Source organism: Colossoma macropomum, unplaced genomic scaffold (assembly GCF_904425465.1).
Source record: "Colossoma macropomum unplaced genomic scaffold, Colossoma_macropomum, whole genome shotgun sequence".
Lineage (NCBI taxonomy): Eukaryota > Metazoa > Chordata > Actinopteri > Characiformes > Serrasalmidae > Colossoma > Colossoma macropomum.
This window is the reverse complement of record NW_023494805.1, coordinates 37,547,767-37,618,707: the sequence shown is the minus strand read 5'-3', so window position 1 is coordinate 37,618,707 and position 70,941 is coordinate 37,547,767. Positions and strand designations below refer to the sequence as shown.

The window sequence follows — 70,941 nt, the reverse complement described above, 5'->3', positions numbered from 1 at the left end:
AACAAGCAAAATGATCTGCCAATATAGTGAGATAATATTAGTTAGCAGTGTGTAGAAATGAGAAATTACTTATAAAATCAAATAAAAAGAGTTACACACTGCAAAAAATGGTATCTTGTCAAGTAAAATGATCTTAAATGTTGATATATCTAATTTTGCTCCTGTTGAGATTGTTGTAAGCTTATTTTAAGATTATTTGACATTTTTAACTTATTTTAAGTAGTTTTATTAAGTAAATCTATCTCACTATATTGGCAGATAATTTTGCTTGTTTTAAGAAATGTGCTTGAAACAAGCTAAATTATCTGCCAGTATAGTGAGATAAGTTTACTAAATAAAATTACTTAAAACAGGTAAAAACCATCTACAAATAAGCTACATCATCCTATAATAACTGCACAACCATCTCAAAATAAGAAATATGAGATATATTGACTAGAAGTAAGATAATTGTACTTAACAATATACCATTTTTTGCAGCGTTGACGAGAGTGACCGCTGACTTACAAGTCTTCTCGGTCCGCCTGCCAAGTGGCATGGTCACTGTCAGGGTTTTGAGAGCGGGCCTTCGAGCGGGCCCTCTCCAACAAACGCTTGGCTTGCTCATGACGTGGGCTGAGGGTCAGTTCGCCACGAGAGAGCGCAGATCTGTAAACAACAAGAAAGAATGCAGATTCATTATTACCCAAGCACACCTACAGCAACACAACACAGCGGCACCACATATATATATATACACCTGGATTCAGCCATGGCTGGGAGTACAAAGCGTACAGATCGACAGCTCACATAAGTCCACGCCACAGTACGCAACACATAAAGCAGCTTTATATAATCTCTTCCAGAGCCATGTACTGGACGCAGTGAATGAGCTTAATCTGAAGGTGATGGGAAATGTGTCATATGCGTGGATTTGGATTCAGAGTTCATCTGTAATATGGCTCCAACACACAGTTTGTGTATAGGTACCAAAGATTTAACCGTGTTTCGTGGCAAAAGTGAAAAATGAAAGGAAATATGACCTCATGGACAACATATTATCTCTAAACAAATACAAATATTTGGGAGTCAAGCAGGGGCCAAGCTACTGTTACATAAACCATAAATCAGAATCTGTTTAGACCTACACTCTTTAACAGAGGGCTCTTAAAGTGTTCTTAGTAAACACCACAGTCATATATCAATCATGCTACTGCACTGAAGTCAGATCTTTTTGTTTTGAGTGATGCTATACCATAATTATGTTTTTTCTATCAAAATAAATGATTTAAACGTTCCATTTTGTCGCTACTAAAAATCATAACGCTACTGAAAATTACCAAATGTTTCAGTAGTGACTGTTTCGGTAGTGACAACTGAACAGTTGTACACACATAAAATCATCATATTTTTCATTAAACACAAAAAAAGTTTACTTAATAGCTGAAAATGTGTGTTACGGTAGTGACAATTCTTAACGTTCCACACTGATTTTCAGACTTTGGGACATATTTACTTCAAAACAGTGCAATCTGACTGCTCATCATGTGGCCATGAGGGACAGGGATGCAGTCTCACTTCGTGCTCTAAAATGCAGGGGTGGGGTTAAAACAAGGCTCCGCCCATGAACTAAAATTTCGGTACTGACATATAAACGTGGGATTGCATTTTTTGAATAAAGCTTTTTTTATTTAAATATTAAACTTATGATAAATCTTAAAAGAATTCAAAAAGGAAAAAAAGACATTTTTGAAAAAATTATCAAAAAAATGTAAGTATTATTTTCACAAGTGTAAATGTAGGAGTTAGGGTTTGGGACCCCTCTCAATAGAAAGTACCGTATAAATGATGATTATATATATATATATATATATATATAATCATCATTTATACGGTACTTTCTATTGAGAGGGGTCCCAAACCCCTCTCATATATATATGTAGCTTTAAATAGCTTTAAATAGATCATAACATCCATCCATCCATCATCTAAACCGTTTATCCTTCTGGGTCGCGGTGGGGTGCTGGAGCCTATCCCAGCTGTCATTGAAGGCAGGATACACCCTGGACAGGTCGCCAGTCCATCACAGGGCAGACAGACAGACATACACATTCACACACACACTCACACCTAGGGGCAATCTAGCATGTCCAATCGGCCTGACTGCATGTTTTTGGACTGTGGGAGGAAACCGGAGTACCCGGAGGAAACCCACGCAGACACGGGGAGAACAGGCAAACTCCACACAGAAATGACCCTGGTCACCCGTCCGGGAATTGAACCCAGGCCATTCTTGCTGTGAGGCGACAGCGCTACCCACTGCGCCACCGTGCCGCCTATTCATAACATCCATAACATCCTTAAATATAATCAATATCTAACCTTTAAAGTCTTCTTTTATTGTCTGCTTAATTCAGCCTTTAACTGTGAGTAAAATAAATACCCTTTTTAAGGAAATACACTTGTTACCTTAGCAACCACCTGGGATATCATAGCAACTCTTTAGCAACCACCTCTGTCAGGCCAACTTAAAGTTCATTCATGGAGTTTCCCCTCAAGGTAACTGTTTTTATCATTATTTATTTAGTATTTTTTTAACATTAAATTTAAGTTTTAATATTTTTCATTCTTCCAAACAAAAATAGCTTGACTGGAAGCAGCGAGAAGCCCCCAAGCAAGATTTCCCCTAAATGTTTAAAAATGGCCTGGATAGTATTCGTGAAGGTTTGCTATATGTCTCTAAATGTCTACAGATCAAATATGACTGATAGCCTTTACTCAGGACAGTAACTTGTGTGCTTCAGTGACTCCATGGAGACTTTTGAGGAGAGTAATCTCTTACCTAACAGTGAGCTCAGCGCCGTGGGTGATGATCGCTGTGTCCCAGTCAGTCTCTTTATATGATGGAGGTAAACCTGCACAGAGACACAAAGACATCCAATCATTTGATTAAGACAACAGAGAAAACTGTAAAACAGAGAAAATAAGCCCTCTGAACTAATAGTTTTTGGATTTTTACCCAATTTTCAACTGCCAATTCCAACAGCTAGCTAGGCCTCCCCCATCACACGATGCTACCATGCTGGGAGGGTGAAGGCAACACATGCGTCCTCCAAGACATGCAAAGCACCACCCCATCTTGCTGCTTATGCAACATCATTGGACAGCTCAACGTGCTTGGAGGAGAATGCTAACTGTCACTTTTGTTAAGTCAACTAACAGACACCCACATTGGATAGAACCTCACTGAACCAATCTTTAACCACATTCGTTAATGTGTTTTTAACCCATTTAAAGGTGTATTGCAAGTGTGATACGTTGCTTTATTATCACTGTATGATACTTCGTTCATTTCGTGTAGAAAGGTTGGCTATGATCTTTTCAAACAGTAGCAGTGGGCAGTACGGCCAAAATGTTAAATCGGAGTATAATTAAAATGTCTGGGTACATATTACGGTATGTATACATTTCCAAATAGATGCTTATGTAAACCTATCGGGATGTCAACAGAGAATAAAACATAGGAGTAGCGATGCTTCTTCTGCAAATATGCTATTTATTCAATACACTAGCAGGAAAGTTGCATACAACATTGAAACCGAGGAGGAGGTCACCATTAGCCACATGCTTCAAGTGCTTCTTCGGTGACCCCACCTCACACGCAAAAACCCCCAACTAAACCCACTCCCTGACACATAACAACACAAGCAACACATATGTATGACGTAAATTAACAAACAGCAACAATAAACAGCTCAGTAAGTCTTTTGTTGTAAGTTTGTTGGACGGCATGTGCATACCATGAGCCTTTATGTGTGGTCATTTGCATAGCCACTCCTCCAGAGTCTCTGCCAGCCAGCACTAGACTACACTATTTTTGTCGGTTAACAGTGGCTTATTTTTCTGGGCAGTCTCTTCACTTTTTAAAACCAAAGAAAATCTGAATTTTTTTTTGTGCAAAAGGGTAAAAAAAAATGTATGTTATTATTGCCTTTTAGCACTAGCCCCGCAGGCCTGGTAAAAATGGTGCTACTAGGCTCCTTATTCAGAAGCTTTTTGTACAAATTTTCTGTTCCACCTTAAATGGAGCAGCAGCTACAGTCTGGCACTGCTGGAATTGTCCTACCTTGTTGAAAATGCAAATAGCATTTAAAGTAAAGGTACAGTTTCTTTTAGCCTAAATCATCTATTCAGGGGGTAAACAAAGCTGAATTAACATCAAAAGCACAAAAAAATGGAACAGGAAAGTTACTACACTATAAAAATGATAAGTAAAAATATGTACTATGTATGTTTCACCATTTGTTTAAAATATGAACTGCGCTTATGAGTATGAAAGTTTATACGTTTTTCTTCCATGTTTTGAATGATCCTATTTCGAATAGGAACGAAATGCCACTAGGAACGAAAAGCTCAGAGAGCAGAGGCTGGGAATCCTCAGTGTCTATCTAATTTAGACTCTTACTTCACCTTGTTCTTGTCCATTTCGAACATTTCAACCTGATTTGTCATTTGTCGCCCTGCCGCCATGTCACTTGCTGCTTGTTGTTAAGTCAATTGCATTCTCTCATGGGAAATGAATGGTCACCTGCTACTGTGAATGTACAGTGAGGTGGCTTCTCAGGTGGTGTGAGAGGAAGGGTAGCAATTAGTCTGACCATGTTAGGCTAAGACTAACCCCAAAAGACTGTTCGTAAGAGTCTGCTGCCTCAAAAACAAAGTGGACTACTTCAGCTATGATGGACTAGACAGCGGGAGGTGATTGAGGGTCTGCTGTGTTTTCATTTTCATTTGAAATGAAACTGAAACACCCCTGACTTAGCCACTCAGCTAAACAGGCCGACATTAGCATGGTTTGCACTGTTTGTACGTCACGTTATCTGCTCATTTTGTGGCATACCATTTTTTTTTTATGACAAACCTCACACCTGAGGAAGTGTTTCAACAGTATACCACCCACTACTACTACTGGACAGCTCAACACACTTGGAGGACAATGCTAACTGTCTCTGTTAACTCAGCTAACAGATGCCTGCATTGGCTAGCACTGCTGCGCCAGTCTTTACTTTGTTTTCAGAGTATTTTAAGGCATATCAAATTGATATGTGTGGATTTATAAACACAGTATATTTTGTTCATTCCATGCAGATTTAATCTTAAGGCTAAGTAAAGAGGTTTCCTGTGATCTCTGACAACCTTTTGCTCTCACTGGTCATCAACTGCCAGGAAAACCTCAACACCACCCACCTATTTTGTGGTCAACTACAGTAAACTATGCCTCATGTCTGTTCCTTTTACATTCATGTGAAGTAGTTGTCCCTTTGTGGACTACAAGTCGACCCTGAGGTGATCTTTGGGATGCTGCGTATCGGGGTAAATCCAGTGAACCCTCGTCATCCTCCTGACGCTGTAGCCTGCCAAACCAGCAGGGCTGTTTCTGCAGTTACACAACACTCCTGAGAAACGGGGCGGCAGATTTCAGCCTCCGGTTTCATTCGTGTGGTATTAAAACATTATTATCTGACCGTACTCCGCTCGCTCCCAACCCCCACATCTGTAATCATGGAAAGGAGTGGGCCCATCTGCTCACGGAGCTCACAAACACTCTCCGGCTGTGACTGCCGGCTATGGGACCCACAGGTAACGAAGGCTAGTCGGGACAGAGAATATTACAAAATACAACCAAAACAATTACTATTATAACTGACCACTGCCAAAGACACAGTACTATGTCATTCCGGTCATACTAAGGCCTTTGCTTGCTCTGTTGTTTATTTTTACGTTGGTTGAAAATGCCAGCTGCCTTTTACATTGTGTGAACAATACATACAGGATCAACAGAAATGGTGCGTAATTACTTGGAATAAAACTTTTTTCAATGTAAATTAAAGGGGAATTCCACTAAATTTTCAAAATTTCTGTGTAATTCATTTGCTGAGATGTAGACAAAGTTATTCAGAGTGGTTTTAAGCAAAGTGGTTCACTGTAGAGTACAGTGGCGGTGACTGGAACCAGACGTCACAATTTCCACAACAGAATATAGCCAATTTATTTTCTATACAAAACAACCAGTGAACACACATGTGTCTTCTGAGTTTGTTTGTAATGTTAAACATGGTAAAATAGTGATACATCTAAAAAAAAGATGTTTTCTTTCGGGACTATTTTGCCTTACAATTCCCTGCATGTATCCCTCCACCACGGATACATTAAAAAAATAGGTTTTAGGCCAAAATTTTGTCTCAAAACTATCATAAAACACCCATTTTATGTGTGACTTTCTGTGGAGCAGCTGTAAACACTTAGATGTCTGGTTCCTATCACAAATGAACACTTTGGACTATGTAAGTTTCTAAAGAAAGGCGCATTTCATGTATCAAACCACTTTTGCTTCTACAAAAGTTGTCATTCCAGAGATGCAAGGTTTTTATGACAGCGACAATGAGCACCATGTGTGTGTGAAGAAACAATTTGGCTCTGAAAGTGAGGCTGGGCTATTGTGTTCCCTGTCTTGCTCTGTTCTACATGCAGTGTAATGAAGGTTAATGAAATTGGGTTGTAATCTCTATCTGAAAATATGTCAGCACCTTGAAATGCAGTAAGCTCCTGTAATTCAACGTAACTCTGGCTTCTCTTACCTCTGTAAATCAGGTCTGGAGGCTGTTGTCCTTCTGCACGCTTTCCTGTGGTGGTCTCCATGGTCCTGGTTTTGCATTTCTCTGTGTGTTTCTCATCTGTCCCAGCCCTCTCCATCTTGGACCCTCCTCGAGAACATAAGGTCTCCCAACTGTCCGCCCTCCAGAGATCAGCCAGGGTATCTGGCGGATCGGCCTCCTTCTGGAAGCATCTGCGGAAAGCGCTCTCCAAGCTGTCCGACCTTTGCAGCTCCTTGCCAACCGCCACACGTTCAACCCTGAGCCTGCGCTTCCTCTGGAACTCCTCCTCCCGGGCGTGTGGCACGTTCTTCGGTGAACAAGGTACAAGTGAAGAAGCTTCCTCTCCGTTTAAAAGGAGGGTCTCGGGTCGAGCCACTCTCCAGAAGCCTTTGGGAGGAGCCCAGTGCCTTGGAGAAGAGGTTGGCTTTGGTGACAAGGAGGTATCAGCTCCACCTGTGGCAATGTTTTCTAGACTGGAACCTTCTCCAAGTCCACGGGGGGGACCTGCTACGCCAAATGTGGTGCTTTCTTTATCCCGTTTCTCACAGGCCTCCGTCAGGCGAGGCTCAGATCCATCTTCGTCACTGCTACTTGAGTTCTTCCTCCTGTCCGTTGGCGGGGTTTGGCTTGGAGACAACTGGTCCTCATCTATCTTCTGCACAGAGTGTTCTAAGGAGACTTCGCACAAGTAGTCATGCTTATCTTTCTCCTTACATCTCCTCTGAGATATTTCCTTGAATTTGGTCTGCAAGGCTGACACGGCTGAGCCGGAGAGAGGAGGAGAAGAACTGGGGGAACAAGAAGTGGGAGAAGGGCTTTTGGATTCAGACTGAAGAGTGGATAGCAGCTCTTGTGTATCAGCAGTCCTCTCCACACTGATGTGTAGTGCTGTACTAGTGGAGTCTGATGCTCCTGGTGTCTCACCTTCCATTAGCATCAGCGATAAAAGATGCTATGAAAGAAAAACGCCCAGGAAAAAAAAACATTACAACGATAAATAATGAGGTCAGCTTCAGATGATCCTCTCCATTCAAGGGATTCCTGTGAAGTGGATTAACTTTGCTAGAACTGTCTCACACACTGTAATCAGTGTTTGTATGCTAAAGGTGGTTTCTTAGTGTTACTGTTAACATAGACATAGAAAAAATGGACCCCTAACAACTGCGCTAGAGCTGACAGACCACCAAAACTGTCCCCATCAGATAAACAGTTCTTAAAGTTTTCATCTTTGAGGGAGAGGAGAAAATCAAGCTCCAGTCTTGTTTCAGATCTGAAAAAAATTATTATTATCGTTTATTTCCATCCTTCCAAAATATATCGCTACTGTCGGAATAAAACCTCCTATCTCCATTTATTGTCATTTTTCAGTTTTATCATAATTTGAAAATGCCTGTTGACCTTCACATTGTGTGTAAATTTCATGAATAATCGACCAAAAGAAACGGCCCAAAATGACTTGGAAAGATGTCAGGTTCCATTGACTTTAAACACATTAAAAGTAATGTAGGTATTTTCTTTTCCCTGCAAGTTACCATTTTAGAGATATTAGGTTTTGTTCTGACAGCAGCAATATATTCATATACACACACACACACGTACATATATATATATATATATATATATATATATATATATATATATATATATATATATATATATGTGTGATATGTGATAGCTATATATATAGCTGCTGTCGGAAGAAAACCTTGTATCTCCATTTTTGTCATTTTTCAGTTTTTCACATAATTTGAAAATGCCTGTTGTCCTTTACATTGTGTGTAATTTTCATGAACAATGGACCAAAAGAAATGGGCCAAAATGACTTGGAAAACATTCTGGTTCCACTGACTTACATTAAAAGTAAAGTAGATATATGTGTGTATGTGTATATACATGTATATATATATATATATATATATATACACACACACACACACACACACACACACACACACACACACAGAGAAACCAACCCACCACAATCATATCAAAGACAAACTTGGTAATGCATCCCTATATCTATACTCACAACCTCAGTGTACACAGCATTTTTAAATATCAGTTGCAGTACTGCATAATTTACATTAGAGACAAAAATCACAAAATTACTTTACCTCTGTTCATCCACCGAATTCTCATGTGTGTCTGCCACAGTTCGCGCATCACTCCACTTAAACTTTGTGGAGCGATGGCTTAAAACGCACGTTTCATCCCGCCTCCCCCCTGCACGGATAGGGTCCCAGCATGGTGGGCGGAATGTGTCAAAAGAATTGGAGAATGGTCATCTGAATGCTGCTGTGTGATTGGGTGTTATGTGGAGCTGTGTTTGTTATGCAGAGTGAACTGTTGCACAGTCAGTAATACATAATAAACAGAAAAGAAGCAACATTAGAGAAGAAGAAGGTTTAGATAGAACAGTTCTGAAGAAAGCAAAATACAAAAGAGCTGAGAACATGGCAGCTTTCCTGTTGGCGGTGGTCGAATTGTAAAGACATTTTGAAGGGGAATGGTGGGTTCGGGGGGGATTGTGCAGGAAAAAGGCTTTGTCAGACATGTGGTCTTGTAAGTTGTGGGCCATCTTGTATTATACAGAGCAAAGTACAGTCATAGTCATATGAAAAAGGTTGACATCGTAACCACAGAAGAACCCTTTTTGGTGCTCTACAGAATCATTTTCAGAAAGGTTCTATATAGAACCATATACAACACATTTTCCATCAACCTGAAGAACAATTTCATCATGCAAAGAATCTTTTAAGCATGCAACTCATGGTTCAACCCATAGTGGCTAAAAGATTTCCATTCACAAATGGCCAAGTCTGTTTGCTTAATTAGAACAATCATGTTTATAATTGTGAGTTAACTCCTCTCTTTCTTTATGCTACAGGATTTCTTGTATAGCACTGCTGGATAAATGACTGACAACGTAATGTTACAGCAATTCTCAGACTACAAATGATTCTCAACGGCATTCAGAATGTAAACAGTGCATGAAGGAGTTAATCGAGTGGTCGTTTCTTCCATGGCAGCTAGCTAATTAATAAGGCAATAAGTCACGGGAGCATTACTGTGATTTCACCACAGGGAAGGGTGTTCTTAGGCACAATGCGAAGCAGAATGCCTAAAACTCCCCTCCCCATGAAAAATTCACTGTAATGCACGGCCTCAAGTGGCTTATTGCTTTAATAAAACGGCGGCCAACATAAAACATGATAAAATACACATTTTTCAAGAAAATAATTTACATTATTATTAGTAATAATTGACATAAACGAGTATTCCACCAAGAAATGTAGTTCCGCCAAGCAACTATGAAAGAACATTGGATCATCTATCACTGCACAATGTGGTCATTTCATTAACTTTATAACTTTCTGTCGTATAATAATGAACATATGATAATACAGCACTGTTTAATGCAAAAATCTCTGCTTTATAAGTACTTTTTGGTGACCAAATTACCCGTGCAAGTCTTATTTAGCACCAGTCCAGCAGCACCGCTTTTCTTGTGCTGGGGCTGAATCTCAAACGGCTCCCTGCTCCCTACATAGTGCACTACATAGGAATTTAAATACTGGCTCCTAGCCAAAAACAATCATTAAAAGTAGTTGTAAAAATAATTTGGGATTCAGCCACATTCATACTCGACAAACAGTGCGCTATTTGGCTGTAGAAGCTAGAATTTCTAAACCTCTATAGCTAGCACACTACTTAAAGAGTTTGTAAGGTGTGTGGGATTCAGCCTGGGGTTGGAAAGACTTCTGACTGAAACACCCACATTTGAAGCATGTAAGCCATTCAAGTGATGTTCTTTAGACTTTTATGCTGCTGTTTTACAGTTATTCATACCCTAAGTGCTTTAATTCAAGTCTGTGATATTTATGATGGAGTTGTTTAGTCTGTCAGCTAGCTGACCAGCCTAGTTCTAGTTAAGAACTTAAGTTGTCAGCCCCTCGATTTAAACAAAATACGGTTCTTACTTCATCAATATACTTGGTGCTCCATCCGAGCATGCATTACAGTCATAGATTATTCCAATAACACCACAAGAATTTTTCGTGCTGTGGCACAGTAATATACAATTCAGTTGTGAGGTGGTGTGTGTATATCGCAGATTTTACAACGTGGCTCAGCCAATCAGATACTAAGACTGGAACTATCTGTTTTATCATTTTCATTAGAAAATCATCTTCCCCTTCAGCCTAACTGAATACAGCATGTTTAGCCATACTGATAGAGATGAGAGTCAACTTTTTATGCCGGTTTAGTCATATGAACACTGCACATGTTCAAGCTTGTACAAATGCGAGATTAAACTTAATGCCTCAACTATTCAGATAGCAAGCAGATATTAATCCACTGGCTTGATAAGGTTGGCACCCTGCTGACTGTGTGCCGACTGCTGGCCCACTCTCAGCCCACCCAGATTACTGTCTTGCATACAAGTTCTAGTTTTTAAACTCCTCAAACAGATTTTAAATGCACACAGCCTTTTATTTTGGAAAATAAACTAAAACAATTATCACAAACAATTAATGACTAGGCCTAATGTATAATGACTTAGTTGAAAATGTTGTTGTTGATACTGTGCTAGAGCTGTTAAACTGGCTGTATTTATGCTATTGCTGTTGCAAACTTACTAAACTAATTTGTAAAGGGTAACAGAAGAAAAAAGGAAGAAAAAAAATAAGTAAATTGGCCTGTGAGTAGAAAATGAGTGCTGAAAAGTGCCTTTTTGTCTCCACTCTGCTAAACCACCAGTGGGCCACCTGGAAAACACGGAGCAGAAAGCCATCGGGCTGCCAGCTTTGCCATCAGCAGGCCAACAGTGGCCAGCTATCCTCTTGCTCTGGTGTTGGTTTCAGCTGGACTACTATTACTGAGGGAGCTCCAGATCTGGAACTATTACTTAGCAGACTTCATTCTAGATTCATGCTAGATTCAAATCCCAGATCTCATTGGTAATCACTCAAATTTCAGCACCTCCCCAGGTAAAACTAATCCAGCTCGAATAGGGCTCAAGACAGCTGATCAGCCATTAATCACGTTTATTTCTAAGGCAATTAATCGTGAGCTACAATTTTGTCATCACGGGCCTATCATAATGTTAAACATGAGGCCAGCAACCAGATGTTACGTATAAAATTTCATTTGTGAAATAAAGCTTCCCCACTTCGGCCCTCCCAAATTAAAATTCTAGCCAATTGTTCAGCCCACACAGCAACATTCATCCAGTTACATAGCAAAAGGCCAATGAATTTTGACCCGTTCCACTCTGCATATCCTTGACAGATGCATGGGCTATCCCTTTAAAAGCATTCTCACTGCTGGGCAGTAGGGGCAGTGTGAGTGACCAAATGACTCTCCAGCAGATGCAGTTATCATATGAATACACTTCCCATTCCAAGCTGCCTTGTTTGCAAATATTTCCCTGCACTCTGGGTCGCCAATAGAAACCTCTGCAGCTGTATCTTCATCTAACCTACAGGGCGCTCGCTCAATATTCATGATTGGTCTGTTAATCCCCGCAGAAATCAGACGGATTAGACGAAAATGGAAAATAAATGCGTACTTTAATTCCTCTGATGCCAACTGTAGCATTGATTGCGTAAGATGGTGTAATACACATGAATGCATCCCAAAGCTATGGTATATACAAATGCTGTGACATTGTTTTGGTGAAATATGAGTACAAATGCTTACAGTGTGAAGTAAGAATCAAAAATATGTACTTGTTAGACTACAGCTCAATAGGGCTGTGCGGCCTGCTTGCCTGGACTGTATAGAAAATAAAACAAACGCATATAATGTGTCTGTACTTGTTCGTTCACTGTCCAGCTAAGATATTTAAGTGTGTGTGCGTGTGTGTGTGTGTGTGTATATATATATATATATATATATATATATATATATATATATATGTATATACACATATGTATACACACACACACACTGTTGTTGGAAAAAAAAACCTTGTATCTCCAAAATGACAACTTTACAGGAGAAGATCCATTCTTCATTAAATTTACACACAATGTAAAGGGCAACAGGCATTTTCAAATTATGCCAAAAACTGAAAAACAACAAAAATGGAGATTCGAGGTTTTCTTCTGACACCAGCGATATACAGGTAACATATGTACTAGACCTCAACAATATATATTAAAGGGACACTCCAGCCAAAATGGAAAATTAAATCATCACATCATCTGTTTCAAACATGTCTACTCCCCACTTACAGGTGCTGCAGTGGTCTCTAGTGTGAGATTTTCCATTTTTAAATATAAGGAAAGCCCATTTTTGATGATGTCTCTTGAAGGTGGGAGGTACTTTCGAAAAAACTACAATTGCTTTGGGGTGGATTTTTTTTCTAGTGGATGCAGAAGAAAAGCAGATAGTTAATGTTGCTGTTAGGAAGATAACTATCTGGTTAAAACTGTATAACTGTAATAATTGTCTGATAAATAAATAAATAAATAATTAAATGTCTTCAGATCATTATTACAATAACAGATTCACTCAAAGGGGACTTCCACAGATTTTTTAAAGATGTTTGCATAATTCAATCATTGAGATGTAAACAAAGTCATTCTGAGTGGTTTGACGTGAAGTGATTCATTGTACAGAAAATCACAGTGGTGATGGGAACCAGGGGTCACAATATCTATAACACAAATACAGCCATTTTATTTACTATTTAATAACTAATCTGAAACCAGTGAACCTACACGTGTCTTATGAGTTTTTATATGTAATGATAGTAAAATAGTAGTAAATCTGAAATAAGTAAGTTTTCTTTTTGGGACTATTTTGCCTTATACCGTCCTACATGTACCCCTCCACCATTAAAGCATTTTAAAAAGTACATTGTTGCCCAAAAGTTTATCTCAAAACTACCATAGAACAACGTCTCAGGCACTAGGTAGCGTATTTATAACTACTTTGTGTAATAACTTTCTGTTTTAGAGGTGAACAATTCTGACTCGGGAAGTCAATATTTTAAAGTATTTTTTTTCAATACACTAAGTCAATTTTTCAAAATGACTACCAAGCAATTATTTTGAGATACTAAGTCATAATTATGAGAGGTTAAGTCATATTTTTGAGACAGAATCTCATTATTATGAAACTACAAGCCATTATAGTGAGATAGGATCTCATTATTATGACATAATAATGTCATAACATAAATATAAGTCATAATTAAGCCAAAATATCTCATTATGAGATAGGAAGTCATGGCTAGATTTTTGTTCTGTGGCAGAAACAGACTTTCACATCTATGTGACTGTTGTTAAATGAGTTTAATTTGATCTGAGTGTTGTGCTCTACTGAGTCTGTTTTAGATCCACTCACTTTCTTTCTGGTTCTTTTGTGTTCATTTGTGTGTGTTTGAGAGGGTGAGATAATATGTAAGCCCATTTCTGCCACAGGAAAATAATAGCCATTTAGTAAGTCACAATAATGAGAAACTTTTCCAAAATTATGACTTAGCATTTCATTATTTTTACTTGCTATCTCATAAAAATGAGATCATATCTTATAATTATGACTTTGTATCTCATAATCAACTTAGTATCTCATAAAAAATACTTACTGTGTCATAAGTATGACTGAGAGTCTCATTAGTACAACTATTTCATAATTCTGTTTTAGCATCTCAATTATGATGTAATATCTCATAACAATGACTAATTATGACTTAGCATCTCATAATTATGACTTCATATCTCATAATTATGACTTTTTTCTATAATTTTCCTTCACTTAACTATGACTTACAATCTCATAGTTTAGCATTTCATAATTATGACTTACAAATTCAGAATTATGACTTAACATATCATAATAAAGACTATGTTATATGGTATCTCATTATAATGACTTACTACATCATATAACTTAGCATCTCATAATTATGATTTTCAATCTTATAATAATGACTTACAATCTCATAATTACGACTTAACATAACTTAGCATATCATAATTATGACATACAATCTCATAATTATGACTTAACACATCATGATAAAGACTATGCCATGTGGTATTCCATAATAATGACTTACTTTCTCATAATTACGAAATACACTCTCAATATTACGAAATGTCAAGTCATAATAATGATCGATACGTCATAATTATGGAAAACTTCCTCATTATTATAACTTACCATGCCATAATTATAACTTAGCATATCACAATTATGACTTACAATCTCATAATTATGACTTAACACATGATGATAAAGACTATGCCATGTGGTATTCCATAATAATGACTCACTTTCTCATAATTGTGAGATATATTATGAGATATCAAGTCATAATAATGATCGTTACGTCATAATTATGGAAAACTTTCTCATTATTATAAATTAGTGAATGCCTGTATTGCCTGTCCAGTGGCGGAAACGGGCTTCGATAAAATAGAGAGAGAGCGAGTGAGAGAGCGATATAGATAGAGAATGTGAGTGAGTGAGAGAGCGAGATAGAGCGAGATAGAGATAGAGAGAGATAGAGAGAGAGAGAGTGAGTGAGTGAGTGAGTGAGTGAGAGAGAGAGCGAAACTCCCGAAGAACTTCGGCAACCTGCTACACGGTCGATGATGATGGCGACCGACGAAACAAGGCGACGTTTTCTAAAGAAAAGATGAAGATGTCCGTAGTCGTTCAAGGATGAGTACGTGCGGGTGTTTTAGAGCGGCTCTCCGGCTGCTGAGATGTACTTTGCATCCAACATGTCTTGTATGTCTCTGTCTGTCTGGGTGTGGACCGGCTGCTAACTTGCTAAGGCGATAAATCAGCTGGCTGAATGTGCTTCGCAGCGCTGTGCAGATAAAACCAGCCGCCTGGTTCGGCGCGTATTTTTGCTCGACCGACTTTAATGCAAGTCAGTATCTGAAGGCATCTGGTTAAACTCGGCTCGGAACTGTTTATCTCCCCAAATATTCGGGTTTAGAAGGCTAGCTGGATACTCCAGCGCTAGCTGCTCGTGTTTTTAGCTTTGCTAACTGGCTAAGCTAACGCTAACCAACACAGCCTTTCGCTCGTTTAACGTTGGCAGTTTTCAGGATTTTCGCTTGTTTTGCAGCGACCCTGTACTTCAGTTTAGGCCGTTCCGTCTTCAGACAAGCCGAGCTGAGGCTAGTTGTGTTTATTTCTGCGTTACATAATCGCGCTTCATGTTAACTGTTGTTGGCTTCCTATTCGTCAGCTTCTTGTTCGAATTTTTCCGGTCCACCTTAAATGGTGCAGCAGTTATGATCTGGAGCCTGAGGCGCCAGAACGTAACTGCTGCACCATTTAAGGTGGAACGGAAGAATTCGAAAGAAGCTGATTTCAGCTTCGTGCAGAACTTTACGCAATTTTGTGCTCTTTTTTATTGACAATAATGGACCGCGTTACTAATATAGCATATTACATTTTCACGAAGAGTATTTTTTTACAGTTATTCTGATGGCAAACTGACTTAGGTTAGCTGTTTTGCTAAGCAAACAATGTTAGTTAGCGTTAGCTCGCTAGCCGGCTTACGTGCTAACGCTAACGTTGTCTCGCAGAACGAGACCGAACATTTTATGTGTACCTGACTGTGTCCCTCAAAGATATGCAGCTAGAAATTGTATTGTTACTCAGACAATATGTTTCAGACCGTATAGCTTTATGCTGGCTTTCTAGAATTAGCGTTGGCAGACGAGTTAGCTGGCTAGCTGCCTCCACCAGCTTTCTGCCATAGTAAGTTCTTAACCTAGCTTGCTAAGTGGCTAGCTGCGCTGCTTAGCCTGACGTTAGATAACACAGCTTTGTCCAAAAACAACAGAAATGGCTCATGTTTTAGAGGCGTGTTGCCACTTTTAAGTGCTAACACGAGTAATAATCTCGGATTCGCTTCATTTACAGCCGTTTTCTGTGAATGTGGTTCTGCAGGTGGCTTGTTCCCTTGTTTAGGTAGCAACAACTGCCTGCCAGTCGTTCCTTTGTCCCCATTTTGGTTAACCAAACCAATGCACTTGATCTCAGTGTCAAGGCAAGAGCGTGTGCCCTGTAGCACCAGAGTTCATATTTTAACAGATATTATGTTCTGTGGTTTACATAAATTATGCTGATGGTTGTCATTATGTGCTCCATTTAACTGTGCCTCTTGTTCTCTTGTTCCAGGTTTCAGGTTTCACACTATGTGATGAGCACCCGGGACGTGTGAAATTATTTAAGAACTCCTGTGTTCAGAAGATTTTTGATTCCAGTGGAATCTTCCAGTTTTCCTTTTTTTTTTTTTTTGTTTAATGAAACGCCCAACAGTCGCACGCACGCACACACCCTCACGCTTTTAAGGAACCCCTGCTCGTTTTACATGTAGACCACCTCAGCGACGATGCCTGTACAAGCTCCACAATGGACAGAGTTCTTGCTGTGTCCAATATGCACCCAGACGTTCGAGGAGACGGTGCGCCGGCCCATCAGTCTGGGGTGCGGCCATACCGTCTGCAAGATGTGCCTGAACAAGCTGCACCGGAAGGCCTGTCCCTTCGACCAGACGGCCATCAACACCGACATCGAGCAGCTTCCAGTCAACTCGGCCCTGCTACAGCTGGTCGGGGGTCAGGTGAGTCTGAAACTCGTATGGCTGGTTTTCCTAGTCGGCAAATATTAAAATCATCTCAGTGATTCTACAGTTATGTGGCTTGATAATCATCAGGTCGAGTTGGGGAGAAGTAATAAGCTAAACATTTTTTAAATGGAGTAAAAAGCTAGAAAATCTCTAGCTGCCTGGTGATAGTTAACAGAGTTACCGCAGTAAAAGCCCCCAGTGACCGTTTAAAAACTCATTTAGTTCTGGTTTAAAGAACATTACTCATTCATTGATTTAGTGTCATGTCTCAGCTTTCATGCAGCTAAGCTAAGCAGCTACAGACACTGCAGCAATGGACGATACTTTCTTACCAGATTTATGACAGCGTCGTGGCCGGATTTAAACAGGCAAACCACAACAGCTTTTACTGAACTGCACTATTTCCTTTTTTTTTGTAAGACAAAGCTTAAGCTTCAGCTCACACACTGTCACTGCGCTTGCTTTTATTACTTGTATTATTATTGCCCAAAAACAGGCCCTCATTTTATAAAACATAATCACAATTGAAATCACAGTCAGAAAATCAGATATTTTCCCCAAATCTTCCAGCCTTACTAGGCTGTCAATTGCTTTGAAATGCTTAAGTAAAATCACATCACTATCACCCACGTTAGATCATGACAAAACAAACCTGCTGCAGCATTCCAGGACTAGACCGAAATTTCCTTGTTGTAGAGTAATAAGACTTTAAACAGAATCTTCAGGCTATGTGTACGTCTGTAAAGTGTTCCTTGATTTTTTATCATTGAACAGGTTATTTGAAGGGGTTTCCCAATTATGTTTCTTCCTGATCCATGCCCTGTCCTTTAATATTGGATATTTGCTGAGTTTGATCTGATATTTAATAATTACCAACTTTTCTGCATAAATCAAGTCATTCAGAGTGGTTTGATGTGAAATGGTTCACTGTAGAGAAATTCACTGACTCCGATTTTTTCCAGGTCATAAAACTTTGGACGTCTGGTTTCTATCACCACCTCTATGAACAATTCTGTCTTAGTAAGGTTCTCTAGAACTAAGCATTTCACATTAAACTGCTCTGAATTGTTATTTTTTTTTAAATCTTAACATTTAAATTATGCTGAAGTTTTGAGAACTCCTGTATTATTACTTGTATTATTATTGCCCAAAAACAGGCCCTCATTTTATAAAACATAATCACAATTGAAATCACAGTCAGAAAATTATAATAAGATATTTTCCCCAAATCTTCCAGCCTTACTAGGCCGTCAGTTGCTTTGAAATGCTTAAGTAAAATCACATCACTATTATTGTAATGTGAGTTATGCAACACATTCAGAAGTAATGACCATTAAATGGTGTCTCGAATACTTTACTTTCATATATCCAGTTCCTGTAATGTGCAAAATCCTTTTTTTCCAGCTTTAAGCGCTCCGTTACTGCTTAGTCTATAATAACAACAAGAGTTAGGTTTTATGCGACTTGTTTAACAAAGTTATCAATAGAAGTCGTTCTAAGTCCATCTGCTGATTCTGGACCTCATTATAAGTGATGTTCCTGGATGTATCAGCAAAAATATGTGCAAAGATAATGACAGCAACCCCACAGCAACAGTTTGGTCTCTGGACTTATGAGTTGTTGGATTAGGGAGAAAAGTTAAGAATCATAAGGGAATGACCTCAGTGACCCCGGCAGTGAGTGGAAGTGGGCAGCACAAGCGTGAATTGGACCAATCATCCAAACACTGTTAGCATTTGCTAAAGCTGCTGTGGCCAGGTGGCCAGGATAGGCAACGTTTTAAACAGTGTGAGCATTTGTTGCAAGTCAGACTAGCTGCAACATATGCAGAAAGAACTTTTTAAGTGCTTATTAGTTCGCTCACTGGAGCTCAGTCAGGCATTAAAAAGAAGAAGAAGGGTTTTCGTAGGGTGGGGCAGCTGAAGGGCAGATGAAAATCTTGGTTCGAGGAATCATTTGACATCAGTATAGTCCCGCCCTATTGAAATTCCACCGAAGAAACACAAAAAGGCAAAAAAATCTCTCATTTGAAATGACAGTGGTTGTTTTTTATTTGGCAGACAGTAGCCTCTTTAAACTGAAGCAGGGTTGTGCCAGTCTGGTTTTGGAATGCCACACCGATTCACCAGCTGGGTTTTGCCCTGCTCACCTGATTAAACTGGTTAGGTGATTGCCCAGCCCTGTGTTCAGTCACCCATGTTAGATCATGACAAAACAAACCTACTGCAGCATTCCAGGACTAGATCGAAATTTCCTTGTTGTAGAGTAATAAGACTTTAAACAGAATCTTCAGGCTATGTGTACGTCTGTAAAGTGTTCCTTGATTATTATCATTAAACAGGTTATTTGTAGGGGTTTCCCAATTATGTTTCTTCCTGATCCATGCCCTGTCCTTTAATATTGGATATTTGCTGAGTTTGATCTGATATTTAATAATTACCTACTTTTCTGCATAAATCAAGTCATTCAGAGTGGTTTGATGTGAAATGGTTCACTGTAGAGAAATTCACTGACTCAGATTTTTTCCAGGGCATAAAACTTTGGACGTCTGGTTTCTATCACCACCTCTATGAACAATTCTATCTTAGTAAGGTTCTCTAGAACTAAGCATTTCACATTAAACTGCTCTGAATTGTTAATTTTTTAAAATCTTAACATTTAAATTATGTTGAAATTTTGAGAAGTTACTAAAAAATTAGTTAAACCGTCTCAGTATAGGTAAGATATGCAAGGTTCTAGAGCTGTAAGATGAATCGGTTTATATCAAAATTGCAATTTAAAGAGCTGTAGTTTGAATTACAGCCAGTGTTTTCAACAGTGTTGTCTTAATGTTGTCTCAGTGTTTTATGTGGAGAAATTTAATCTAATAACATGGTGCTTGTGAACTGCCTGTAGATGAATTAGACCAATCAAAAGCAACCAAACTAACGGACACAGCAGACATTCTGTTTTTTCTTGCCAAAAAAGAAACAGATCTGGACCTCAGTGCATACAGAATAATTTATTTATTTAATTTAAAATGCTGTCACAGTATTGATCAAATCGTTTGCCCCAAATCGTTCGGCTATATTAAGGCTGCCAATTACTTTGAAATGCTTCAGTAAAATCCCATTACTATTATTATAATGTGAATTGTGACCCACTCAGAAGTAATGACTGTTTATAGTGTTTTGAGTACATTACCTAGGTATTTTCAGTTGTGCCAACATGCAAAATAATCATTCTTTTAAGCTTTGAGTGCGCCGTTACTTAGTGTGTAATAACCGCATGGTCAGATTTTGTGTGGTGCGTTTAACAGCATTTTGACACAAAGCGACTAGCTTAACTGCAGTAAGAACCCTGGAATTGGGACATTTTCTTTTTCATTTTAAAATAATTCCAATTCAATGCAGACGTTTCGACCACTTGTTAATTTCTGAAAACCAGCCTTAGTGCTGCTGGTTGTTAATAATGTCCAGTTTAATATACATTTAATAATGTCTTTATGACACTGGTCTAAATAGAGTAGAAAGGGTTAAAATAGCCCAAACAAAGGGTCAGAATTTGGTTAGGCTTAATATAGCCAATACCAGTCCATTGAAATGACTCTTTGGTCAGGTCCAGTATTGATCTTTCATATATCGTTATTTGCTACACTACACTGTTGACTTACAGGATCTCTCTGTGCACATTTTTTCCTTTCTCAGGTGCCCAAACTGCAGCCTGTGGCACTGATTACTAGTCCTGAGGACACCAAGCATTACGATGAGGCTCGACAGTGTGTGGAGGAGCTGGCCCTCTACCTCAAACCCCTCAGCAGTGCGAGAGGTAACTGCTTTGCTCTGAACACTTTTAATTATTCCCACATAAAGCCATATACAGAAACAGATGAAATTATCTTGTCTTCACTTGTTTATGTCTGGCCCAAATCTTGACTGCTGCTGAAAATGTGAGAGACCCCACACATAATGACAGGTTACACTCAGTTTTTGTTTATAATCGCCCTTCAGTCATCCAAGCCACCACAGTACGAGATGTACCCAGAACAATACACGCTTTCAGATTATGCTCACGAATCAGTGGCTTGGTCAGTAGTCTCTCAGAACATGATTTAGATCAAAACTAATGTTGCAGACAGCAGCAGTGGACCTATTGCTGTGCTAGTCATTTGTGAATTTAGTATCTTAAAAGTGAGAGGAAAAAAAACAAAATTTATCCTTCCATTAGCTGGACTCTGTGTTTAGCTCTGCTCTCATGGTTTAGCCGTCTTTAACAGTGACATCAATGCAGCGATTCATACGAGAGAATCAGTGTTCCCCTCTGTACTAGATGATTTTGGGTCATAAATATTGAGTGTTGTAATACTTAAAACACTGTGAGTAGAGCATAGAGTTAATAATTGGATTCTACACACCCAACACAAAAGGTAGTCAAGGTAGACAAGCATCTAAGACTAGCCTGATATCCTTTAAGACACCTTTTGTGACTGTCAAGAGGGGCAAATCGGTTTCAGAATAGACCAGGTTACTCTATAATGTGGGCCATTAGGGTTTTTTTTATTATTATTTATTTATTTTTTTGTTGATTTTTTTTTGTTTTTTGATTATAGTATGCCACTGGTTGACTGTGTTTTTAGGTTCTAGCTTACTGGCTAGTGTTTTAAACTGCATAATGCCAAACTTGAAGACAGATCAGACGATGTATGATTGTATGATGCAATACAATGTATTACATCAGATTCCTTCATTCTTTTTTTTTTTCCCCCCCATATCTAGGTGTGGGTCTGAGTAACGCAGCACAGAGCATGCTCAGTCGGCCCATGCAGAGGAAGCTGGTGACTCTGGTGCACTGTCAGCTGGTGGAGGAGGAAGGTCGGGTACGGGCAATGCGGGCGGCCCGCTCTCTGGGCGAGCGCACTGTCACTGAGCTCATCCTGCAACACCAGAACCCCCAGCAGCTCTCATCCAACCTTTGGGCTGCTGTTAGGGCAAGAGGCTGCCAGTTTCTGGGCCCCGGTACGATGCTTTGGTTGCAGTCAACCTTAATTCCAGACCTTTTTACCTTGTAGTTCATGTTCTGGGTTATTGTAATTTATTGCACATCATACCTTTACCTCCCGCTGCCATCATACACACCCATAACCGAGAGAAAGTGCTCAGTTAGTTCAGAGGCCATCCCTTCTGTCTCTATGATTTAGACAGAAATACGTCACGACACAGAAGGAAAATGCTCTATAATTGCTGGTTCATGTTAATTTTAAACCTCTGGGATCCATCACTGTGCCAGAATGATGAAAAGCCTTATCATATTTTTTGTAAGGATGCTTGTGTTGTTTAGTATTGTTTATTACAATTTCAGTTTGTGTTAAAAACATAAGTTTGTGAAAAGTTTAACATGTGGTATAGAAAATCAGTTGCAGTGTTGGACCTAATCAGGTTATATTTCATATATATTTATGTTTATTTATAAAAGTATTTAGTGAATTGCTATCTTCTTTTTTCTGTTCTCTTACTTGTTTGCCTGTTGTCTCTCTGCAGCCATGCAGGAGGAGGCCCTGAAGTTGGTGCTGCTTGCTCTGGAGGATGGTTCTGCTCTGTCCAGGAAGGTTCTGGTGCTTTTTGTGGTGCAGCGTCTGGAGCCCAGGTTCCCCCAGGCCTCCAAAACCAGTATTGGACATGTGGTGCAGCTCCTTTATCGTGCCTCCTGCTTTAAGGTCAGCTCGTTTCCATCTTTTAAAAGGGGGTCCTTATTACAATACCTGTAGGGTGCATTTTTGTATCACTGTTAATCAGCTTTGTCACTAGACTTATACCTCATATGAATTTAACAATGCAGTTTTCATCTTGCACCCACCCCCATTGCTAAATTGCTTGTTTTTATTTAATGTTTTTTGCCCCTATGCAGGTGACCAAGCGAGATGAGGACTCATCGCTGATGCAGCTGAAAGAAGAGTTCCGCACGTATGAGGCTCTACGGAGGGAGCACGACTCACAGATTGTCCAGATTGCCATGGAAGGAGGCCTGCGCATCGCCCCTGACCAGTGGTCTTCCCTTCTCTATGGAGACCAGTCCCACAAGTCCCACATGCAGTCCATCATAGACAAGGTCTGTCTTAGTAACGGTAGCCTGCAAATGATTTGTTATCAGCATATGATTGTATGGGTTTATAATTGCTGTTATTTGGGAGAAAAATTACAAAGGCTACGAATAATATAGTCTGTGACAATACTGTTCATCTGTTTTGAGTCGCTTGCCATGTTAATAAAAATTTTGTTCAATAACAACTCATACATTATAGGTCGAAAAATTGTAAAGTGTTTATCGCAAGACATTTCTTAGATATCTTTCTATGTTTTCTGAAAATAAATGATAAGTAATATAAGTCAGGTCTTTTCATAGTAATCTTTTGTTTTGAGATTTGACCACCACTTCAGAAATGTGAGACATTCTGGATATCGTTTTTATTCATTCTTGATATATAGTAATCTACTGTCTGTAATGTGATCATTGTTTTGGACAGCTGTTTAGCTTCATATTCATAGTTTTGTACCACTTCTGAGCATGAAGTGTAATTTCTCTGGTTTTCTTTGACTTTTAGTTGCAGACGCCTGCATCGTTTGCACAGAGTGTACAAGAACTGACTATAGCTCTGCAGAGAACAGGTGATCCTGCCAACCTGAACCGGCTTAGACCTCACTTAGAGCTGCTGGCCAACATCGACCCCAGTCCAGGTACATTATTTACATTCAGGAGACTTCTAGAAGTTGGACTCGAAGCATAAACGTCTCTTACTGAAAATTGTCTCCTTAGCGTTTACTATTTTTAACCCAGCTTTGAAAATGTCTCTCCTCTGGCCTCAAGTGATATTTTTAAAAACATATCTGAAGAGAAGTAAGATCCAGACAAAATTTTCCATCATGTTTAATATTCACATAGCAGATGAACTGAGCCATGCAAAGTGTTGATAAAAGACAAAAGCTGGTTTAAGCTGGACGTACATCACACAACTTTCATAACACAAAACAGAGAGCATCACGCATGTCGGAGGTGCATATACTAAACGATATGTCAAAAAATGGGTATGGCGCACAAGTTTTGCCTACTGAAAAGCACTTAAAACAAATCTCGCTGTTATAATGTGACACAAACAAGGCTAAACTGGACAGAACCTGTGTGCGCATAAAAGCACAAACAAGAAGCATAGCAAAAACGGATACTGGGGATGAATAAGGGGTAAAGAAACACAGACATCACTGTGAGAGCTGGGAAAATGCATATGGCCAAAAGTAAGTGGACACCTGATTGTCACACCTGTATAAACTTGTTAGTATTCATTAATATGGTGTTGCCCCCTCTTTGCAGCTAGAACAGCCTCCACTCCATTGTCAAGATTTTGGAGTGTGTCTGTGGAAATTTGTGTCCATTCGCTCAAAAGAGCATTAGTGATGTTGGAAAAGAAGATGAGAATCATCTAAAATGTCTTTGTATGCTGTCGCATTAACATTACTCTGCACTGAAACTAAAGGGCCCAAAAATAGCCCCAGATCATCATCCACCCTTCACCAAACTTTTTATTGTTGGCACTATGCATTCAATAGATATTGTTCTCCTGGCATCTGCCAAACCCAGATTCCTCCATCAGACTGACAGATAGTAAACCTCCATTCATAACTCCAGAAAACACGTTTCCACTGCTCCAGGTTTCAGGGGTGTCGTGCTTTACGCCACTCTAGCTGATGCTTGCCATTGCACATAGTTCTTAGCTTGTGTGCAGCTGCTCAGCACTGGAAACCCCCCCCCCAGCTCTGTGAGATTGCATGGTCTACTGCAGTTAACTGAGGCAGATCTAGCAAGGCAGAAATCTGACAGACTGACTTGTGGCAAAGGTGACATCCTATGACAGTGCCAGTTGTAAAGTCACTGAGCTCTTCAGTACAGTTGCATGGCTGTGTGCTTGATTTAATAGTCCTGTTGGCAGTGAAAGTGGCTGAAACATCTGAGCTTAGTAATTAGAAGTAGTGTCCACATACTTTTTTACTACAAACTGCCAGCTGACTTGAAATTGTAAGGAGAGTAACTGCCTGTGTGTCTGCCTTCTGCTGCACATGTGATGTGCAAACATGATTGTTCCCCTTTTTTCTCTCCTTGCTCTGTCATTGGCTGTCGCCTGAATCAGTCGTTCAGTTACATTGCTGACCATCTTAACACGTTTTAAGGTATTGGAAGGCTGCTGTTCACTCCATAGCTTGATCGGAAGGCCAGAGTTTGACTCATTTCCCCTTTACACTACCAGATAATTTGATAGAGCTCCCAGCCAGATCGTGTAGTGAAGGCCCAGAGTTAGGAATTGCACATTTATACATGTTTTTTTGTGATTCCCTGTGTAAAATATTCCTGTATTATTCTGCCACGTTTTTTCCTATATTTATTAGAGGTACCATTATTAAAAATATAAATGGATTAAAACAAATACATCAGAAAATAAAGACGTTTTGTGTTCCTTCCCTGTAATGCACTGTTTATATAATCACTAACAATCTCCCTGCCCTGTCCTCTGTCTGCAGATGCCCCCCCTCCCACATGGGAGCAGCTGGAGAAGGGGCTGGTGGCGGTAAAGACGGTGGTGCACGGCCTGGTGGACTTCATCCAGAACCACAGCAAGAAGGGTGCCGACCAGCAGCAGCCTCCTCAGCACAGCAAGTACAAGACCTACATGTGCCGTGATATGAAACAAAAAGGGGGCTGCCCCCGAGGAGCCAGCTGTACCTTCGCCCACTCACAGGAAGAGCTGGAGAAGTTAGTATTATACTGTCTTTTTTGAACTGTTATGCAAATACGCATACGCTGAATTAGTCACATGCTATGTAAATAGATACTTAACGCTTGAATCTCTGCAGGGCTTCCAAATTGCTTTGTTGGCCCACGCTTTAGTGCTCTTATTACTACATGACACATTACTACATAATAGTTAGCTTATTACTCAGAGCAAATGCTGAATAGTAACTAAGTAGTAACTGAATAATAAGCCTGAAATAACAAAAAGGATCAAAAAGGAACTGTTCAAAATTAATATTTAAAGTTGTAGCTGTGTTATGACTACTGCTGATATATGAAATAAACATAATTTATTACTTTTTTTCTTTTTGACATTAAAATTCTGAGTGAAATTAATGCCTGACAGTATGAATCAATAGCATGATCTATGTGATGTCACTGAATAATGCTTAAAGCTTTCTTTCGCTATTAGCAGTAGAATATTTTGGGTTGGGATGTCCATTTAAACCTTAGCTAGCTTCGTTTTTGCTAGAGCTTTCCTGGTCTCTGTGACGCTGAGCACACCTTACTACAGCAGACTCATTGTCATTTCACCAAATTTAACTAGACTTGAATGACCAGTAAATGATTTACATGAGCACTGGGGAGTTGAAAGTTCTCTCTCTCGCTCTTTCTGCAGATACCGTAAAATGAATAAGCGCCTGGCTCCGAGGCTGCCGTGTGGTCCTGGTTTGCTGCCTGAAGAAGGGGTCCCTCTAGAGGGCGTCACCCGTAAGCCCTCTCCACTCACCAATGGCATCGTGGCTGCCTGCCCTGGGACCCCAGTGCCACCGCTTTTGAGCCGTGGACCAGAACCGTCCCCATATGAGCTCATGCGCAAGCCCAAGGTGGACGCAGGCAGCCTGAGTGCTCCCGGCTCTCCCCCTGACACGTGCGTCTGCCCTGTTCTTTCATCTCTTCATCACAAATCAGTGTAGATCTGAATCTCATTCTTCTACCATTCATAAGCTTGAAGTCACGTGAAAGGGGAATTCCACCATTTAATGTCTGCAAAAATAGTCATTTAGAGTGGTTTGATATGCCTTTGTTTCTTTTGTATACCTTTTCATCATGAATGGATATAAAGATAACTTTTATCTAAAATGGATTTATCTCAACACTATCATAAAACAATGTCTCAGGCACCAGTTACCTTATGTTACCATTTCATGTAATAACTTTCTATGAGGGAGCTTTTAGAGACATTAAACGCTTCACATGTTCCTGTGATCACCACAGCGAACAATTTTGACTCAACTAAGTTTCTCTAGAATGGAACATTTCACATCAAACCACTCTTCATGACTTTGTTCACATCTCAATGATTTAACCATTTAGAAATTTTGTGAAATTGTTGGAAGTCCCTTTTAATTGTTATTGGCAGGTATAGAAATATATGTAAACGTTATAATGTAGATTAAAATACTATAATGTAGTATTTTGAATGCTTTTCAGTAATTTGCAAAGTTATTAGATTGTGATAAACTGCAGTTATCTATTAGATTGTTTGTTTTTTTTTGTTGTTTATGTGGATGTATAATAGTTTCTTAGCTCTCTACTGATGATTAGTTACACAGGACCAGCAGATAAATGTATAAAATGTATAAAATGATAAGCATTTACATCTTCACACTGTTGAAAGCACTGATTCAAAACAATTGAACAGTGATGCCAAATATTTGAGTCATAGTACATTTTACAGTTTTAGTTTTGTTTCACAGGCTCAGTTTTAACGACTGTTTTCTTCATTTATGTAATTTATGAGCAAGTTAAACTTGGGCTGTCCCCTTGGTCACTGACTCACGTCTCACTTTCACTCTTTTTTTTCCACAGTTTGGATAAAGCTGGCCTGCCCCTGCCACCCCACGCCGTAGCACACCCAAGGGGTGAGCACTTGCCTATGCCCAAGCAGATACCCGGCATGCCCCGTGGGGCACCACCCATGTACCCCCAGCAACAGGCTGAGCTTTTCTACCCCGAGGCGAGAGCACCCTCAGGATCTCAGTATGATGCACAATACTCTGCTGGTAAGCAGACACAATCATGTAAAAACAAAAACAGCTACTGAGGTTTATAGTCTCTAGAGACTTGCCTGAGATCGTTTGCTAACAGGACTGTCAGATGTGGTCAGAAATCAAATTCAGATTGGTTGAATATTTAAATATATTCAAATTTAAAATAGATTCAACATTATCAGCATAATTAGCATAATTTATTGTGCGTATAAACCTGTGATTCACATCCTGGGAGTTGAGACTCATGATGGTTGTGAAAAAAGGTACATAGGCCTATTCTGGTGTATTTTTTGAGAAGGATGCATCCATTAAAGACTGCTGCAGTATCTGTGTAGCGGTTTAGCTACGCATTTTCACTGTCTTACAAATATTCTGTGGTTATTAGCTTACTGTGCTACAAAGCTTCCACCTTTACAGTGTTGGCTTGTTAGAAAAGGACTGTCATCTAAAGCAGATGTTTTGGTTACCTCACTTGAGAATGTATTTCTGTTTGTGAGCGTTAAGCTCATCAAGTAAACATATTTCTTCATTCAGAGTGACTGAAATGCTAGAGAGCCGTCAAATGTTTAAGTATATGCCCATACAGTTTAACAACTCTAAACATAGCCAAAGTATATAATCTCAAGAACGGTTTTGGTATGCAGCATAGCACATGGGTGATTAAAAGTGATTATCAAAATAAGCCAGTATCTTGCCATTATGTCATCTGTAGGGTGGAATTTTAGTTTTCTTAAATCATATGTAATGTAGAGAAACCAGGATAAGCTTGAGGTTGAAATACTGCTAAATATCGATATATTTATTGGCCACCTAGCTTCTAATCAAAGACACGTTACAATATTTGCCACGTTTGTCCAGATTAGTAGAGATGCACAGTAGAGTCCTAACAACATTTCTGTCTTCTGTCCTCCAGGTAACCCCTACCCCTACCAGGCCACCCAGTACGTCCCACCCCGTTACATCCGTAACCCTCCTCCCCCGGGGGAGTCTGCTGTGGCTCCGTATCAGGACCCTTACCCTGGATACGGCCCTGAACGGCAGTATCCGGGCCCCCACTCAGGCCCCCCTTTCTCAGCCGTCAACCCCCATCCCTATCCTCCGCCCTCTCACTATGACAGCCGTCGCCATGGCCCTTACGCCGGACCCCCACCTCCTCCGCCATCCTTTGCACCTCCCAGAGATGAGCTCGTCCGAATGAGCCCTGTGCCCCTGGACGTCCCTCCTGCTGCGCTACCTCCCCCCACGGCCGGGGCGGCTGGTTCCCTCTATCACCCTGAGTCTTCGTCACGGGAGAGGTATCCGCCTGAGGGCTACTACCCGCCCGCGCCGCATCCTGGTCAGATGAGGTCCCATGTCAGGGTGAGTTAGAGGGATTTCTTTTACTTCAGCATCTTTTTTTTATGTTCTTTAAGTTGACATTTGCTCCTGTGTCTGGTTATTACTGCTGTTTTGCTGTATAATTTAAAACTGCAAGGTTTTTTTTTGGTTCAGATTGAAAGTAGTAGCATTACTGTGTCAGGAGGAAACAAAAAAAAAGCTAAATTATGCTGTCAGCAGTAGTAGGTAATTCACTTACATCCTTGAAGGACAGGTCCTTCACATTTGGAGTTGTTTTTGAATACTCTTTTAATTATTGTTGGTTATGTAATTAATTGCGTATTTTACATTCTGCACATTGACCTTCAATGTTTTCATGTCTTCTTGCTTTCTGTCCTCCACCCACTTCAGATGAATGTTGTTAAGCCGGTACAGAGTTCTTTATTAGTGCTGTGTTGTTTCTGACGTCCTGTTTGTGGTTGTGTTCCTTCTAGGATCCATACAGCCGCTCCCAGCCCAGCCTGGACTACCTGCACCGCAGGCGTAAGGAGTTGCTAAACCAGCTGGAGGAGAGGAAAGTTATCTCTCCTCCGCCCTTTGCTGCCTCTCCCACTCTGCCCTCTCACGCCTTCCCTAGCGACTACCCACAAGAGGTACATATTTTCAGTCAGTAAGGTTATGTACACAGGAATATGCATATTGTTTGTTGTAGATAATTTAATACTTAACATTTTAAGATACTTAATTTAATAAGTTTCTGTGTAATTCTTCAGTCAAGCTTATTTTATTTTATGTACTAGACTGGACATTATCCTAAGAATCCCTGTGGTGGCCTTTTGCTAAATTAGGATGTTAATGAGAGTCTAATGAACTGAAAGAAAGTTGGCCAAGGATTAAAAAGAGCTCTTTCATGACTCATGGAGCCACAGTAGGGTTGTTTCCAGCGTCCATGATGCGCCATTGTTTCTGGCCGATATGAGATTCAGCTGGGCGCTTTAACCTTATCTCTTGTCTTGCAGTACATAGAGGATGGCTCAAAAGCTTTTGGAACCCGGGAACCGGACTATGCCGGACAGTACTCCCCGTGGTCATGTGACACTATAGGATCGTACATCGGCTCCAAAGACCCAAAACCGAAAGATGCTATGTCAGCTGGTGCTGTGGAAATGATGGTAGGAGACTTCTACTTTCAGAACCTTTCTTAGCATTCTCTGTTGGCAAAAATAACAAACGTTTCTTTGCTTCTGACAGAATATGGAGGGAAAGAGTCTGCGCGAACCACCTCTGGATGCTCAGCGCCGTTCTGCAGAAACCAAAGACGACGACCCCATCATCCCATTCGGCCCTCTGCCCACAGTATCCCCTTTCGGGGCCATCTCCCGCACCTCCAAAACGGGCTACCAGACCACCGGCCCAGTGCAGGCCATGGCTTCTTCTCAGGCCTCTGGCTCCAAACACATGACTATGGCAGGTAAGTTAGAACAAGAACACAGAACTCTACAGCTCCGAGTTGTTCATGGGCTGTAAAAATGAATCATTGATCTCAAGATCAGCTGCATTGATTTTGGAATGTTATAATAACTTATCTTCATTATAATTTTGAGTAAAATATATACTTGTTTTGGTCAAATATTTCAAGCAGTTTCCACTTTGTAAATAGTTCCTCCAGTCCCATTTTCATAATGTATTAAATAATTTCCTAACTAAAAGAATTAAATTTGTGTGTTGTGTGGTCAGGTATTTATACTCCTAGTTGTTAAACATTCTTTTAACTGAGTACTGGCTTTTAACGTTTGCCTATGAAACAGGGATGCACCGATCATTAGTTTCTATGGCCGATTCTGATTTCTGTACAGCCAAATGGGCCAAAGGCCGATTTTTATTAGCCTTTTTTTCATCTGAAGCTCACACTATGTGGGGTGAATGAACTCATGAAGCATACTAGCAAATATTTAGTAATTTCACTTAGCCAGTGTCACAATATAAACAACATTATTTGCTCTTTATTGGGTCAATTTTGAAACGGTTGCCTATTTAAATAACATGAATCAAATGAAGTGCTATATTGAAAGTAAGAGGTGACTGCCTGTTTAGCACAACACGTCACGCATAATTATTCTGCAGCCTTTTGGTGTAGGTATAGCAGCAGCACTCATACAGCGAAAATGCACTCGCCTGCCTCACCTTAATTACATCATAAATTTGCAGCACAGATCTGCCAATATAAAAATGAAATGTCCGAGTGCCAATTTTGTATTTTGAGCAAAAATCTGTCCATTCCGGTCTAGTGCATCTCTACTCTGAAGAGGCTTTATACACTGATCAGGCATAACATTATTAGCAGCACTGCTGTGTCTGATCAACTCGCACCAGCACAACACACACTAACACACCACCACCACGTCAGTGTTACTGCAGTGCTGAGAATGATCCACCACCCAAATAGTACCTGCTCTGTGAGGGTCCATGGGGGTCCTGACCACTGAAGAACAGGGTAAAAGGGGGCTAACAAAGTATGCAGAGAAACAGATGGACTACAGTCTGTAATTGTAGAACTACAAAGTGCACCTATATAAGTGGAGCTGATAAAATGGACAATGAGCGTAGAAACAAGGAGGTGGTCATAATGTTATGCCTGATTGGTGTATGTAGTACAATATTTCTCTGCTAACCTGATTGCCAAATACTCAAATCTAGTTGCCAAGACAATAATTAGCAGTAAAATATTTTTGTTTTTTTTTTCCTGCCAGTGCTATTTTGGATCTTTTTGTGTGTGAATGCTGTCCAATTATAAAACCGAACAGTTTTGATGTTAGATAGTGACTTGCTCTGTTTTACAGACATAGTGCATTGTTTTGGCCCACATAATCTATAAAATCAGTAAAATTCTTTGATCTGTAAAAATCTTTAAAATGTAACATCTCTGTTGCCCCCCCAGCTGAGTACTCCTATGGGAATCACGTTGGCTGGGGAAGTGTTTCCTACCCACAGCACCAGAGTATGGCCTCCCCAGGACACTTCGGTGAACGGTATGACCATGATATAACTTTCACCAGTGTTTAAAAAGCCTTGGTCACGGTGCTTAAGCAAGTGCAGTTGCTTGAGGCTTGAGTATTTTTTCATAACCGATTTCTCATCATTTTTGTTCTTTGTTCTACAGTCTGCCCGTTTCTACTCCCGATAGAGAGCAGCTGAAGATCGAGCTCCAGCAGGTCAACCAACAGATCAGTCAGCAGACGCAGATCCGTGGCATGGAGGTGCATATATGCCCTTGAGTACATAAATGAACAGCACAGTGCACTTAAATTGCGCTTCAGAATCAGTTTTCACTGTCTGTAAACTGTTTTTCAGTCTTGATTTCAACCAGCTGGGTTTACTAGTGCGTTAAATGATAAACTAACTATACCTGATTAGCCAAGTGTCTCACTGCCAGTTTTAAAGGGTTTGTTATTTAAGGATATATGGAAATGATGTCCACACCTGCTCTGACATCCCCATCACTGCTGAATTTACATGTTTGCAGGCTGCCAGTAACTCCATGCTTTTGCAGAGAGAGGCCAGCGCTCTGGCTGCCCAGCCTCCTACTGCTAAATGGGCTACGGGAGGTGCGGTGTCCAGCGAGCAGCTCAGTCTGGAGCTCCACCATGTAGAGCGGGAGATTGGAAAGAGGACCCGTGAAATTGCCATGGTGAGTGGGACGGGGTCAGTGATAGGGCAGTGTAATCGGATATCGGCAATGATCGGTAATGATGATAATGACGCCTTAAAGGCAACAATGAGCTTGTTGGGAAAGACGACTAGAGAGGACTAATTCAATTTTAAACAGCTGGTTGAATGATATTGTATAATATAGACATGAATTTTTTTTTTTCCAATTAACTGTTGAAACAATGGATTATTACAGGGGCTTTAATAAGATGTAGAGTGAATTTTCTACTGTCTTTGCTATGACATACCAGATAACACTGAGCAAGTCTCTCAGTGGGTCAGATGAGCTGTAAAATAACAAAAATAGCCTTAAGTACTTTCCCATAGGCATCTGTAGCTCAATTCCAGCTTGACTCCACTAATGGTGACTTTTTTTCTTTATTTCGCTCACTTATTGCACACATGCTGCAGCTGAAGTTCCTCTAAGAAGGGGTGCTATTAACACGGAAGTTGCCATGATTTCAAACCTGCAGGAACTGAGCAATGTGTTTGCAGTAACTTTCAAAACTAGACATGATGTTTTTTTCTGCTTTCTTTTGTTGTCATTTGCCTTGATTCTACTGATGGAAACGTACCCAGTTCACAGTGATTGTTGTAACATAAACACATGAACGTGAAAGCAAACAGCTATGGAAAATAACTGCATTCAGCTCAATTAATTGTGACCAGGCGATTGTCTAATAATTGTAACAGGCCTAGTTGTATGTATTGATCACAGATCCTTGAGAGTGCTGAGATCTTGTGACTTGGTATGTGAATTCTGCAAGGGCTGTTCCATGATAATTTACAATACTTTCGATTTTGCGGATTGTGTTAAAGTCTGTTTATCGTTACAGGAGAACCAGGTGGCGCATGAAGTCCAGTTCAAGTTGAAAGCCACTGAAAATGGGCAACCTGATCATAAAGCCCAACTGGAGGAACTCTCCTTAGCACTGGGGTGAGTGTTGCAATAATGTTACCCAGATCTTGTTCCCTTTTTACTGTGTTCACATTGGCAGCGACGTTGAACTCACTCATTCATTTACAGTGAGAGCTGGCGATTTCTGGCGACTGGAGGTAGTGTGAAGGTTGGCAACAAGACAAAGTTGAGCAAAGTTTAACTTGCAATGTAGCGATTGCCAGTGTCATTTAGCAGAGTAGTATGTGCTTTATCTCTGCCACTGAAAATTGTTTTACTACATTCATAGATATTTATTTCTACTGGAGATGGAGTAATGGCACTGCTTTTGCCGCAAATAGCTGGAGACCGAACGGAGCAAACGCTGCTTTCTTCACACACTGAGTGAACAATGATGCACTACACAGGGATTAAATTTATAAAGAAGTGATTTCTCTCCAGGATTTTTATTTTTAGAGCGAACACATCTGATCTGTGCTTGGTGTCAGTGAAACCATGGCAACCAGCGGTGAGTTTGATTTCAGAAATGACCACGTGAAGGAAAAACAGCGTTTTGGACGAAAAGTTGCTGCCAATGTGAACGCACGGTCCATATCATGGAAAACTGAATTTTCCTTGCTTTTTTAAGCAGCATTATGTAAGATTATGTAAAGTAGTGTTACTGAGAAACGTTACTGAAAAAGAATGTCCAGCTCAATGTTTAGGTCTCAAATGTAAACCAACATTATACTGATGAAGATATGATGACAATAGTAGCTCAGAATTCTCTTTGAATACTCTTTCAATGCGTTTTCAGTCATCAAATTCATCCGCTCGGGGAAGGGGTCCGAACCACAACCCAGGTTACAAAACGTTCTTCTGTATGTTACGTGCAGTTACACATTTCACCAGAGAGGTCTCCAAATCTAAAAATGTATAGTTATATGGGAACATGAATAAAGTTTGAAAATGTATTGTTCACTTCCCAGTCCGTTTATGGAAACTAAGCTGTTGAAAACCAACACATTTTATACAGGGACAGCCAATCAGGAGAGAGGAGACATTTACATGTATAAGCCTAAGTGGATAAAGTGGATTCAAGAGTTTTCATGTAAAAATTAATTATGACTGTTTTTGGTACATAAACCTCAGGGGAAAAAGTTAAATGCAAGAAAAACGGGCATTTAAAGGAGTAACTTATCTGGAATGAATGTTTGCTGTTCCTAATCAAGTCTTTTTATCTTATTCCAGGGAGGTCTCAAATGGATCGAGCAGCATAGTGCCGGCCAGTAGCGTGGGCAGCTCTATGCTGTCTTTGACCAGTAAAACATCGTCACTCTCCCTTTCCTCTGGTGACCAAGCAGCAAGTGGCTCAGAGCTTCAGAAGAATGGTGTTGGTCACTCTTGCTCTTAAGAGTGCACACCCCTCCCACACACACACACACACACACACACACATACATACACACACACACACACACACCCACACACACACACACACACACACACACACACACCTGTACTTGAGATTCAGTAATTGGTGTTATTGACCAGCTGTGGAAAGAGTTAGCAATTTGAAGAGATTAGAGATCAGAAACTCTTTAAATTTGTGGACGGAACACATTGATATACACACACACACACACACACACACACACACACACACCTCTGCATGCTGTTACATGCATGCACAAACACAAACTTCTCTTTGTTTTATCTAGAAAAATGAGCAGTATCTGCCGTGATATGAATTTTCTTTCTTTTTGTTCTGTGAATGAGCTTTTTGTTTTTAAAATGACTTCTCATCGCCTGGAAACCAGGGCATCTGATTACGCTTTTCTTTTTTTCCCCCCCTCCTCTTTATTCCCTTTGGCGTGTATATTTAAATACCACCGATAAACCCAAAGCAAGCATGAAAAACAAAGGATAAAACAAACGTGAAGATTGGCAGCATAGGAAAAGAGAATGAAGCCGATTCTGTAGCACCTGGGCTCTTTCTCTTGACGGGCGACTGCAGTTGGGAGGCGTCGTGGCTTACGTACGGCATGAGGATCCTTATGCAGTTGGCCTGTGTTAAAACGCTTAACTCCCTTTCCCAAAAAAGTAAAATCTGTGCAGCCTTGAATATGATCTTACTGACCGGGCACAAAGTAGCATGGAGAGCCTTTTATCAATCCATTTTGTATGGACCATTACTACAGGTTTCCCCACAAGGTACAGCGCAATCGTGGCAGTGCATCGACGTGAGACGCGACAAGCTTCGAGCTCCAGCTCTGGCGGGAACACGGAGGTTAAAAGATAAGCAATCAGTTGTAAGATTTCATTTAATTTATGGTTTGGCTATAGAACTGTTCAGAATTTGTCAGTGGTAACGTGTCTAAAGCATTCTGTTTTATAGAATGCTTACAAATGTTAAAAAATGAGCACTTTTTCCATGTTTTTCTATGAGTGTGCTTTTTTTTTATTAGAAGAGAAAGAATGATACAGATCCTCGTGTTCCTCAGGGTTGGAGTTCGGTGGTTTAGAATGAAAAAAGATTTTTTTTTCTTCCCAGTGCCGCTTCCGTTTCATGCGATCGCAGCCTATTCGGAAATTCTTGTCAATTCTCCCTAACTTCTGTGAAGTTGCTTATTTGGGCTCCCCGGTCACATCTGCATATTCGGGTTAGCTGCTGCACAGAAACCCGTAGTAGGAGATGTCGTTTCAACAACAGCAGGCCTCGGATGGCGGGATGGTCGAGAGAAATTTCAGATACACTGGAGAAAACACCCAGACCTGATTACCAGACACAGGTGTTGTTTAGATTAAACAAGATCACCTAATCAGCGTCATCGGAAAGCGATTAGGCTTGTAAAATAGCTCTTTGTATCCTCACTTGATTTATTTTCGAATCGACTCTCCATGGAGACATTTATTCAGCTTATACCTGTATCACCTCGCTTTGACCTAATGTGTGTTTTTGCACATAATATATTCACTGACTATTTAAACAAACAAAAAGCGAAAAAAAATATATAATAATAAAGGATGCCCCAGAAAACGGAAAGATCAAGAAGCGGACAAGCTCTGAAGTCTTCCTATAGTGATGACATTCTTCACGTGTGAGATTTTGTTCTAGTCTCTTGAGACCGACTATGATATTAAGCTCCAATTTTGGGTGCAGCCTCTTAACGTGTACAACTGTGCTATAGCTGTCGTGTTATAGCTAATTTCTGTTATGATGACTTGTCATGGTCTTTTTTGTTTTGTTTTTGTTCTTGCTCGAGAAGAGCATGCAGCCTTTTTGAAAGCAATCGTCAAGATTGGACTCGAGCTTATGTGGACATGCAGAGATGAACGACCTTCCTTATGAGGTTCGGAGGGTCTAGTGATGTTCTAGTCGCCATACTTGACAAGCACTTTCTCGCCCGTAGCCACGCTGTCATCTCTCAGCGCGGAATTCTTACCTCCTCCCTCTTCTAGATTGAAAAAAACTGAATTCTTGAAAGGCAAAGGCTTCTTTCCTGATAGAAATTGCAAACTGCTTTTGACCTGGCGGTCATTTTGCATGATACAAATGAATCAAGTTGGGTTGGGTTCTTGAAATTAACCTAACGTCCCTCGTAACAGTGTCCCTGGCCAAGGTCTACGTCTTGCCCACCGGCTTTGGTCTCTGCATCAAGGCTTCGCCAGAGTCTGTGAATAGATGCATTTTACATCCATGATCTACATGGGGTTGAACCTCCATCCACTTAGTAAATGCATCTACGACTTTGTAACCGAATCTGCTTCTCTTACTGCAAATACTGAGCTTCTCATTTTATGGCCCACTGTAACGGGAGGACGTCGCATGTCCACTGAATTCATTTCGTGTTGAAAGCTAAGACAGCTGAGGAGGTAGAAACCTCAAAAGAACCCCGCTTAGAACATCTGCTGGAATGCAAAACTTGCTGCTCTTAAGTTTGACAAGGTGAACTTAAGGAGTAACCTGTATCGACTCTGCTAAGCTTTGTTTTCTGCGTGCTATGAGAATAAAAATGGAATATATTAACTTGCATGGCTGCTCCTGACAGCGCGCAGTATTCCTCACTGCAGTCAGGTTAAGTCTTTCCAACTGATTGCCAAAATTTAAACCACTGGAGCTCACCCTAAGGCCGCTCCGGTCGCCATTAGCATTGGGTTTTGCTTGGCTTGGCTGCTGTTCAGGCGACACGACTAGCATGATGAGCGCTAACCTGTTTTGCAATGCTAATTGCAGCTAAAAACGGTTAAAACTATCCAGAGCATGCCACATTGACGGCGTTTAGCAGGTTTTTTTTTTGTGTGTGCATGTAGCGCCCCAGTCAGCATTTTGACACTGGCGCACTGCTAGGATGATAATTTTATTTTAACCTCTGGAATATATGGGAATGTGCTATATGTATTTAATATTTGTCAGCGATTTGGCACTTGCTTGGGTGCCCTAGTTTCTTTTTTTTCCTTTTTTTTTTCTCTCCCCTTTATTTTGTTAATAATCAGTGATCTCACTGAGGTAATAACTTTTGCTTGGATTTTTTTTTTGTATGTTGTTTTACAAATGAAATCATGTTGCCCATCCACATATAGCCACTAAAAAAGGCCTACGACTCATTTACATCTTTAAAAAGCTTTGTGCATGTGTTATTTTCTTTTTTTTTTTTCTCCCCCCAGCAGAGAAGTCACAGCGTAATGTGATTTTCTTTGAGAATGGGTCTGTTCTTAATGGATGATATTCATTTCTCTACCTGGATTGTGTCTGTTTTGAGCGGACCTGTAGCATTCATTTAAATGAAAAGGCAAATTAACTCATTTTTGAACCTTAACACTGTTATGGCTGTGTCTATTTTCTTTTTATTCCTAACTTTTTTGGGAAATGTAATGGCTTTTTTATGATTACTTCCAAGTCGTCTTGTAAAATCTCTTAAATTAAGGTACAGGCTTGATTTCAACAAGGAAAGGTTTTATATATAAATATAGATTATACTCCATTAAGGAATGTTTAGAACCATCTTACTCCAATGTGGATGTAGCCATTATTACGCCATTTTATGACTTTGTAAAACAATTCACTGTGTGAAAATTGGTTTGCATTTTTTGTATAATACAATCTGCTTTTTTGTTTGTTTGAGAGGTGAAACTGGAAGCTGGAGGATGAGGAATTAAAAAAAAAAAACCTGTGATATTAAAGAAAAATGTAACTTGTGTACAACAGTGATTCTAAATGAGAGGGATGGATTAAATATTGACACTTAACTCGTATCAGCGTGGATTTATTTTATAATTATTCACAAAATTAAAATTTTACCCTGTATTAAAATACACAAATAACAATTGTATATAATTGTATACTTTTAAAATTGAGTAGTGTTTCAAGAAGCCAGCTTCTTGATAGAAATTGAGCAGTATTTGAAGACTTTAATTCCAAAATGCTGTTTTGCCATTTTTAACAAGGTTTTAAAATGAGTAACAGCTGATGTATAATGGTAAATACGTTTTACCATGAGTGGGGCTCAGTCTTCAGTGAGTTTTGGAACGAAACCCTTCAATTACAGTTATTTAGAATCATAATAGACGAATAACAGATACAGTGTGGGACACTAGTAAAGTTCAGTGTGAATGGGAAATAATAATCCATCTTCCTTCTGTATTGGGATGTTTGTTAATGAAGCACCGTTTCAGGGAGGGTCTCTGAGCTAGCTGAGCTTTGGCTCTCTATGATTGGAGGAGGTGAAACATTATTGGTTAATATTTTTCCCACCCGCTGGTGCGCTCGGACAATCAAAGATCAGATGTTCTCAAGGTAGACAGGACTTGTCTTTTAATTTGGTATGAACAATCGTGCTTAATATGAACTATTTAGAGGATAAAGAGCACAAAATCGAGTGACTGCTGTTGGAGTGACATCCAGAATCGTCAAACACGTTTTGTAGCACTGGCAGCCTGTTAGCCATTGCTGAGCCACTTTCGTGTGTAGTTTTCTTCAGTATTTCCTGGTTCTGAGTTAGTAGCACAGCATATGGAAACAAGAAACCATAACTTAACCAGCGTGGAACAGCACAGTATAACCCTGAGAACCATTTGGTGAAAAGAGACAGCGGAAAAAAGGCCTTTGATATTGTTAAATTATAGCCTCTTTTCTCATTCGGTGACATGATTATGACCGGACCTGTATCGTGTATATTTAGCCCTAATTTGCCCTCGTTATCCTTTCCAGAGAGGGTAACTGAGATGAATTAACTTTTTATTAGTGTGTAGTTGCCCAATACTCTCCATGTCCTCTTCTGATAGCGTGAACCCAAAAACCTGTAGACAAAAGAGGAACATATGGATCAGTCACATGGAGCTCAGCAGCACAGACTTCTGACAGCAGTAAGGAGACATCAATTAATAAATGGCCAATCAGAAACTGATCTTGATTTATACAGGTTTCATTGATGGTTTTACCACATTAAAAGGGATTCAACCATTTTTTTTTCTTTTTTTTTATTTACAGTTTGTTAATAATTTAAAGACATAAGTCATTCAGAGTGGTTTGATCTGGAATTCTAGACAAAATTACTGAGCCACAATTGTTCATAGTGCTGGTGATAGGAACCAGATGTCTGAAGAGTATACATGAAATGGTTAGAAATATGCTGACTGATAGCTGAGACACTGTTTTATATGATTGTTTTGAGGTTTGAGGCTTTTGGACTAAAACGTTTTTAAAAAGCCAAAATAGTCACCAAAGATTTTTTTCCCGGATTTTCCACTATTTTACCATCATTAACATAACATAAAAACTCAGAACACCCGTGTAGGTTCACTGGTGGTTTTGGATAGTAAATGTATATATTTGTGTTGTAGACATGGTGACCCCTGGTTCCCATCAGCACCACTGTAAAGAAGTCTGTAGATTTCTCTATAATGACCCATTTCACATCAAATCACTCTGAATGACTTGAATTATGCATAGATTTTGAAACAACAGTGCAATTATTTCAGCAGCAGTTTGGTAGAATGAATTCTGGCAGGGGAAAAAATAGTTGATGCCATTAATGTGGCTCTGCATATCGTCACTGCTGGAACAAAACGTATCTCCTGTTTTGTCATATATATATATATATATATATATATATAAATTTACAGATTTTTTTTTACATAATTTGAAAATACAACCTGCCAAATATGCTTTGTCAAAAAATTTCAGGACAAATGAACCAACAGAAATGGCCCAAAGTGACGCAGAATAAAATAATGTTACATTGACTTAGAAAGCTTTTTCATCTTCTCCTGTAAAGTTACTTTTTTGGAGATATGAAGTTTTGTTCTGAAAGCAACAATATGCACTGTTGAGATGGATGAATATTTGATTGAAAGGAATATCTGTTAATGTATCTGATATGAAAATGATGATGGGATCATGTCTATTTATAGGCAACACATGCATGCAACATGCATTTTTGGGTGACGTATGTTGTGATGGAGGCCAGTTCACAGTACACACACCAGTCATTCCACATGTGTTGGGTCCCAGCTCACATGCCTCCCATCATGCAATGCTCTCAGAGCAGCCATGTCTTTGTCTTCCAGTTGGAATCCAAACACCTGCACACGCAGAGGCAGTCTCAGAAAACAAATCTTGGAAATGCTGCGTCATTGAGCTTTAAATGGCTTATTGAGGGTCGGCATGTGTGAGTCAACCAACTCATCGGCTTAGATCTGCTGCCAAGAGAAAGACGCCAACTTCCCATACAGGAATCTTTTTTTTTACTTCATAAGTTTGGTTTATGCATGAGTAGAACAGAGGCCTTCAACTCGTGTTTGTGAGAAGGACCAGCCAGTGCTGCTTCTATAGCACTTGAAAACCTAAGCAGTTGGAAAAGCTGGAATAGGACTGTGTGGGAAAACATCTGGAGTATGAGTTCAAAACTTACTTGGCAGTTTTCGGAAATCCTCTGCGGCTTGGTGGACTTTGGGATTGTGATGACCCCATTCTGCAAAGAAATGAAATGGACAGAGGAGACCCGTCGTGTGAGATGGAGAATGTTTAACTACAATTAAAAATGCTTAACCAGACTGGAACCCTCAGGACCTTCTGGGCTCTTTTACTGCCCTCTTGTGGCTCCAGAGCAGAATTAGAATTTTAGATTTGTAGGTAAAAATAAAATAATCCTCCTTTGCAGTAAAATAAAACTCTGCTGATCGTTCAACACAGTTTTAACAATAAATGGTCTTAAACGCTGGAGTTCATGTAGCCTATATCTACTAATGCTGGTCACCACAGCAACACAGACAACAGCTAATAAAAAGGCAAGGAGAAAGATTTAAGACAAACATCGATGATTTGGAGACAATTGGATTTATTTGCGTTTATAATCACTCTGGCTGGTTTCCTGATACATTTAATCTGCAACGAGAAACTGACAAACGCTAAAAAGTCGTGAAGCTTATATTCTTGTTCGAATTTTCTCTTTCCACCGTGAATGGTGCAGCAGTTAAATTTGGGCCTCAGGCCCCATTTAAGGTGGAACATGAAATTTAGAACAAGAAGCTGACGAATGAGAAGCGACTTGAGCCTTGTAAAAAGTTGAACATTGAGAGTCATTTTACAAGAAATTAGTTCACTTTTGAGGAAAAGTTTCCTGCTGGAGATGCGAGAAAAATGGCTATAGCTGAGCTAAAACTTAAAGCAGAGCAAAGTAAGTCTGCATTTTCATCTATATATTTAGCCTACACTAGTACTTTAACACAAACTGAGACATATTTACAGCCAAGATAGTAAAATGGACATAAAATGTTGTGGCTACCAAAGTGGTGTGATTTTTGTTGAAAGGACAAAATGGCTCTTCTTAACATTTGGGTTGGTGACCTCTGGGTTAGGACTTCAGGAGCTGAACAAAAGACCTTACCATTAAAATTAACTACTAATGGAATTAGAAACCAACAGTGGAATTAAACAATCATGTTTTGATTTACCATCAAGCTCTACACCAGGACTCTTTACCGAGTCCACTTATAAGTGCAGCTAAAAGGTTTCCATAGAACACCCATTTTGGGACACTTGTTGTATAATAAGTTGGTCCTCCATTGTACTTCACCTGAATGCTCCAGCGGATGCAGATCTGGGAGGCACTGCGGCTGTACTTCTTCGCCAGCTCCAGGATGAGTGGATGGGTGAGGGCCTGGCCCTTGGCTAGAGGGCAATAGCCCTCAAATGCTATGCCCTCCTTGCGGCAGTACTCTACCAGCTCCCATGGTTGCTGGAAGGGGTGGAACTCGACCTGAAAAAGGAGCAAAACATGATCAGACCAGCTTGTTGGACAGTGTCATTTACTTTAAGAGTAACCTGCTAAAGATTCACACCTGGTTAACATGAGGCACCACTCCACAGTCTTCTTTCAGCTCCTCGAGATGTGGGATGAGGAAGTTACTCACACCAATAGCACGACATAATCCTACAAAATTTGAAAATGTGCTCAAAAGAAACTCCACATCAGTGATTGGGGTACTTTCCTGTTATTTTTTTTGGGTTCATCTATTAGACGACTATTTACTCGGAGCCAGAGCAAGCTTGAAGCGTGAAGCTTAGACCATGGCTACCCAAAACGTGGCCTATGAGGATGTTTGATTTGGCCGGCCAAAAAAGTATCCTAGATACCAAGACTGAGAACCATGTTCTAGACCACTGCTCACCAACCCTCCTGCTGAAGATCCACCTTCTTTACAACTAATCTGCTACACCTACTCCAACTAATCAGTCTCTTCTGAAGACCTTGATCAGTTGTGAAGACCAGTAATAGATCAGGGTTGGAGCTGAAGTCTGAAGGTTGGTAGATCTCCAGAAGAATGGTTGGTAAGTATGACAACATCTTCACCTTCATCGCACAGGTCCTCCAGCGCTCTCCACGTCTCTGCTCGAACTTCTCTGTTGGAGCGGCCGGAGATCATGCAGTCAGGCCAGTGCATTAGATACAAGTCTGTGAGGAAGACTGGCATCAGATTATAATGTCCTGCAAGGCATGAGTTCAGGAGGCCAATGCAAATACTTGCTTGGCCAATTCCAACTAGCAAAAATCAAAAGTAAAGGTGCATTTAGACAGTCCTTGTAAACTTCAAAAGTTCTAAGTTTACCAAAGGAAACTGACAAAGCTGTAAATAAAAGCGGTACACTGACAAATTCCATGTTACCATGTTATGTATGAGCAGCCAGTACATTCTAAGATTGCATAACACCGCCTGAATGTGTACCAAGTTGGAAAATACTTCTTTTTGTGTTGAATCACCTTATTCTTATACTAAAAGTTACCAATACCAATATAGAAACCTTGAGTATTGACCAATACTGACACCGACCCAATGTTTTTCCTTGAAAAACAATTTTGCTTTGTTATTAAATCCTTAAAAGTGAGCATTTTCTTGGGGTTTGCAACAAAATAAGATAACTAATTATCAGTGCTTCAGCTGATGTTATTGGTCTACCAATATATAGGTATACAAAATGTAGCAACCATACATTTTTGATAAATTTACTAGTTGCTTATGACCAACTGAAAACAAACAAGTTCTAGTTACAATTTGTGACCATTTTCCAACTTGACGAGCTGGCAACGACCAAACACACTGCAACATATATTTACCTAAATACTCCACTCCAAGCCTGGCAGCAGAGGCCCTGCAGGCCTCCTTGGCACTCTGGTACCCATAGTCCCCTGGCCACAGCTTAGTAGTGATCCAAATGTCCTCACGTGGTACTCTGCTCTCCGACAAGGACCTGGCCAAGGCCTCTTCACATCCGTACCTTTTGGCTGTGTCTATGTGCCTGATGCCACACTCCTGGACAGCGTAGACCACTGCTTCATGGGAGTATCCACCATCATGTGACGTCCCTGGACAGAGGAAGCCAAAGAGACAGACAGGAATGACAAGTAAGTAATTTATGAGAGCAAACGGTTAGGCAAACAAATTCATGTCTTTTTTTTTTCAAAATATAAAAATTGCAGCATTAACTAGGTTTCAATTTTTAATATCTCATCTTTGAGAGAAAATCAAGCTCCACTCTTGCTTCACATCAAGTGTTTCTTCCCACCCAGCTTCTTGTAGTGACAAGAAAAGAACTCATCACTACAAGAAGCTTTTACTGAGAAAAGCAAGTAGACAAAAAGGAAGAAAATGTACAAATCAAAGAAGCAACTGGAGTTGCTGGAACAACTGACTGACCACTCAAGTCCAGACCTCAACATCATTGCATATGTTTGGCATTACTAAGATTGAGAGAAGCAGAAAATGCAACCAACTTGTACGACTGAACTTTGGAACTGGGGAAAATATCCCTCCAGGTTACTTTAACTGAACTAAATACTGAAAAAGTTAATATATTTAGTTTTGTGCGTAGAGGCTGACGTAAGTAGCTGATAGGCCAAGCCATGGTGACGAATAATTGACAGAGTGGCAGCATATAAATGCTAAATAAAATAAAAAGTGGCCCAAGTACTGACTCCTGTGGAACACCACGGTAGTTGTGAATGATTACATCCCATTAGCTCTCAAAAACTGCTGTCGATTACTCGTATAAGACTGTTCAATGAGCATCTATGAACACAGAAACTGAAGTTTCTGAAAAAAAAAGAACAGAAAGAAATTAAACCCAAAAAAGGGGACTTAGGGGACTAAATGTGCAGGATTTAAATAGATCTGAGGAAAATAAAGTATAAATTTCTGAAAAATGGAAACAGAACTAATTACTTTCGTCCTCTGATGTGTGAAATACAAAACAGATGACCATGAAGGAACCAGAGGCAGAGAACAATGCTTGTCCACAAATTTGACCACACTGGCATCTGGGTCCTTTAATTTAAACCAGTCTTAGATCATCCGAGTGAGTGTAAACATTACCAGGGTTCCCTTTCTCTTTAGGAAATCACTTTCCAGAAGTTCTATACATGACAGCTTCTGAAAAAAGGTCATATTAGAATTAGATTTGCACCTTCCAACATCCTTATATCAGAATTCCACTAGGTTTCTGCATAATTAAATAGCTGAAGCCCCCTTCAACATAGTTTTAAATGTTTAACATTCTGTTTTAATAGTAAGGATATGCTGTATAAAAACATTTACCAGTGTGATATTCAAAAATTATCTAGAAAATAATACAATTTAATTGTATATAAACGCTCCAGAGATTCCGAGCTGCTGCCTGTGTGGGCGTGTCAGAATGATTGACAGTGGTGTCTACAGACAACGTGAACATTCAGGCTCCAGTGGCAGTGATAGGTGACTTGCGGTTCAGCCCTACACATTTGATCCCCCCTGCAGGAAAATAGACCACTTCACTTTTTCAGCTGCCCCCTGAACAGTGAATAAAAAGTACCAGTACTGAGTGCTGATTGGTTAGAGTTACTGCTACTGAGTGCTGACTGGTTAGAGTTACTGCTACTGAGTGCTGACTGGTTAGAGTTACTGCTACTGAGTGCTGATTGGTTAGAGTTACTGCTACTGAGTGCTGACTGGTTAGAGTTACTGCTACTGAGTGCTGATTGGTTAGAGTTACTGCTACTGAATGCTAATTGGTTAAAGTTACCGCTACTGAGTGCTGACTGGTTAGAGTTACCGCTACTGAGTGCTAACTGGTTAAAGTTACCGCTACTGAGTGCTAATGGGTTAAAGTTACCGCTACTGAGTGCTGATTGGTTAAAGTTACAGCTACTGAGTGCTGACTGGTTAAAGTTACTGCTACTGAGTGCTGATTGGTTAGAGTTACTGCTACTGAGTGCTGACTGGTTAGAGTTACTGCTACTGAGTGCTAACTGGTTAGAGTTACTGCTACTGAGTGCTGATTGGTTAAAGTTACTGCTACTGAGTGCTGATTGGTTAGAGTTACTGCTACTGAGTGCTGATTGGTTAGAGTTACTGCTACTGAGTGCTGACTGGTTAGAGTTACTGCTACTGAGTGCTGACTGGTTAGAGTTACTGCTACTGAGTGCTGACTGGTTAGAGTTACTGCTACTGAGTGCTGATTGGTTAGAGTTACTGCTACTGAGTGCTGATTGGTTAGAGTTACTGCTACTGAGTGCTGATTGGTTAGAGTTACTACTACTGAGTGCTGACTGGTTAAAGTTACTGCTACTGAGTGCTGATCAGTTTGCAGTACTGATACTGAGTCGTTTGCGCCCACTGACATCATAAGCGCTGTTATAATTAAGCAATAGAACATGAGAGGGAGTGTGTTATAACGGCTGTGATTTGGTCGTAGATCATCACAGCCGTGATGTTATTCGTGATAACAGACTCCCTCTCGTGTTCTTTTGCTTTTACACAACAGCTAAATAAATAAAGTAAGAAATAAATAAACTGGGCCGTGAACGTGGCAAATGTTTAACTGTTAGCAGTTCCTTCCGCTAAATTATAGTTCCTTAATAAGCAGCTTGTTGCTACGTCAGAGTAACGAACTCCGCTCACTCTGCTCAGTCTGCTGTAAGCCTCGCCTTTTAAAGTTCGGACTGAGCCATAAAACTGCCGGAATATCAAGTTTAGCTCAGTTTTGTCAGCTTTTGCCAGGTCAGTATTGATGTTGTTTTGTTCCAGGCAGTCTGTAAAGCATCTTACAGCCCATTTAGTTTGGCGAATGGTGTTGGGTTCATTTCTGGCTGATTCCAGGTTGTTTAGCTGTTCTTCTGTCACAGCTGCCGACTGAAAAGCTGCTCAGTGGTGATGACAGTTTGGGAATTTAGTGTAGTCTGACCAAATCGGCTGTCGGTCAAATGTGATCTTAAAAGTGTCCATTTTCTGTTTGTGGCAAAGTAAGGAGTAAAACCGTTCAAATGGCTCGAGCATCTCCTATCAAAGTCGTTGCTTAGCAACAGCGTCTCAGCGGAGTGATACAGTGTGTGTGAAAAAAACGTGATGTTATGGTGAAATAACAGCACAGTTAGAACGCTTCTCAACCAATCAGCTCGCACGGCCGGAACTAACTGTTGTATAAAGTCCTATAACTCAAGTTCAAAAGTGCTCAAAACAAAACAGCAGTGTTAAAATGTTTATGCTGTTCTGTGCTCAGGAAATAAATGCATTCTTCTATATAAAAAAGTTCAAGCATTTAAAAACTTTTTTTTTGCTCAAACGTGCCATATTAACCCATTCATTTTGGACTCACTCGGGAGCGCCCTCTAGCGTACCCAGCAGACATTACTGAGTGACTTAGTCACTACTCCTTACTCTCATTCTCTGGTAATAACACCAAATGGTATTTTCATGCTTCAGCAGTGGGACAATATCTGTATTTCACGTTTCGTAAACCAGCAGTGAGTGTTTTCAGTCCAAACGTGTAGGAGCAAAGTATCACTGACGAGTCTTGGTAGGATAATTTTATTATTTACTGTATTACTGTGAGATATTTAAAGTGGTAAGTGGTACATAAGGGTTACCACTTTCTCTGTTATTCTGTCTGGATTAACACAGGAACCAAACACACTTCCAGTTAACCTAAAACACAACGAGGCTGAAGAAAGCGGCTTCTTACTATTGGAATTTTCCGCTCCACCTTAAATGGTGCAGCTACGTTACAGCGGCTGCTGCACCATTTAAGGTGGAACTTGAGATTCGTCAAAACAACGACAATTCAGGGAACTTAAGAAGTTAAAACTGCTGTTCAGTGGTGGTATCAACCCATACCTCGCATTTAGGTCCATGTGTGGCTAAATATCTCCTGTTGTTCGGCGTCTAAGTGAATATTTCGATAAAAGTGTCCAGTGTAAGTGAAAAAGTGCTCCGCTGTTACTCACCCAGCCCCAGTGCTGGAATACTGAGGCCGTTGGAGAGCCGCACGGCCGGACACCGCTGCATGGAAGCAGCCGTTAAAAAGCCGAAATCACAGTCCCGTGATTTATGTGATCTTCTTTAACTGCTTTTTTAATCTTTCGGACATAAGTCGCTGTAAACTACTGAACGGTTAAGAACGAGCTGTGTTAAACTCCTTTAGGGCACCTCCAGCCATTCTGCCCTGCTCCAAACCGAGGTTTGGCTGTGTCTCAAATCGAGCCTTAGTTCCAAATTAAAGTGAGCCACTCTCAGAAAGGGGACTAGATTTGCTGGAACTACGGGAAGCCCTTTCCCGGGGGCGTGGCAGCCATTTTAAACATGAGGGGATGATATATGAAATATTTCTCATATCCGTGCACTCCTAATCAAAACAACCAAAAATATGTCTTCGGTTCTCGGTTCTTTTGGTTGAATAAAGCAAAAAGCCATTTGAGGCTGTGTGTTACTCTGATTTTTACACGGGAAGGATGTTCTTAGGCGTAATACAAAACGCCTAAAACTCCCTTTCCTGTGCTAAAATCGCAGTAATGCACGGCATCAAGTGGCTTATTGCTTTTATAAAATGGCGGCCAACACGAAATACAATAAAATACACAATTTTTCGGAAAATAATTCAAGTTATTATTAATAATTATCTACATAAACAAGTTTTCCGCCAAGAAATGTAGTTCCATTAGCGTATGGTATCGTTGCCAAGCAACCCTGGACCTGCTGAATAAGCAGAAGATGGTTCGGTTGCCCATCCCTGTATATTGCGGTCATTTCATGACCTTTATAACTTTTTGTCATATAACAATGAACATATGATAACACAGCACTGTTTAATGCAAAATCTTTCGCTTTATAAGTACTTTTTGGTCACCAAATTACCGCCGAGTCTTACTTAGCACCAGTTTAGCTGCGCCCTCTCCTCGTGCTGAGACCGAATCTCAAATGTCTCCCTGCTCCCTACATAGTGCACTTCGTAGGAATTTAAATACTGGATCCTGAACCCGAACGGTTCAAGTGAAAAATTTTAAACTTTTATACCGCTGTTTTACAGTTATTCATACCATAAGTACTTTAAATCAAGCCTGTGATATTAATGATGGAGTTGTTTAGGCTGTTGGCTAGCCGACCAGTCTAGTTCTAGTTAAAAACATAAGTTGTCAGCCCCTCAGTTTAAACAAAAAACGAGTTTTTATTCATTAGTATACTTGGTGGTCCATGCCAGCAGCATTAGAGTCAAAGATTATTCCATTAACAGCACAAGGGTTTTTTTCATGCCGTGGCGCAGTGATACAGAATTCAGTTGTTGTGAGGCGGTCATAGGTGTGGTATATTGTTGACTTTACAACGGTTTCGAGATAAGATAAGATGCTGTAAGATAAGATTAACTTCTGTAATACGAATTTGTGAAAAATCTTAAATTTACCTGTCAAATTTTAAGTTAAGACAAAACTGTAATAGAGCCCCAGAACTCCAGGGTTGGCAGGTAAAGGCACAAGTTCTTTTATTAAGTTATTTTATTTACAACGGCTCAGCCAATCAGATTTCAGGACCGAAACCATCCGTTTTATAAAATAAAAATTACAGAGGTCCTAAAATGTCTGTCTAGCTTGTCTAGTAGAACAGTGTGGTCTACTGTACTGAGTGCTGCACTAAAATCAAATAGAACCAACAAAGATTGTCGCAAAAAGTAAGCATCTTATACCCAGAACTTAAAAATTAAAATAAAGATCTGGAGCCGTATTACAGAAAATTCTTAAGTCTGAGATCATAGTTATCTTATCTGCTTTGTTGTCATGGCAACTTCAGTTAAGACAGAAGCCATTACAGAACAACGGTTCTTAAGTCTCTAATCTTGTCTTATTTCCAGATAAGAAAACGGTTTTACAGAAACATCCTAAGTTGCCAAAAAAATCCTAAACATTTTCTTAACTTCAAGATGAACCCAGAGCGGCTTAACTTCTGTTTTAACCGTCTGTTTCTATTGTTTTGTGCAGTGTCAGGCAGCACAGTTCACTATAACCGGCATGATGGCGCTTCATTGATCTACACTGAAAACGCTGCTTTGACTTGGGAGTTTTTCTGACAGCGTTTAAAAACCCAGACGCTGCAGACTCGATCTCCACCGCCCCCCTCTGATTACCTTCGTGTGTTAATGTTGATGATAAAATCCATATAAGCCATATACTGCGTTCTTTAGCATTATGAATACAGGATTCATATTGAGTTTGGACACACGTCAAATCAAATCAGAGTTTATTTAAATAGCACATTTTACAACAAGCACCGGCACAAAGCAGCTTTACAGACAAATCTAAATTAAAATATAGAAATGGGAAAAGCAGGTAAAGCAACGACCATAATTAAATAGGTTGATTCTCCGTTTTGGTCAATGCAACTGAGAAACTATAGATCAGTGTAGTCGTGCGTCGTTCTGTAGTCTTCGTTATGCCCATATTAGGAACTCCGGGTCTAAGGCCGATTTCTCTATGGCCAGAATGAATAGGGTTTTCGAAAAATAGCCTTTACGCCCCCTGTGGGCCATTTTCAATCCGGTCATGTTGAGCAGTGTAGCCTGAGTACAGGTCAGCTTGTAGCGAGCTATTGTAATAAAACATAGTATATTATTTTATAGTATAATATATATACAGACCGACATACAGTAAATATAGATTATTATATAGTAAAACATGTAAATTGACAGAAACAATAGTACTTTCTTAATCCTCAGTGAGACATTTGGGTACATTATTTTAATATACACTATAATAGTCCAGTGCAGTTAAAAGAGCTGCATTAATGTTATGATGAGAGGTTTAGTAGTTAGCATTCATATAGCTATTTGATATTGTGCACACAGCAACAACATTTCTGAAAGTGTACACAGGATAAACGTATCGGGTTCTGAACATTTTCATTGACGATTCATGATAGAGGCGTTTTTTCGAAAGCCCTATTCATTCTGGCCATAGAGAAATCGGGCTTAGACCCAGAGTTCCTAATATGGGCATAACGAGGACTACAGAATGACGCACGGCTACAGTGGTCTATTAAGTGCTGCTGAAACGTAAACACGTCATCAAGTTAGTTAGCCAGGCAGCTAACGTTAGCTACAGTTACTGAGGTAAAAATGTCTAATAAAACCAAAGCGCGATAAACTGAGAGTTAAGATTGTTGTTTTAGCGCAAACCCAGAGTGTTTCTAACTGGAGAAACCTGTGATTAAAGAACTGTTCATAGCTGAAAACAGAGCAGTACGACTTTCTAAAACCTGCAAAGAAGAGGAAAAGTCGCCACTTACCGTAAATAGTTGGGCTCTTCCCGTAGAGTTGCTGTGGGGGGAGAGCTTCATTTACACCTGCAATGAAATACAAACATCCCGGAGTGGATTCACTGAGTGTGAAATATGGATTTGTTGACTAAAATAGCCAAAATAAATGAGAATGAATGAGTGGTGCTGATTAGCTTAGCAATCACGACCATGTTGTAGCTTAAATTAATATAAGCTAACCCTAATGAATGCAGTGTGAACACTGACTAAGCTAGGCTAAGCTAACGCTATTGAGTGTAATCTAGTGGCTAAGCTAACGCTATTGAGGACCACACAACCCAAACCCGAGTTTGAGCATTTCCTTTTCGCTGGACTTTGTCCCACTGATCATTCTTATTTACTCGTTCACTCATTTTTGATATTTGATATTTGAACTTTGATATTTGAGACTGAACTTTGATTCTGGAGTAAACACATTTTGGGAAAAATGGTAACTAGCAAAGACACTTTCTCTGGATAGACAAAGCACTTTTTGTAAGTTGCTCCGGATAAGAGCGTCTGCTAAATGCTGTAAATGTAAATGTAAATGGGAATGGGGAAAAAAAAAAACTTCATTTACGTTAAAGCAAAGAGAGAGAATTTCGTTTCACTTTAAGGTTATTGTTTACTTTTTTGATAGTTGTTTGATCTTTTAATTTTTTATCACTGCTAATGTCATTGACAGTTGTTGCATCATGTTTATTGATGGGTAAATATAAAATTACAAGGTAAGGTGACTTTGAGTGAAATAACCTAAACGATAATTTAAAGAAAAAGCTGAAGTTAAACCAGTAAAAAGTATTAGTTTCTATCTTTGAATAGAAAATAAATTCCTAAACTCTAAAATTAAATAACAAAATAGGAAAAAAAAAAACTTACCTTAACCTGTCGAACCAAACGAAAACTGAACCTAGAGAAAAGCAATTAGTTGTTAAAATAACTATAAAAAAGTTACACTAATTTTATACTTACCTGAGGACTGAATAACCAAACCTGAAATCGACAACAAAGGTGATTAGTATAGATCAATAACACTGAGTAACACTTGGGTATAAAAAAATAAAAAAAAGAGATTTTGCACTTTGAATCAGTTGTACATTGTTTATTTTATTTGGAGACGTTTCTGTATTTATTTATTTTGTTTTATTTTATTCCTGAAAGAGAAAGAATCTTTGCTACATTGAAGAACTTTACATCATATTTTCTCAATACAGTACATAAATTGCTGTATATCTGGTCTCGTGTCTTTCATGTCTGTTGCTTCATGAGAGAACCAAACTGGTCCATTGGTCATTTCAGCTTCTGTACAGGTAACTCACAAAATATGTGCCATACACACGTGTTTAGAGTACTTCCGATTACATATGTTATATATGTATATATATATATATATATATATATGTATATATATCCTATGCAAGTAGGAACTTGCTTGTTGCGCCAGAAGTGTTATATGTACAGAATGCTGCATTACAACTTTAGTGCATGTTCTCATGAAGAGACATTATAAAGCGTTATAGAACCTGACTTTCTGAAGTCATATGCTCTTGCTGTATAAAATGTTATTTATGTACTTTCAGCTACTTATAAGCAATTACACAAGTTTATGACAGGCATTATGAGGCATTATGTATGCCATATACTGCGTTCTTTAGCATTATGAATACAGGATTCATATTGAGTTTGGGCACAAGTCAAATCAAATCAAAGTTTATTTAAATAGCACATTTTACAACAAGCACTGGCACAAAGCAGCTTTACAGACAAATCTACGTGCTAAATTAGACAAGCAGAGGCCAGGCCTTTGGTCCCTCACACGACCGACATACGTCGCGATTCGACGGCAGCCATGGACATTCTCCTTACGCCTTCCCGGACGAAGCCCTTAGCGTAGATCTGAGGCGTGTCTGCGCTGGAGTCGATAATGTGGGCCTGAAACAGAGAATTAAGCTCAGAGTAAATGGTCCAGCTACAATATGCGGCTTATTTCCAATGGAACAAGGTTCACTTCCAGGCTGTTCACGGTGCTTAAAGTGTTAGGTTTTACCTTCTCCAGGGCGATAAGTGTGGACAGCACATCGCCAGTGCGGCCAGAGGTGATTTTACTGCTCAAGATGTTCTCCTCCACAGAGGCAGCTGCCTGGCTTTGCAGCATCACCTCCTCTTCCTGCTTTCTGTTTATGGGCAGGTTGCTGACTTCCTCCAAAATCCTGGATGAAGATATTTACAGTCAGATCAGAGCTTTGTTTGTACAATTCAAGTGGAATTTCTCATAATAGCTTCTAGCTTCTTAATAGATTAAGCCAAGGCTGTTTTGCCTCAGATGTTGCAGGATACTAATAATAATAATAATAATAATAATAATAATAATAAACTAATAATAACCACAATTAAAACAATCTGTGTGTCAGCTGTGCTGTTGAACCGTACTGTTCTAGCTCCAGATGCAGCTTCAGATATTCCCTCTGGTTCCTGTGTATCGCATCACCGACTAAGAGCAGATTTTCAAAGTTCTCCACGTTGAGGTTGTCGAGACGGCAGCCGATCCGAGGTCTTTGATGTGTGGTCATTTTTGTGTTTTTGACGACCTCTTCAACGTGGGTGATGTCCCCATCGGTGGCTTGATCTTCTGTGTTCGTCTGTTGATTCAAATTTGATTGAATTTAGTGGAAAATGGTCATTTACACAGCATGTACAGTAAGCGTGTCCAGTCTATTATTAAGCAGCATTTATGAAGATGTATTTGCCTACTGTTGTCATTGTAGCTTTAAAATGCAGGCTTACCATAGAGGAACCTTCATATTTTTCTGTCGCTATGTGTAGGTGAGTGATGATGACGGCAATAACGAAGTTCGCAAAGACGAAGGCACCAACACAGATGAATACGACGAAATACACCATGGCACCATACATAATTGCTGGATCACCACTGAAAAGAAAAAACATATTTATATTAAATAAGACAAAACTATAACCAGGTCTTCATTCATCATATGACCCCACAGAAATGTGCCAAAATAGAAAGTGCTTTTTAGAACTGAAACTAAACTGAAAAAAAGAGCTGCTTACTGTTCAAACTTTTTTTGGATTTCATTCCATCCATCTTGGGTGACGCTGACGAACAGCGTGAAGAGCGCCGTAGGTAAATCAGCAAAGGCAGATGGGACAGAAGTTCTGAACAGCAGCACTCCAATCAGTCCAAACAGCTAGTGCAGAATCAAAGACATGAATAAGTAAATACAGGGCAAAGCATCACCATTTGCACTTACAAGGCATAAGTATGGTCACTATTACTAAACATCTTGATCATAGAAACTCCTGTAACTCCACACTAAGAGAACCAGTCACAGTTGAAGCACAGAGCGTGAATGGTGTGAGAACACGTACCACCATGCTGCCTCCAAGAAGCAGGAAGACATTGATGAGTTCAAAAATAGAGTCTGCCAAAGCATGGGTGATCACAGAGCCTCCTGTGGTGTATCCAAAAAACCTGAAGCTGCGAATCAGTTGCAGAATTCTTTAAAAAAGAAAAGACAAAAACGTTGCATGTCAAACTGAAACAAACATAGTAATCAGGTGTATAAAGGTTACAACAAAATGTAGCTTGACAGAAAACGACAGCTAAATTATGCATCCTGGCCTCAAGCAGATACAGTTTTACTCTTTTTATGAGGAATAATGATGGTAATGGATCAAATAGTGAGGATTTTGAAGTGCAGTAACAGAAATGTTCCTTACATGATGACCCTGTTGTCAAACTCAGACGAGGTCCTGGGCCCTGCAATCAGAACCACGGTGATCGCAAAGTCCAGCAGGTTCCATGAGTTCTGCAAATACAAAACAACAAAAAAGACTTAGGATGTGACAGAGCAACATTCAGTGAGGTATATAAACAAATATAAGTGCATATTTTGGAGTAAAATCAGTAAAAGCAGTACCTTCCAGAAAATCCTGAAGCCAGTAAACAACTTCAGAAGCATCTCCAAAAGAAACACCGTGAAGACGATGTGGTCGCAGGCAGAGAATATGGCTTCATATTTCTGAAATCAGAGTCAGGAAGAGCATTAATTTAAAATACATGCTACATAAACGTTCACACAAATACAATCCCCGGCAGCTTTCCCTCTGAAATGAGCCGTGCTCACCTTGACTACTGTTGGCTTGGTCCGGAAACCAATCACGACGCAGTTGCCAAGAGCCACAGCTATGATGAGGATTTTGAAGATGACGTGGTTCAGCAGCCTCTGTATTAAGCCGGTGGAGACAATTTGTCCACTTTTTAGGTCACCCTACATGTGAGACAAGAACAGTGTTCATTATTAACCAGTTGCCCAAAAGGTTTTGGTCAAGACCCAGAGAAAAAACACAGCAGATCTACCAAAGATTTCTTGATTTACAGTAGAGGTGATCAGCTCCAGGCCTGGAGAGCCAGAGTCCAGCACAGTTTGGTGATTCCTCTCCATTAATTCACCAGCTAAACGTTGGAATTATGTGAAAACCTTAAAGCTTAATGTGAAAAGTTATCCAGCACAGCTCCTCGTTTCCCGGCAGAATATTCTATACTGGAGGTTTCAGTTCACCTCAGTCTATTTGCTCTGCTTTTGACTTACATTTTGTTGTTCCACTTGTTCCCTGCCTTCCTCTGTCACTGACAGTGGTTCCACAGGTCTCTTGAATGCTCTCTGCCACACAGACAACACACAAAATTTATAAGAAAAGGAATTCGACAGCATGCACACAAACAAAGTACATAAAAGAATACGATAAAGGAGAAAAATGTGTAAGAGAATGTGCAAATACAGGATTTATAAGAACACGTCAATGAAGAATGGAATTAAAAAGTTAGCCATTTAAAGGATTTAAAGGATTAAGTAAAAGAAAAACAGAAAAGAATGTGTAAAAGAACGGGTGAATACAGAATTAACTAGAACAGGTTAAAAAAGAACTGGGCCTACATTTAGCATATGGAAAATGTTCTCGTTCTTCATTATATCGCTGTGTTGAAGTTCACAGGCAGTTTCTTCCTCTCTTTCCTCTCCGTGTCTCTCTCTGACTGTCACCAGCTACCAAATGGCGTGACGTCACAATGGAGCTGCCTTTTATAGAGGATTGCCGATGACGTCACACACGGCCACCCTTTTAGTTGGCAACTTTTTTAAAAACGTTTTTTTTTAACATTTTAAAGCACATTAATCAATGTATTTGAGTATATTGACTTGATTTCATTTGATTTGATGTTTTAGTGACGACAAACGAAAACTGTAATCTTCACATGTCCTTATTAAAGAAGGCCGAGAGGAAGACGTCGTGTTCTGAGACACATAAGCTGGACGTCCGTCCCACCGCCGTCTTTTAAAGCTCAGAGCATAAACTTCGTCTCCTTTCCAGTTTCCAAAGAACTTGCAGAGAGGAGAATTACCGCTCCGTAATGTCCTCCGGGTTTCTCAAACGCTAGAGGGCGCTCCCGAGCGAGTGCAAAATGAATGGGTTAAGATGGAGCATTTGAGCAAAAATATTTAGCGTGTTATAAATCCTTAAACATTTTTAATGTAAAAGAATACATTCATTTCCTGAACACAGAACAGCATAAAACATTTTAACACTGCTGTTATATTTTAAGAGCTTTTAAACTCGAGCTATAGGAGTTTAAAATAGGAGTTAAAATCAGCTTGTTGGTTATGCGGCAAGCGGGGAGCACAATAACCAGAACAACCTAAAAAAAAACAACACACGTTAATGCATTATTGAGCCAAAAGCCACACTATTTATAAAGTTTTAATCTGATCTCATCAGTGATTTCAAATAAGATTTTTAAATGGTAATTTGACCTGCAGTTTTGAGGGTTTTTGTCTCTCCCCATTCAAAATGAGAGGAGTCTGGTATTGTGCAGCAGGAAATAACTGCCCAGCGGTGTTGCAAAGATGGCCATTGAGTGTACAGCCTTTCCTATGAGGACTCTGTCCAAAATTTGAAGCTGACGCATCTCACTGAACAGGTACGTTAGCCAACAGTGTATCCACTACAAAGCTAGCGCTAGCAAGTGTCTTCCTGACTCAGTAATATTTGCTGTATGATTTTTATACCAGAACACAGTCAAATTTATATGTTTCTACCGTATTTGTCCTGCCAAATCTGCTAGCCAATTTAGTCTACTCTGACCTTGTGCAGTGTGTTTGGTTTGGTTTGTCCCACACTGCTTAATAGTTCACCGGTCAGTCAGTCCAAAGTGCTATTCACTTTAAAAGGGTGTTTTTTCCTCAGTGATTTGTGATTGCCAGTAACGAGTTCAATTCCGGAAACATGCAAAAAGTGTGAAGGACACAATCACTCGACCGTGAGAGTGTGGGGTTCATGTCCCCCGCGTCCCCTCATGTCTCCTAAGCCCTTGACCTTCCCTGCTGGAATGTGTACTTTACAAACAATGCATTCTGCACATGGTCAGTTAGGACACACCCAGTGCTGTCCCCTGCGTTTTGAGGAGCTTTGTATGGAGAGGAATTCGTGCCAGATTGAAAAGCAGTCACCACAGTGGACCTCCTTAATGAAAAACAATGCATTTTAAAAATGAAATGCTGAATTCATGTCAGAACTGAATACAATCTGCCTTGAAATGTAATAAAGGCACGACTATATTACTTTCCACTGTGCAGTACACTGTTAAAAAAGGTTCTTTAAGCGTTTTTTAGTAAAGAAAATGGTTCTATATAGAACCATGAACACTCAAAGAACCCTTTGCATAATTAAGGGGTTCTTCACATCATGAAAGGGTTCTTCAGATTGATGGAGAATGTGCTGAAGATGGTTCTATATAGCACCAAAAAGAGTTTTTCTATTGTAACAAGCCTAATATCATGACAAAAGAACACACGTTCTCTATAATTACATAATTACATTACATACATAATTAAATGGTTGAGATGTAAACAGAGTCATTCAGAGTGGTTTGGTGTGAAATGCTCTGTTCTAGAGAAACTTACAGTCAGAATTGTTCACAGTGGTGATGATAGGAACCAGACGTCCACCTCTAAAAGCTCCCTCACAGAAAGTTACATAAAAAGGTTATGATAATGCGGCCTGATGCCTGAGACATTGTTTTAAGATAGTTTTGTGGTAGTTTTGGCCTAAATCGTCTTGTTAAGCCATTTATTTTAATCTGTTCATGGTGGAGGGATACATGCAGGGTGTTATGAAGCAAAATAGTCCCAAAAGTAAACTTATATTCTCAGATTTATTACTTTTTCACCATCATCAACATTACATAGAAAAATCCGGAAGCCGTGTGGGTTCACTGGTGGTTTTGGACAGTAAATAAAATGGCTATATTCGTGTTGTAGACACTGTGACTTCTGGTTCCTATCACCACCACTGTAAAGACTTCTGAGTCCCTACACATCAAACCACTCTGAAGGACTTGGTTTATATCTCAATATTTGAAATATGTACACATTTGGGGGAAAAAGGTAGGGAATTCTCCTTAATAAAGCATTCAAAAAATATAAAAGTAGTGTTGAAATATATTATTTTTGCTCTGTGTGGAGAAAACGAGCGCGTTTGTCTGTGTGAAAAGGATGTGATTTACACATCACAGTTTGACACAAAAGCTCCATTGGAACCCATTCATTTTGGACCCAGCAGCGCCCTCTGCTGGCCGAGCAGCCTGAGTGGCAGTTCTCCTCCTCAAAATTCTCTGTGGCGCTTAAACGCGCATGCGCTTTGAAATCCGCAAACTTACCAACTTCCTTCGCTGGAAAAGTTGTTGCGCCAGGATCATGGGAATCTTAAGGCCATAAAATGAGGTAGGCGGTCATACATGGTCATATAATCTCATGCATTTATCGCCTGGACACCAGAGCTGGAGAGACATCGCAGTCTTAGCTGTCTTAACTGTGAAGTACCGAAGCTCCTGTCCGTTTGCGTGTTTAACGCAGCTAAAGTCGGTCTGTAGAGGTGATACTGAAAAAGTTCATTATTAAAATATCACTAATACTCCAGTTACACGCCTGATTTCATACCTGTTTCATGTGCCTCAATGCAATTTTGATGTATTTGTGCTTTCCTTAGTATTTTCAAATGTCTATGGAGCATCTGGAGTGATATGGTGATTATTTTTTAATAAGGCCTGACCACAGATTACTATGTTGAGGCCACGAGTTACGTTTTTCATAACTCAATACTTGTCGCCTCGATCTAGTATTTTATGGCATCAATATATTGACTTGTGGCCTCAATATATTAACTAGTGCACTCAATATATTAGTACTTGGCCTAGATATATTAATTTGTGGGTTCAGTATAGTAACTTGTGGCCTCAATATAGTAATTCATTGCTTCAATTTATAAACTCTTGGCCTCAATATATTAACTCTTGGCTTCAATATATTAACTAGTGCACTCAATATATTAGCACTTGGCCTCAATATATTAATTTTTGGCCTCTATATAGTAACTCTTGGCCTCTTAGTAATTTGTGTCCTCAGTATATTAATTTGTGCCCTCAATATAGTAATTTATGAAATCAATATATTAACTTGTGGCCTCAATATAGTAATTCATGGCTTCAGTATATAAACTCTTGGCCTCAATTAGTGCCCTCAATATGTTAACTCTTGGCCTCAATATATTAACTAGTAGCTTCAATATATTAACACTTGGCCTCAATGTATTCATTTGTGGCCTCGAGATAGTAACTCGTGGCCTTACTATAGTGGCCTCAATATATTCATTTGTGGGCTCAATATAGTAACTCTTGGCCTTAATATATATATTTTTGGCTTAATTATGTTAATTTGTGTCCTTGGTATATTAATTTGTGGCCTCAATATAGTAATTTGTGGCCACATCTTGTTTTACAATGTCATTTTATGGGCTCCGTATTTGACAATACATTCGTGAGGAAAGCAGTCAGTGTTTCCTCATCTCCACTTTAGTCATTCACATTGAGTTACTGATACATGGAGTGCTGAACCAGTGATTTCACTGAATGAACAGCAGGACTGGACAAGTCTATTATTTACTAAATCTTTACACGACAAGTAGATCGTTTTATTTGTATTAGGTTAAAGATAAATTCCATCAGTTTTACAGGAATGTCAGCACATTTAAATGGTTAAGATTCCATTGGGTTTGATGTGAAATGCTCCGTTTCAGAAAAAATAGTTTTAAGTCAAAATAGTTTTTTCAGATTTATGACTGTTTTACAATCATTCACAATACATATAAAACTCAGAAGGCACATGTAGGTTCACTGGTGGGCTTGGATAGTAAATAAAATGGCTATATTTGTGCTGTAGACATGGCGAGTCTACATTTTTCCACAATGAACCATTTCACATCAAACCACTCTGAATGACTGTTTACATCTCAACAATTTAATCATGAGGCAAAGGGTTGCCATGCCAATGGTCAAGACCCATTACCCCTCTTATTCATTTGGATTAATGTTGTTTATTTAGTGAATACTAGGTAAAAAGTTGGAGTCCAAATTTTGAAATATTCCTATAGTCATGAAAGTCATTATGATTTTAACAAGCAATTTAGCTTATCTCAAATGTTATATGTTCTCAGATTTAAGAACTTTAAAAGGTCTGAACTCTGTGCTCCACCAGAGGGCAGTGCAGCGCTTGCATCTTATGCTTCAGTTAGAGTTTCTTATATGTTTATTTAGGCCTGTGGTAATCATTACATCATCACCCAATTGCAATTATTTGAGATGATCACAGTTAATCAGACTGACTACAGTAATTTTAAATTTAATTCAAAAATCTTTATTCGTTTGTTTACTTGTTTATTGTTTGAGTAGGGGTTTTACTCAGATCTGTAAGGCAAAGACTGTGTAAAGTTTTGATCTCTTTTGTTTATAGGCTTCACCTCCGTGGCTGCAGGCCCCTCAGCCCTCGGCGGGCGCACGTCATCGTTGTCCCGTTGCTGCTGCTGCTGCTGGTGGTCGGTGCAGCCTTAACTTCTTTACTCCCCTCCCCTGAAGATGGCGTCCTCGGTGTCCTCCGTCGCCGGGCCAACATCTCGCGGGTCATCCGGCCTGAGCGGTCCGACTCGTTCACCGTCATCATGCAGACGTTCAACCGCACTGACCTGCTGCTGAAGCTGCTGAACCATTACCAGGCTGTTCCACACCTGCACCGGATCGTTATAGTCTGGAACAACGTCGCGGAGCCGCCACCGGTCAAGCTGTGGGACTCTCTGGGGCCTCATCCTGTCCCAGTGGTCTTCAAGGAGCAGAGCAGTAACCGGATGCGCAACCGGCTGCAGCCTTTCGCCGAGATAGAGACTGATGGTGGGTGTTTTATTGGGAGAGTAGATTACTTAAATTTTGTCACTTTTGTCCAATTTATATATAACAATATGCTGAAAACCGTTGCTGAACTAACTTTATCCTAAAAATTACATTTGGTCGAATGAAATATAGAATATATCACAAATCGTTTTATATATTAAATCAACACAGTTATATTTCAGTTCACTTACTGCTGACCGCAATTGAGCTCATGTAATATACTTTATTTAAGTGTAGCTAATGTATATAAGGATGCATCGATACCGATGTCTGATATTGTGCTCATTTCTTATACTCATAAAAAAAATCCAAAATCCATGTGATGATACCATGCGATGTAAATCTCATGTACGCTGGTGCGCTAATCACTAAACAAATCCGTGGCAGCCAGACGCAAAGTTATTGGTCACTTTGAACATTCTGCCTTAGAAAATTCACACCAGGTCATATTGACTGGGTCATATTAGCCTACAAATACAATCACAACCACTTCCCCAATATGGGTGGAGACACGTAGGCTAGCAAAACAGAAGCAAAAAAGTTGACATTTGCGACCAAAGTCTGTATGCTGACTGAACTCACTTACTATCTTCCTTTGACTTTCTCCTTTCTGATGGATTAAATCATATCTCGGCAAAAATATATCCTAAAAAATGAATAACTTGTACTTTATGGCTGTTTCGACTGCAATAAGCCAAATTTTGGTAAAACTATCACTTTAAACAGACTCTAAAAACAGCTCTTTATAGATCTGCGCCTCTTGCAGAGGAAGGAAGGCATCTCAGGATACTTCTGCAACTTTGAATGATCTAACTTTGTTGAAATGGTGGTTCCTGTTATCACTGTTTGTCTGATAGCCTGAACCGTATTGTTTTTCTCCTCAGCTGTGTTGATGCTGGATGATGACACACTTGTCAGCGCTCCTGATATCAGCTTTGCTTTCTCCATCTGGAAGGTAAAGTGTGGTGTTGACATGGTGGATACTGGATATCACACACGCCGTATCTCATGTCCTCAGTGAACATGATCTAGATTACCTGCTTCTGTTACAGTAGAAAGGAGACAGACTGCCTAGTTAGTATTTTTTATCTCTACATTCGGTCTGAGGTCTCTTTCTCTCTCTTACATGCACACGATCATCTTTCACAGCAATTCTCAGACCAGATCGTGGGTTTCGTACCGAGGAAGCACGTGACCACGGCCTCTGGCGTGTACAGCTACGGCAGCTTTGAGCTGCAGGATCCTGAAGTGGGTGGTGGAGACAGGTGGGAAACAAAGCTACTCTGATTTTGAGAGCTGTTTGGAAAAAATTGCACACATCCTTAAAGTCCCAGTGTGTCCCAAGTGTGTGATACTAAACCTCTGAAAAACAGCTAGCAACAGTTGCTAAGCAGTGATTGAAGGACTGAGGAAAATGGGGCGGGTCCTGAGATGGTTCTGTTTGGCTCAGTCCCTAGTGTTGGCCATCTAGTCACACCCCTTTCCCATAGTGTGGCACATGGATTTTGTCATATACTGGAGACTGTACTGTATACTGCTATGAAGAGAAGCACAAAGTATACAGTATATATTACATTACATATTGAAAATAATGTTTCTGAGAGAGCGCCAGTTGCCTGTGGTGTCCCCCAGGGTTCAATTCTTGGGCCACTCTTATTTAATTTATACATGTTTATACATCTCGGCCAAATACTACAAGACTATGGGATATCTTACCATATCTTGCTATGCAGATGATACTCAGATCTACTTGGCCCTCTCCACAAACAACTATGGTCCTCTTCACTCATTTTGTAAGTGCCTTATGATACAGTATATATCACATTACATATTGAAAATAATGTTTCTGAGAGAGTGCCTGTGACCTGTGGTGTCTCCCAGGGTTTAATTTTTGGGCCACTCTTATTTAATTCATACATGCTGCCTCTTGGCCAAATACTACAAGACTATGGGATATCTTACTACAGCTATGCAGATGATACTCAGATCTACTCGGCCCTCTCCCCAAACAACTATGGCCCTTTCTACTGATTATTTTATCTGGGAATAGCAATGAGAGGCACAGACTAGCTGGCTGTCTGGATTTGAGAGCCCTGAAATCTAAAGAACTAGTACGTAACCTTGGTGTACTAATGGCCTCTGATCTTAGTTTTAGCAGTCGTGTCAAAGCAGTTACTAAATCAGCTTTTTATCACCCTAAAAACATCAACAAGATCAGAGATTTTCTGACCAAAGCAGGCTTGGAGAAACTCATCTGTGCCTTTATTTCTAGCAGGATTGATCACTGTAATGGTCTCCTAACTGGACTCCCAAAAAAGACAAACAGCTTCAGCTGATTCACAGTGCAGCTGCCAGAGTCTGACTAGGAGTAAAAGAAAGGATCACATCACTCCATTCTTAAATCCTTACACTGGCGACCAGTCTGTTACAGAATAGACTTTAAGATACTATTACTGGTACCAGTATATGTATTTCATATGCTGCGATATGAGCCGAGCAGAACTCTCAGATCATTAGGAACTGGTCATTGGTCACTTCTTCCACAGCTGTAGTGGATTCAGTACCTGCTAAAGTGGAACACTTTACAGGACAAGAGTCAGTATAATTGTACACCCAGCTGTCCAGCGAAGACTGTGGGATGGTAAATGATGAACGAATGGTGAAGCGAATCCTCTTTTCTCTAACGCAGGTACTCCATGGTGCTGGTGGGCGCTGCCTTCTTCCACCGCCGCTTCCTGGAGCTGTTCCAGACGCAGTCGGCCGAAGTGCACGCCCTGCTGGACGAGACACAGAACTGCGACGATATCGCCATGAACTTTGTGGTGGCGCGGGAGCTGTCGCCTCTCGGGCGGGCGTCGGGGGTGTTTGTGAAGCCTGTGGACCTGAGGAACCTGGAGAAGGAGGCAAGCAGCGGGTACGTGGGCATGTGGCACCGGGCGGAACACCTGCTCCAGCGATCACACTGCCTGAACAGACTGGCGCAGATCTACGGAGGAATGCCGCTCCGCTACTCCAACATCATGATCTCACAGTTCGGCTTCCCCAGCTATGGCAACCACAAGGGCAGGAGCTGATATCCTGGACTGAGGTTTAGACAGGAGCCTTGAGGAGCTTCTTCTGGAACTTCTACCTTTCGCTACACAGAACATTTACAGAACAATTAGGGCTGTCTAGATCTGAGCTGTAAGCTCAGTATTGCAGTATTTTAATAGATATCGACTGTATTATACCCAATCAATTTCCAGTCTTTTGCCAAAGTGACATTGGTTAAAATCAGTCATTCAGAGTGGTTAAATGAGACATTTAAGTCACAGTTGTTTACAGTGGTGGTGATAGGAACCAGACGTCTGCAGCATTGATTACTTTTGACAGCTGCATTACAGAATGCTGTTATATGAAATGGTTACGAATACACTGCCTGATATCTGAGACGTTGTTTTATTATTGTTTGTGATAATTCTCGGCCTAAAATCTGTTCATTGAAATCTTTTAGTGGCAAGTCGGGGGCCAACGAGGACCACAGGCATCCTGGTACAATCGCTGGCTCCCCCAGTGGCCCTCCTGGCGAGTCACATATCCATGATATGCTGCATAATATATCTGATTTATTACAGTAGGTACAGTAGGGTTGTTGGAGTATTTTAAAGTTGATTTGGGGGTTTTGTTAGTCAAAAAAGTACAGAAGAAAACATTTTTACCATTTTCATATATGTGAAGGTTCACTGGCGGTTTTGGATAGTAAATAAAATGGCTATATTTGTGTTGTAGACATGGTGACCCCTGGTTCCCATCACCACCACTGTAAGAAATCAAGAGTTGGTAAGTTTCTCTACAGCAAATCATTTCACATCAAACCACTCTGAATGACTTTGTTTACATCTCAACAATAGAACTTGGTAAAATGTGGGTGAATTTTGAAAAGAAATGGTGGAATTCTCCTTTAAGGCTATTCTACTCCATTTATGCTGCTGTCATAGAGGTTACATAAAAGACTTTCTATTGTTTGTACATTATCTATAACTTGCAGCAGTGTTTTAAGTCATATACGTGCCAATATTTTGACTGCAGATAAGCTAGCTGCCTTTTATCAAAGCACAGTTAAACTAGCTACATCAGCGTTCATCTAAAAATACTTTAAAATTGTATGAGTTGCACAAAATTGACAATGCAGTTTAGAAAAAAATCTTTGACACTTCACACAGTTTTTATAATTTTTTTTTTTGGTTAAATACTTGTGTTCAGTGCTGGGTTTATTTAGTAAATGTGTATCTTGGTGCTGACAGAGAAAATGCGTTTTTGACAGGTTCAGTGTTACATATATAGCCTATTAGGGATGCACTGATCTTACCTTTTTATGGCTGATTCAGATTTTTCTACAGCCAACTTGGCTGACTTTTATTAGCCTTTTTAAAAGCCAAAGCTCACACTGAGTGACACATGAAACACAGCAGCACATTTCCAGAACTTTGATTAACAAGTATAAACAGTGTAAACATTATTTGCTATTTTTTCAGTTTTAAATCGGTTCCCTATTAAAAAAAACATGAATGAAATAAGCTGCTAGATTGAAAGCAACATGGCGAATGGAGTCGTGTAATTATGCTGTGAAGTTTTGGTGCAGGTGTAACAGCATCATTCACATTACCCTCCTCACGTCTACCTCGTAAAACTGCATCACTGCTCCTTCAGTATTGGCCCATTCTGAGGGTGCATCCCTGTAGACTATATATTGGCGTGTTCCAGTGCTCTCTGGGAATTTAATAAGTTGTGTGTTTTTGCTCTGCTACCCTGAAAGCAAGTTTAAAGCTCGCAAGGTTTTGTTGTTTGATCAACATGTTACTGTACATCTCATACAAATCTGATATATTGTCTTCTTCTCCTCACTATTAAATGCATTTGACTTGTTTTCAGTTTGAACCTTTTCCTGTTATTGGTGTGCGGATTCCAATGCATTGTGTTCAGGTTGTACTGCTAACTTTCGGCCAGCAGATGGAGCCTGAAGCTTCATTGATCAGAATCAGAATCACTTTATTGCACAACGTATGTTATACGTACAAGGAGTTTGTCTTGGTGAGTGCTCACATGTATGACATTTAACACAGTAAACAGACCAGACGAGCACTCAGACTGGTGATACATATTTCTCTAAAGGACAAATAAAATAAAAATAAAATAAATAGAAGAACATGTAGGTCTGGATAGACATGTAATAGCTATTGTATATAGAATATTACAAATAAAAAAATGTATAAAATTTTGTGTTTCAGGAGCAGCCAGAAGCCGGCAGCTGATGGAAAATGAAAACATCTCAATCACATCAAAGGATATATGCAGATGTGTGCAGAAGTGTGGGCAACACTGGCCAAATGGTGGCTTACTTTGTTGATTTTTGGTGTGAGAAAAATGCTTAATGCAGTTACTTACAAATGATAAACTGAGAAAAAGTGATAGAATAGTAATTTCAAACGTTTAGACACCATTTTAAAATCTGAGGACTCATTAAGCCTTAACTGACTCGTTAAGACTGGTGATGCTGACAATTCCAGAATGTAATAAATTCTCTGACTCTTCAAACCTTGTGCTAACACTCTGCTTAGCAGCAAGAGAGGGCTATAAAAATATATCAAAACGCAGAAATGCCGTTAAGATGAAGAATAGAAGTCAAGGCAAAATCTGGAAGACCAAGAAAACTCTCAGATCCGCTCGTATGCTGGCCAGAAATGCAAAGCAAAACCCCCATATGACAGCAAATGGCACTGCAGTGGTGGGGCACTGTTCTACTGTGCAGTGTTGCTTACACAAACACGATCTGCATGGAGGACCTGCGACCTCATCACAGAAGTCAATGCCTGAAGTATGCAAAACAACATCTAGATACGCAAGAGCCATTTTGGAAACAAGTGTGGTGTGATGAAGATGGATACAGATGGATCTCTTTGACCGCAATAACCAAAGGTGTGTTTGGAGGGGAAAAAAACAGCAGCATTTGATGAAAGAAACACCTTGCAAACTGTTAAGCATGACGGTGGATCTGTTAGACACTGGGACTGTGTGGCAGTTAAAGTGTTACAGAAAAAAATCCACCATGAAAAATGTCAAGAAACACAAGCTGAAGCTTTTGGAATGACCCTCACAGCACCCTGACTTTAAAAGTCTGAAGATGGCATAAAAATATAACAAGAAATAAGTTTCTGCTGTTTGTTAGTGTTTAAAAAGTCTCACGATTCAGAAAAGAACAATCCTATTAGTCAATAAAACACTGTTTAATTAAAACTATTATAATATATTATTGGTTATTAGGATCTTTAGCTTTTAGGGGGCTACATATATCGAGGCCTACATACATCGATTTAAACGTAAAAACTGCGTAAAGCACATTTACAATTACACCTGATGTCCCACGCTTAATATATCAATATTAAAGCATAAGAACAAATGTTATTAACATGAATATCATATATAATATTATTCAGTATAGAGATTGTTTTGTTGCCTATTACAATGACTTTGATATGCATGTTGCTAAAAATATTTCACCAAAACACACCAAAAATGATAAGAACAAAGAGGAAGGACTACTAAAGACTGTTATGGCATAAGTTAACAAACAATCTGACAACTGACAACAACACAACTGACAACACCAATCAGCCGTAACATTAAAACCACCTCCTTGTTTCTACACTCATTGTCCACTTTATCAGCTCCACTTACTGTATAGGAGCACTTTGTAGTTCTATAATTACTGTAGTCCATCTGTTTATCTGCGTACTTTGTTACCCTGTTATTCAGTGGTCAGGACCACAACAGAGCAGGTATTATTTGGGTGGTGGATCATTCTCAGCGCTTCAGTCACACTGACATGGTGGTGGTGTGTTAGTGTGTGTTGTGCTGGTACGAGTGGATCAGACACAGTAGTGCTGCTGGAGTTTTTGAACACTGTCCACTCACTGTCCACTCTATTAGACCCTCCTAGCTTGTTGGTCCACCTTGTAGATGTAAAGTCAGAGACAGCAGTTCATCTGTTGTTGATCATCCTCTAGTCCTTCATCAGTGGTCACAGGACGCAGCTGGATATTTTTGGTTGGTGGACTATTCTCAGTCCAGCGGTGACACTGATGTGTTTAAAAACTCCAGCAGCACTGCTGTGTCTGATCCACTCGTACCAGCACAGCACACACTAACACGCCACCACCACATCAGTGTTACTGCAGTGCTGAGAATGATCCACCACCCAAATAGTACCTGCTCTGTGGTGGTCCTGTAGGGGTCCTGACCACTGAAGAACAGGGTAACAAAGTATGCAGAGAAACAGATGGACTACAGTCTGTAACTGTAGAACTACAAAGTGCTCCTATGTAGTAAATGGAGCTGATAAAATGGACAATTAGTGTAAAAAACAAGGAGGTGATTTCAGTGTTATGGCTATCTTGGATGTATGTGGAACAATTTTATGTAATAACACTATGTGGACAAAACCACTTTAAATGACTTTGTTTGCCTCTCAAGGATTCAATTTCACGGAAAATTTGCGAAAACAGTAGAAATTCCCCTTTTGATCTCATTCAGCTCCTCAGCTAATGATCAAACTGTGATATGATAGGCTGAGTGGTCTGTGTTTTCTATTTCTGTAAATGATTCTTTGCAAGCCATTCCTTCTGCCCTCATTGTATCACTTTAGACTTTAGACCATTTATATAGACAAAACAAATTTCACAACTTTCACTTTTAACTTCACATAATTCTAGGAAGCTAAAAGAAGGCCAGGGCAGAATGCACAAACACCCACATAGGAAATTCCATAAAGGGCCCAAACAAAGGCTCCACACCAGGTCCAGGAAGGATTCTTTGTTTAAGAAGAGCGTCTCTAGTTTAACAGGGATAAATTATCAAGCGTGGTATCAGATTCCTGATCATGGAGAATGTTATCTTTATATTGGGTATTTTTTGGCTGGCTTTACACAGTGAGTTGCCTGCAACATAATATCTGTGTAATTGTCAAACAATTCGAGAAATGAAGTTGCACGAAGTGAGACATTTGTTTACTCCACTAGTTAGCCAAATTAGCAGCTTGTGTTTTTTTGATACATAGTATCTTTCTTGCTATAAAGTCATCCGTGAGGTGTAATTTACATATTTGCAACATTTTTAACATCTTATATTATCCTATCCTATTTCTTTTCATGTTATATATGTCTGTCTTTTATCTATCCATCAATGATTCTTTACTAAATTTAGGTTTTCTATGCCTTTGAAAATAAATATTTAAGTAGTTATTACAATAATAACCTACTTGATGGTTCATTCATCCTTCCCCACAAGTGCAACGAGATAATCGCGGAGCGCGTTTTCCTCTTCTGTAATCATTTTCACCGTTCGTTTCATAAAATTAGGGACGCCAGGAGAGAAGAAATGAATCTAGCTACATAGATAACATTAACAGTAAGCTAAGAAGAATAAAGAATGACACAAACAGCTGTTTAAGCAGCTGTTAGCGTTTAACGCTGCCATTTACAGAAACATTACCTTTGAGAAACTCACATTTCTTATTCGCCCAATAAACCATCTTCTGTTTTATTTTCTTGTCCACTGATCTGGTGAAACTG

At 39.8% G+C, this 70,941-nt stretch overlaps 5 protein-coding genes across 12 annotated transcripts in view; 2 read left to right on the top strand and 3 right to left on the bottom strand.

Moving 5' to 3' along the window:
- si:ch211-13f8.1 overlaps positions 1–9,472 on the bottom strand; it is a 22,012-nt gene extending 12,540 nt beyond the window's left edge. Inside the window, 4 exon segments of the mRNA XM_036596007.1 lie at positions 508–648; positions 2,822–2,894; positions 6,618–7,587; positions 8,750–9,472. Of these exon segments, the coding sequence (XP_036451900.1) occupies positions 508–648; positions 2,822–2,894; positions 6,618–7,566 (1,163 nt within the window). The 5' untranslated portion in view covers positions 7,567–7,587; positions 8,750–9,472.
- A 5,702-nt stretch (positions 9,473–15,174) lies between these two features.
- Positions 15,175–39,204, top strand: rc3h1b (ring finger and CCCH-type domains 1b). Of its 4 annotated transcripts, XM_036596319.1 has the most exons (20): positions 15,175–15,318; positions 16,794–17,238; positions 20,931–21,051; positions 21,999–22,238; positions 22,761–22,936; positions 23,128–23,328; positions 23,822–23,954; positions 25,788–26,019; positions 26,678–26,929; positions 27,871–28,064; positions 28,966–29,411; positions 29,864–30,022; positions 30,389–30,541; positions 30,621–30,840; positions 32,308–32,398; positions 32,530–32,626; positions 32,893–33,057; positions 33,914–34,014; positions 34,772–34,817; positions 35,206–39,204. In XM_036596319.1, exons 2-20 carry the CDS (start codon positions 17,008–17,010, stop codon positions 35,245–35,247), a joined length of 3,300 nt encoding a protein of 1,099 aa, XP_036452212.1. In that variant the 5' UTR covers positions 15,175–15,318; positions 16,794–17,007; the 3' UTR covers positions 35,248–39,204. The 4 variants fall into 4 exon arrangements, with proteins under 4 accessions (XP_036452212.1, XP_036452208.1, XP_036452211.1 ...); XM_036596315.1 differs by lacking the exon at positions 34,772–34,817; XM_036596318.1 differs by lacking the exon at positions 35,206–39,204 and having other exon boundaries at positions 34,772–35,191.
- zgc:110366 (uncharacterized protein LOC550476 homolog) lies at positions 38,835–48,981 on the bottom strand. 2 transcript variants are annotated; one of them, XM_036596321.1, is made up of 8 exons: positions 48,711–48,980; positions 44,571–44,819; positions 43,809–43,910; positions 43,297–43,388; positions 43,032–43,214; positions 41,868–41,927; positions 41,440–41,538; positions 40,080–40,254 (listed from the first exon to the last, which is right to left on the bottom strand). In XM_036596321.1, the coding sequence occupies exons 1-7, from the start codon at positions 48,769–48,771 to the stop codon at positions 41,443–41,445; spliced, it is 843 nt and encodes a 280-aa protein (XP_036452214.1). In that variant the 5' UTR covers positions 48,772–48,980; the 3' UTR covers positions 40,080–40,254; positions 41,440–41,442. The 2 variants fall into 2 exon arrangements, with proteins under 2 accessions (XP_036452213.1, XP_036452214.1); XM_036596320.1 differs by lacking the exon at positions 41,440–41,538 and having other exon boundaries at positions 38,835–40,254; positions 48,711–48,981.
- Positions 48,982–53,856: 4,875 nt separating this feature from the next.
- On the bottom strand, positions 53,857–56,132 carry LOC118825421 (cation channel sperm-associated protein 4-like). Its single transcript, XM_036596006.1, has 8 exons — positions 55,983–56,132; positions 55,783–55,871; positions 55,432–55,561; positions 55,114–55,250; positions 54,829–54,973; positions 54,475–54,683; positions 54,092–54,254; positions 53,857–53,976 (listed from the first exon to the last, which is right to left on the bottom strand). Exons 1-8 carry the CDS (start codon positions 56,022–56,024, stop codon positions 53,857–53,859), a joined length of 1,035 nt encoding a protein of 344 aa, XP_036451899.1. The 5' UTR covers positions 56,025–56,132.
- A 3,643-nt stretch (positions 56,133–59,775) lies between these two features.
- Positions 59,776–68,189, top strand: extl2 (exostosin-like glycosyltransferase 2). Of its 4 annotated transcripts, none has more exons than XR_005008764.1 (7): positions 59,776–59,840; positions 61,905–62,335; positions 63,220–63,290; positions 63,485–63,600; positions 65,025–65,948; positions 66,104–66,154; positions 67,603–68,189. XR_005008764.1 is itself a non-coding variant. In XM_036597641.1 (5 exons), the coding sequence occupies exons 1-5, from the start codon at positions 59,836–59,838 to the stop codon at positions 65,407–65,409; spliced, it is 1,008 nt and encodes a 335-aa protein (XP_036453534.1). In that variant the 5' UTR covers positions 59,776–59,835; the 3' UTR covers positions 65,410–67,240. The 4 variants fall into 4 exon arrangements, 1 of the variants encoding a protein (XP_036453534.1); XR_005008763.1 differs by lacking the exon at positions 67,603–68,189 and adding an exon at positions 67,247–67,390; XR_005008762.1 differs by lacking the exon at positions 67,603–68,189 and having other exon boundaries at positions 66,104–67,240.
- The last annotated feature ends 2,752 nt before the right edge of the window (positions 68,190–70,941 follow it).

Excerpts from the sequence above, each read along its gene's own strand:
- LOC118825421 (XM_036596006.1), bottom strand. The coding sequence starts at position 56,024 with ATGCTTCTGAAGTTGTTTACTGGCTTCAGGATTTTCTGGAAG. Across the intron at positions 55,251-55,431 it reads TTCTTGGAGGCAGCATGGTG|CTGTTTGGACTGATTGGAGT; the intron begins GTACGTGTTCTC and ends ATTCTGCACTAG. Across the intron at positions 54,974-55,113 it reads ATCCAAAAAAAGTTTGAACA|TGGTGATCCAGCAATTATGT; the intron begins GTAAGCAGCTCT and ends TTTTCTTTTCAG.
- extl2 (XM_036597641.1), top strand. Across the intron at positions 62,336-63,219 it reads CGCCGAGATAGAGACTGATG|CTGTGTTGATGCTGGATGAT; the intron begins GTGGGTGTTTTA and ends TTTTCTCCTCAG. Across the intron at positions 63,291-63,484 it reads TTGCTTTCTCCATCTGGAAG|CAATTCTCAGACCAGATCGT; the intron begins GTAAAGTGTGGT and ends CATCTTTCACAG.
- rc3h1b (XM_036596315.1), top strand. The coding sequence starts at position 17,008 with ATGCCTGTACAAGCTCCACAATGGACAGAGTTCTTGCTGTGTCCAATA. Across the intron at positions 29,412-29,863 it reads AGATGAGGTCCCATGTCAGG|GATCCATACAGCCGCTCCCA; the intron begins GTGAGTTAGAGG and ends TGTTCCTTCTAG. Across the intron at positions 34,015-35,205 it reads GAACTCTCCTTAGCACTGGG|GGAGGTCTCAAATGGATCGA; the intron begins GTGAGTGTTGCA and ends ATCTTATTCCAG.
- zgc:110366 (XM_036596320.1), bottom strand. The coding sequence starts at position 48,771 with ATGCAGCGGTGTCCGGCCGTGCGGCTCTCCAACGGCCTCAGTATTCCA. Across the intron at positions 44,820-48,710 it reads TATTCCAGCACTGGGGCTGG|GGACGTCACATGATGGTGGA; the intron begins GTGAGTAACAGC and ends TCCTCTGTCCAG. Across the intron at positions 43,389-43,808 it reads GGAGGACCTGTGCGATGAAG|GATTATGTCGTGCTATTGGT; the intron begins GTGAAGATGTTG and ends CAAATTTTGTAG.